The sequence below is a fragment of the Silurus meridionalis genome, chromosome 13, assembly GCF_014805685.1.
Source record: "Silurus meridionalis isolate SWU-2019-XX chromosome 13, ASM1480568v1, whole genome shotgun sequence".
Taxonomy (NCBI): Eukaryota; Metazoa; Chordata; class Actinopteri; order Siluriformes; family Siluridae; genus Silurus; species Silurus meridionalis.
In genome coordinates, this window is record NC_060896.1 from 18,976,851 (window position 1) to 19,048,939 (window position 72,089).

General features: G+C 38.2%; 2 protein-coding genes across 3 annotated transcripts in view; both read left to right on the plus strand.

Moving 5' to 3' along the window:
- The window catches only part of dner (delta/notch-like EGF repeat containing), a 24,308-nt gene extending 16,165 nt beyond the window's left edge, over positions 1–8,143 (plus strand). The window contains exons 9-13 of the mRNA XM_046864076.1: positions 1,998–2,120; positions 2,217–2,330; positions 2,406–2,537; positions 4,545–4,791; positions 5,583–8,143. Coding sequence (XP_046720032.1) covers positions 1,998–2,120; positions 2,217–2,330; positions 2,406–2,537; positions 4,545–4,791; positions 5,583–5,694 — 728 coding nt within the window. The 3' untranslated portion in view covers positions 5,695–8,143. The remainder of the gene's footprint in view (positions 1–1,997; positions 2,121–2,216; positions 2,331–2,405; positions 2,538–4,544; positions 4,792–5,582) is intronic.
- Positions 8,144–12,598: 4,455 nt separating this feature from the next.
- Positions 12,599–33,559, plus strand: pid1 (phosphotyrosine interaction domain containing 1). Of its 2 annotated transcripts, none has more exons than XM_046864077.1 (3): positions 12,599–12,839; positions 28,665–28,811; positions 32,604–33,559. In XM_046864077.1, exons 1-3 carry the CDS (start codon positions 12,810–12,812, stop codon positions 33,066–33,068), a joined length of 642 nt encoding a protein of 213 aa, XP_046720033.1. In that variant the 5' UTR covers positions 12,599–12,809; the 3' UTR covers positions 33,069–33,559. The 2 variants fall into 2 exon arrangements, with proteins under 2 accessions (XP_046720033.1, XP_046720034.1); XM_046864078.1 differs by lacking the exon at positions 12,599–12,839 and adding an exon at positions 25,597–25,694.
- The last annotated feature ends 38,530 nt before the right edge of the window (positions 33,560–72,089 follow it).

Genomic DNA, 72,089 nt, shown 5'->3' on the forward strand with positions numbered 1-72,089 from the left:
CCAAAGTTAGGAACCCAGCCACTGGCTAAGCACTCAGCAGAACTGTCAACTGATCACCACTTGGTACTGCACAAAGTGCTGGACAGATTTACCTTTTAAAACCAAAAGCACCTTCTCTGTTGCTCAAAAATATCTGGAAGACAATTCTGTTACCTCCAATAAAATATGTTCTTGATGCGAAGTGAGAGAGGTCAGTCAAATTCAGTCTAAATTAATCATGAATGTTCCAAACACAGCAAAAGCCGTGACCCAAATTCTGTAGACATGCTGGTGGACACCTACTGTTTCAGAAAGTACCAGTTTGAATAATCAGGCATTCTAATGTGCTGTCTTATTTTAGTTGAACGGTATATGAGAGATTCTGTGGCATTTTAAATTGTAGAAGTCAAAGCCTGAGCTTAGAAATTTCATGAGGCCATGCAAAAATAGATGTTCAGGTGTAAATATTTTTTTTTAGGTGGCCCCAAAGACATTCTGGCAAATTATTTTGGCAAAAAATTCTGTTTGGTGCTTGAAAAGGGTACTAATTTTGAATGTTATGTGGGCAGTGTAGGGGCACTTGGGGAACCACTTATCCTGGTGGGCATGCACGTTCTTCAAAAGGAAGTGGAGCAATGTTTGATGTTCCAGGGTGCACCCTGTGTCTGTGGTACTAGTCAGACATTGTCATTGATGGACAGTAACAGAGTAAATAAAGGAATCTCCAGTGCAGCTTAAAAGGCTAATTTAAAAGACATTATTATCATAAAGATATAGATGTAGTATGTATCTTATGGCTACACTTAGACACAGAGTTGTTTAGTTTTTTGCTTTGAGGGGTTGATAAATTGTGCACAATGACGTGTATTTCATTGTGCAAGAAATGCATTTAGGGTAATATTTTCACATAAACGTGAGCTCCCAGAAATGCATCCAAATTTGTGGACTGCTCTAACAATATGGTTAGCTCATCCAGTGAAGGTAGCTAAAATAGGGAGGAGCTTTTCAAAGCAAACTCATCAATAGAGAGACTTTGGGTCATGGTGTAGTTCACCCAGGGCCTCATTCAAGCTGGAACCGCCATCGCCTCTTGCTGGTATCTACTTAGCACAAACATTCAGATCAGCGTCAGTTCAACATCAAGCAGAACATTTAGAGAGGAATAAATTATGGAAGAAACTCCTGACTCGAACTTGCCACAACACCCGTGGTCTTATCTGCATAATTATTTTTGAAGTCATTGAAAAGAATGTTGAGCTCATGATAATTTATTAGATATCAATCAGTGTTTAACTCATTATCATTCTGTTAATAGATCAGTTGTGCTGAGAGTAACAGAGTCTTTTCACATAAACTGAGTTGATTATGCAACAGTCTTGTGATAAAAATGATAATAGGAACATTATAGCCACAATAAATCATAGTACTTGGATACTTATGTACATTTTAAGGCAAATACTTTTGTATTTTTACACTAGTGAAAGTTTATACGAAGCACTTTAACTGGAGTAATACTTTACCTACTGTTTCTCTACTTTTACTCAACTACATGCTTTCTGTACTTCGTTCACCACTGGACATTGTATGGCAGTTAGAAAAATTCTAAATATAAGGCAGGATGGGGAAGATTTAGTTAAAGGGCTGTGTAGTTAACTCCTGTGTTGCTTGTTTTGGAAAAGTTCCATTGGGGCATTGGGACTTGACATGATAGTCCCAAGTTCGAGAACAGGAGACCCCAGAGGGTGTGGACCAGATGGAGACTGCCAGACTTCTGGAGAGGAGATGTGTGCTTGAACGCACACAGAAATACTAAGATTTGTTCTCTGCCTACCAGTCAATCTTCCATTTGACAATTATATAAAAAAAATGGTCATGATTTATAAAAAACTGCAAAAGGTACTAAAAATCTGCTGTAAGTAAAAGACTGACACCCTGTGGGGGAAAAGTATATTTGGAGATAGTCACATTGATTCAAACAGTTTTCTTCTCTCTATTTTACTATTTTCTCTATTTTCCAGGTTATCATGGGTTGTACTGTGAGGAAGAGTATAACGAGTGTCTCTCAGCTCCATGCCTAAATTTTGCTACATGCCAAGATCTGATAAATGGCTATGAATGTGTATGTACCACGCAGTACACAGGTACACACTTATGTTGCTTTACAGCGATGCATTTTATGTTGTCTCTGTGTACCTTACATTAATCAACTTAATGTCTATATCATGTTTGTCTTGTAGGGAGACATTGTGAGATTTATAAAGACCCATGCGTGAAAGTCCAGTGTCAGAATGGCGGTCAGTGTGAAAGAAGACGGAGCAATGCAACCTGCGTGTGTCCACCTGGATACACAGGTAATACATTCATATGTGTGTGTTTTTGCGTAAATGTGTGTAAGAGATTTACCCCCACTTTTGCTCTTTCTTCAGGTGAGAACTGTGAGGTTGACATTAATGAGTGTGAGAGCAACCCATGCCATCATGGTGGCACCTGCACGGACCAGTCAGATGGCTTCATCTGTCACTGCCCACCTGGCTGGGTGGGTGGGGCCTGTGAGATCCGTGAGTGAAACCTTTAACTTGATTAATCTGCCTTAATATGAATCATCTTCTATTGATGATGGTTAGTAAAGTGAAAGAAAGGGGGCATCTCTCAATGCTCAATTCATGACTCTAATGTGGTCTTATGTTGACACACAGAATCTTGGGGTGGAACACCATAAACATAGATGGAATTCAAAGTTTTATAATGGTTGAAGAATGGTTTTTGTATTCTTTTATTTCTATTCTACAGCCCTATACTAAAGCAAAAGTGGTTCTTTCACCCTACAAATTACCATGGGTGGAACCTCCATTACAATGTAAACAATAATTTGCTGCAGTGTTGATACTCATTCATTTATTCAGAGCAAGATGTGGAATTACACGCTGACAGAACTTATTTAGAACATAATCAGGATACCCATCTCTTCCTTAATAAAAGAATGGGAGGGAAATTAAAAAAATGGCTGCATAGCATACAGTAGCATTTTTAGCTACTGTATTGAATCAGCTGCGTGTGATGGAAATGCAATGAGCAATACAAGAAAAAGCTCAGAGGCTTACCAACACCTTCACAGTAATATAGTCGGTAGCACACTATTCAATAATGTGTGTGATGATTTTGTGTACTTGGAAGCTGATGTAAAGCCGAGTCAAAGCCTGAATGTGTCGCACCATAAAACTTGGGTTTTAGTTCAGGTGTCATACAGACGGCATGAAGTCACACAGCTGCAATACTGTGGAAAGTCAATAAATGAAGTAGAAAAAGATAATCATGATTATGGCCCACTTCACGTAAACGACTAACTAGTAAACTACTTACTAAATCTACTAACGTAAATTGATCATTTGATACACTGCACTGTGCATTTTGCAAATACGTTTTTACATTGTACTTATATTAACTTGCATATAATTACATCTTAAGTTACACTGCTAACCATAAACCCTCAAACCTACCCATACCATGAAACCTGTGCCAGCCTTTACACACCTCTGTGCCACCAAATGTTTTTTTTTTTTTAAACATATGCACAGTCATTAGGTTCCCTGGTGGTCTAGTGGTTAGGATGCGGCGCTCTCACCGCTGCGGCCCGGGTTCGATCCCCAGTCAGGAAACCAGCCCCAGCCACTCGTATTGCCGGTCCCAAGCCCGGATAAATGGGGAGGGTTGTGTTAGGAAGGGCATCCAGCGTTAAAAAAACATGTGCCAAATCAAACATGCGGAGGATCCGCTGTGGCGACCCCTAACGGGAGAAGCCGAAAGAAAGATGCGCATAGTCATTAAAGACACCTAAAATGAATTTTTATATTATTAGTATTACCATTAGCATAAGGTTAGTAGTTGAAGCATGATCTGAGCGCTAACTAGTGTTTTACATCTAAAAGTTACATCCTGGGGAGGCAAGACAATAAAGAGTAAGGTCGACTATTGTTTCTTCTATAAAGGTAGAGAATGCAGTCAGGCAAGCAAAGGCAGGCATGTCCTGCACTGTCGCAAGTGCAGTCCCCTCTAACTTTAGGTCTGTATATATAACGCTGTTCTTTAAACTACAAATTATGCTACGTTTATTATTCTGCATAATTAAATTTTTTCAACATAGATTGTGACAGATTTTTCCTGAATGTTTATTTTACAACCATTGATTTTATATTTTATTAGTCCATTTATTAGAATAAAAAAAGAAAAAAAGAGAATATATCTCTTTTATAGTGTATATTATACTTTTTTGCTATCAATCATATTTAATTATTTTAAAATAAAATAGTTACAATTAGTTTATTTGAATCTTTATTTATGCTTATGTGTACATTTATATTAATTTTTGCAAATACAAATTCAAAAGTTGTTTTCTTTTTTGTGATAAATGCAAGAACATGTAAAAAATCTACAGTACACTATGCTTTCTATCATAGTCTTTTTGTTTATTATTCTGCATAATTTGAACATCCAGATGTTCTGTCATTTGGATTTGTTGAAGTGTGTTACTAGATTATTTTAATGATTTGTTCTGCTCCAATCACCAGATCTGCAGTGGAAGGCATCTCGTACAGTTGATTCTCTCCCTAGCGTGCCACGTCACTCTCTCTACATCATCATCGGTGCACTGTGTGTAGCCTTTGTACTCATGCTCATCATCCTCATTGTTGGAATCTGCCGCATCAGCCGTATTGAGTATCAGGCATCGTCTCGTCATGCCTATCAGGAGTTTTATAACTGCCGCAGCATCGACAGTGACTTCAGCAATGCCATCGCCTCCATACGCCATGCCCGGTACATTACATTACATTACACATACACTAACCTAACCCAGCCATTAGGGTTGCACAAGCCAGTGCACTCTTAGTGCTGGTCCCAAGCCTGGATAAATGGAGAGGGTTGCGTTAGGAAGGTCAACCAGCGTAAAACATGTGCCGAATCCAATATATGGATCACAATAGATTAAGATGGTTTGTAGATTGAGATGGTTTGGATATGTGCAGAGGAGGGACATGGGGTATATCGGTAGAAGAATGCTGAGGATGAATCTGCCAGGCAGGAGAAAAAGTGAAAGGCTACAGAGGAGGTTTATGGATGTGCTGAGGGAAGACATGCAGGTAGTTGGTTTAAAAGAGGCAGATGTAGAGGACAGGGGGGTATGGAGACGGATGATCCGATGTTGCGACCCCTAACAGGAGCAGCCGAAAGAGAAGACACTTACACTTATTCCATATACCTGCACTTATCACATTAAACATTTGAGCATTTATATGCAGTATTTTCAGGATAAAAGTGATCTGCACTATACAAAAGACAGATCAACAGATAGAAGCACAGAGATAATGAGATGGAGAGGAAAAAGAGAAAGATAGGTAGCAGAAAAAAGTGCATAAGAGGGGAGTAAAATAGACTTTGAGATAAGATACAGGTAGAGGTAAAGAGACAAACTCTATCAAAGTTACAAACAGATAGAGAGAGAGAGAGAGAGAGAGAGAGAGAGAGAGAGAGAGAGAGAGAGAGCGCGAGCACAGGGTAGGTTATGTGTGGTCTAATATATATTTGATTTTTTTCTTAATTTTGTTCAGGTTTGGGAAGAAATCCCGTCCAGCCATGTATGATGCCACCCCTATCAACTATGAAGACTACAGTCCAGATGACAAACCACTTGTCACACTTATCAAAACAAAAGATCTGTAAAGCACCCCCACACACACACACAAACACGCACACACATTTAGTCTTTCAACATTAGCTAATGCTGACCATTAATTCTTAATTCTAATTAATAAAGTTCTTATTAAAAATGTAACTATAAAAGCTAATATTTAGATCAACTTTGATATTGAATAGATCTATTTTAACACTGATGTGCATAATCAGCTAAAGATTTGTGTTTTATAGATATATTTACCAGCAAAGGCATTTCTTCTGTTTAATTGCAGAAGGAAGAAATACAAAAGAGCATATGTGTTCCTAGTTTGCACACTTCAGACGTAGTGTCCTTCAGTAAAGCGCTAGTACTGTAGGCTGTAATTTTGGCTTTGTTCCAAACACAGTTAGTGTTCTTACTAGAACAATTAAGGCTCCGTCCAAAAGCTAAAGCAGATTCAAATGAAACTTCATTCAATGTGAGAGATATGTTCATCACTGAGAAATAGCAGCTAGAAAAATACCCCATAAAATTAGACAGGGTAACTGTCTGTTACATATTGCTAAAGATCATATGTGTTTATTGTTCCTGTCTGGCTTCAGCTGAGTCTGCAGATTTCTGTGCAGCATATGATAGCACAAAGTTATATCAGTGTAGTGAGCATGCTGGTCCCCCTTCACATGATCCTGACAAAAGAACCCTAAATATAAATGTTATAATGGTGAGCTAGCTGGCAGGTTTTGTTGTTAATGTTACTACACTGTACACTGCCTTTTTATGTAACCCTGTTTTATATAACATTTCCTTTTACCAAATGGAGGTAGTTATTACTAACAGCTAAGCTAGCTAGTCGTTTAGTTATTTATACTTAGTTATGTCAGTGAGGTAACTATATTCAATATATTACAGATATTAGCTACCAAGCTATTTATGTTTAGAATGAACATCAGTGACAGTCCATCGTTGTTACACTAGTTAAATTGTAAATGAATACAAATTTAGGTTCAGCACAGTTAGCTACCCATAGCAAACTTAATCTTTTATTGATTTAAATATATCTTTCAGCATCTCTGACATCAGTCCACATACAGTACAGTGTCTCAAAGTACTATTTGTCTGTGTGACAGTAAACTCCTGGGCAAATAAAAAATGTGGAAAGCCCAAAATGACAATATAAGCTTTAAATAGTCTTAACAGCAAATGTTCAGTCAAGAAATTAGGAAGGATTGAACAAATAGATAAAGTAACCTAGTATTGGAATGCTTTTCCCTTTTATTTCTTTAAATATTTAGGGAATGTGGGTCAACTTGTGGAGTGATTTCTACAGAAAAATTGTTCATTGTTGTTCTAGTCAGTGTTATTAAGCTTCAGCAATAGTTGATGATTAAAAAAAATTGACATTTTACATCATCTTTAGCATGATTTTACATTTGCATACAATAAGACTATATAAATGAACTAAATAGTGAACAGTTTGCTGAAAGAAAAATAAAGAAAGTGGCAGACTTTTGATTGGTAGGTTGGTACTACTGGGCCCCTTAGAGCAAATCCCTAAATCCTCAACTGCTTAATTTGTATTAGTTAGATATTTAAAGTAGCTCTGGATGAGGGTGTCTTCCAAATTCTGTCAGTGTAAATGAACAAACGGTGGCTCATGAGTTTATTTGTTTAATTCTTGCTTACAATCAAAGTTCCATATTTTGCCTTAGTAAGCTTACGGGTTTTTTTTGGGCCATGAATGTACCCTAACATTTAAAGGTAATTTTATTTAGGGCACTAGATACTTCTAATAAGAACACTTCTATCAAACTTTTGGGACAAAGCTTTTGTGTAAGTGTAAGTAAAAAGAATCTTTAGGTTGCCTTAATCACTGCATGGCTAGACTCAGCGGTTTCACAGTTAAATAATTTGTAAGCTATTAAATGTTTATCTATTTTATCTCTTAGCTGGAGTCTTGTGCCCTCATCCTGGTGGTAGATGAGTGTTCAGTGCCACTGTATCGTGAATAACTGCTTTAAAACACTAACATTCATTTGCTTAATTTTATTGAATTTATGCACTATAATGAATGATGTAGCTATGATTTAGCTATCGTGTCCAAAGTGATACCCTACTCCCTATTCTCTACAGAGTGCATTATGCAAAGTACATTTTGTACCAGTAAGGAACAGTAACCAACTGAAGTGCACTATGGGATTTTGCTAGCGTATTACATATTTTCAACTAAATCCTTGCATCTCACTATGTAGTGAATTTGGCATGTTTGGACATGTGGTTAGCTTTAGTACTGTTGAACATTTTTTATTCAATAGTAGTATTTGTTTTACTCTATCCTTTCTGTACATCATGAAACTAAAATTGAGAGCAGTAGTTTTGTGATCTCTGAGTCAATACCGGCATGTTCTATAGACTGAACTATGGTGAGTACTGTGCAGTGTGAGGGCTTGGTGATCAAGCTAAAAACTATTAAAAATGTGATTTTTCTTCATTAAAAAAGTTTAAATGTGACTTTTTTTTCCCATTTGTGTTACATTTTGTTGTGAGAGGAGGAAATTATATTTCAGAAGCTGCTGGATGCACACTCCTTTAGGTCATGAAAAGCATAGAAAGATAAGATAATTTGGTGATGACTGGTGTTTTTATTACAAATAATACGGAAATCTAAACAGAAAAAAATAAGAATCATAATTTTCATCATTATTGGCATAGCAGATTTCAAAGTCCAAAACCTCAAAAAACATAATTTACTTACAACATAAAGGTCAAAACAATAACTCCATAGAAATAAACACAAGTAACTTTATTTAATATGTCCAAAGACTTAAAGCCATTGCAAATACAGTACGCTTGTCTTAGTTAATCAAAGATCCTGGGATTTTTTCAAACAGTTAAACATATTTCAGAAAGATTTGTAAAAATACATAATGTTTTGCTGCCTGCTGCTGAATACAATGGTCTTTATTGACTTACTGAAAAGGCTTTAGGAAATCAATGCTCATGATATCTGGCAGAATTTAACAATCATAAATAGCCTGATAATTTCCTGAATTTTATTGTGTTAAATAATGTCCTATCATTTTTTCTCACTTGTGAAAAAGTAGTGCTGGAATTATTTTAGATTTTTATACAGTAGAAACTGTACACATCAGGCATTCATGACAGATAAAACAGTTATTAGACCCTTTTCATTGAGGAAACAGTAAATATCTTGGTACATTATTAATGCAAAAATAGAATTTATGGCACTGAGGCTTATTAGGAATGTTTCTTGCTCTCTTTCTCCTCTATGTCTCCTGTACCCTCTCAGGATCCTCTCATCCCTCATTCACCTCCTTTGTTTTTGATTCATCATCACTTCCATCCATAACTCAATGTTTTTGGTAATGTTTGGCATTCAGATTTTGCCTGTGATCAGTTTAACTGCTCTGTATAAAAAGAGGGAGGACAGAACCCTGATGTTTTTTATACATGGATAAATTACTAATAAAAGTCAGTGCACATATACAGATTCTATGATGAAACCTAATTCTGTTTTCTGTCATGTTAGATTTCTCTTTGCATGATTATAATGATAGGATTAGTAAACTCTCCCTAATGTTTATTTGTAGACTATAATTCAAATTAGGGTTTTCATAAAACCAGTCTGGGAAGTTCTTAATTGAAATGAATTCTTGCAACAACAAAAAAAGCTAGTGTGTGAGTGCATCGTCTTTTGGACTTGTCTATTCATGCATTTGTACATCCATGAGTGAGTCTGAGATTTTCATTAGTATGATATTTCAAGACTAGGGGCTTGAATGTGTGTAGGGTTTATATGGAATTATTACTTGCAGGTAAGCTGATTAGATTTTGGAGTTAATCAGAGTCAATGTTTCAGCAAAGGTCAAATGAGGTCAAAAGGTCAAATTTCCTACACTAGCTTTCTAGCTGTCTGTCATATAGATATGTAAATTAAATGTTCATTTTCAGGAGGTCAAAGCCCTTTTTTTTGGCTTTTTTTATGGTTTTTGCTACCAGTGGGTCTGTGAGTCCAAAAATAGGAAAGATTTAGTTAATTTTCTCAAAAATTAATTATATTTAATTTATATTTATATTTAAGAATTTTAATAAGATAAGATAAGATATACCTTTATTCGTCCCACAGTGGGGAAATTTCTTTGTTACAGCAGCAAAGGAAAGAAATAAAAATAAAAATAATAATAAATGCAAATATATAAAAAGAATATACACATACTATAATAAGAATATACACATACTATAATAAGACATACTATAATAATGGATTTTTTCTGGCTGATCAAATGCATTTTGGCAGTGATCCAAACATGTTCAGGGTATATTTTAAAAGTATTATTATGTTTTATATTCTTAAATTTAAAGTAACACTTAAAAAGTAGCATACAAATTTTTGCGCAAAGCGATTGACATCTACCTTTTTTAGGACACCCAGCTAGTCAAACCCAACAAAGATTTTGCCGTTTTGCTGGTTTGATCTTTCATCCTTATTATGATCAGTAGCTTTCAGGCAATCTTGTGGAGTTCATGCCAGCTTGAGTGCGCATTAGCATAATAGAAGAGCACATACCAAATATTAGGAAACCTCAAAGAAAAACTAGGAAAGATTCTAAGTAAAATATTCTAGTTTTCAATTTAGTTATTGCAAGTAATACAATTTGTAATAAAAACAATTTTTGTTATTTAAAAAAAAAAAAAAAAAAAAGTGTAATAAAAGCATTGTCACTGGTGGTCTCAGACCTTTGAACCCAAATTGTATAGACTAGCACATGAATGAATAAGTAACAATTGTGTGGTCAGTTATGTTAAACATCTTTTAATGTTTCAGCAGCTTTCAGACAATCCAGACATTAATCTCTAACCACTTTTTTTTATATGTGTTTCATTGTAGTTACTAAGAAGTAGTGAGAATAATATGCTATAAACTGAATAACAGAATAATAAGATTAGATTTACAGTGTTAAATGACAGGTTAGTCAAATAATTTAAGCTTCCCCTTTTGATCTCACAAATACAGGTAATCAGCCAGGATGTGCTTGGTGTTGGAGGGGTGAACTTCAGTTTTTTAAATAAAAAAACAATATCTAATGGGTCATACAATGTATTCACTTGCAAACTTTATTTTACAGTAAGTGACAGCTGTTTAAAAACACAAACTAAGAACTGTTGTTTTGCTTATGTTTGACCTCCTTCCTGCCAGAGCTGGTTGGTTGCTGTTTTTAGGGATAATTATTTAAGGAAAGACTTAGTGTGTGTCTATGCTTCAATCTTGAACAAACAGCCCTGAGTCTCACAGTTTAGTTGTCTGGTAGAAAGATTGGTGGTGGACTGTATTTCACAGGATGAATTGTACGGTTTGTTTTTGTAGAGTATGAAACACAATGGGCTGTGCCATTTTGGGAAAATAAATACAGACAGGGTGGTGTGTCGATGTCTGGTGTGAAACTTTACCAACTTTACAATTACAGAATGTCCTAAAGATTTTTTACTCCTCCTAGATTCTCTCAAATCAGTATGAGCTGCATTTTTTGTGTGCTGGAACACTGTTCATGTGTGCTAGTTTTATGCATCAGGACATAATACAAAATCAACAAACCTCAACCTGAATGAAATGCAGTGGTGGAGCCTTAAGAGCATTGTGCATAAACAAATCTCCACCTCGAAAAACTCTAAATAATATGAGATTTAAAGTCATGCAAAACACAATTATTTCAAGTTATTGCTGCTAAAGGTGTTTCTACAAGCTATTAAAATATATTGTATACTTAATTTTTCACGACATTCAACAGCAGCTGGCAGATGACAAGAATCACATCACACATGGTCAGATCCATAAACCCTGTAAAGTATGAATGTCCTTCCTTACATTTTGATCCTTCGAGCCGGATAGCGAACCTCCTTACACATGGTATCCCCATTTCACCTTGATTTTTGCTAAAATAAATAATAATACGTGTAACATGTGATATGTTGTTTGTCTGAGGTTGTTTTACCTAATTCTAAGACCTTCTAATGACCAGATGTTTATGTTTTGATACATAAAAGCATAAAATTTAAAGGTGTACTGTATGCAGCAGAGCCAACTCTGTCTACACAATAATCAAAGAGACATTGCAAGCTCTACAACCTTAACTCCTTCAGTGTATCGCTTAGGTCAATTTGAAAGCCTTCTGTTCATTCATATAAGTAAGAACTGCATGTCAGACATACTTCAACCTTTCCAGGAGCAAGTACACCAGTGATCAAAATATACAGTCTGTACCATCATTCAGTCAGTCATTTGTATTAAACAAATCGTGTGTATTTTCTAAAGTTCATCTGTTAATTTCTTCTTTAAAGTGCTGCTGTATAAAAGTTATATTGCTGGTGTACTAAATGTTAGTCAGCCCTCTGCAAATTGCCTTTACCAACAAACACAAGTCAAATATAAATAAAATAAAACTAACCCAAAAGAATAGTACCTATTTCATTGAAGTATAGAATGTAGCATCAATATTTGTTTGAAAATATTTTAATTGCAAAATTTTAGGCCTCAATATTTATTCACAGCCTATGAATAATTTAGACAGAGAAGGAGAATAAGCTCAATATTTCAAACCATAATTTACACAGACATTGAGGGGAATCTTTACGTTTATACAACCCCAACAAACAAAATGCAATGATTTGCAAATCATATAAACCCATATTTTATTTACAAAACATAGAAAAGTTTCCAAAAGTTTAAACTGAGAATATGTACAATTTTAAGGAAGAAACAGGGTCAATTTATATTTGATAGCGGCGCCAACGTGTCCTTTTTAATCTACCCTCCTCCTAAACTCAGAGTCCGTAAACAAGGCGCGCCCTCTGCTGGACATTGTGTGAACATACATATAAATATGAAAAGGAGGAGGAGGAGAATGAGTAGGAGAAGAAGGGAGGAGAGGAGGGAGGAGAGGAGGGAGAAAGAGCTGTATGTTTTTGCAGGCGGAGCTTCTTCCTTTCGTACTGTTGGAATTCGCTGCGTGTGTTTTCTCAGCACATTTTGCTGGAAAGAGGGGAAAAAAAGGAGACGCAGTACTTAGGAAGAAAGAGGAAAAGAAAGACCTCCTTTGCAGGCTCATGTGAACTGAAGGAACCGGGTCGGTGCTGTTTATCCGCTACGATGTGGCAGCCTGCGACTGAGAGACTGCAGGTAAGCGGATCCGCGTTTCTTCTGCACATTTTCGATCCTACGCATTCCAGATGTGCTCTCACAGCCCCAGCTGCTCAGCAGACTCTATGGAAAGGCACGCACATCTGTACGCTGTGTTAAAGTAGCGTTCAATCAGACCGGCTCCATTTTGGCCTCTAAACCAGCTGGATCTTAGGCTCCCTGCGGAATCACAACGACTTTCTCCATTTGGGGCTCCTGGTCAAGCAGAGCAGGGGGCGGGGGTCCCTAAAGCTGCATCCCTTTACTCCCTTTCCCCATTCCCTCCCTCCAACCATTATCACACTGTTCTGCATGCAAGAATGACAAAGTATTCATATTTTGTTGTTTTTTTTTGTAGGAAACTACAAGTGAAATCGATTGTCACTAAGATCTCTAAATCTCACCTGTTGCTCTGAACAGCATACTGTACAGCAATAAATGTTACCCTGCTTAGACAGTAATATCAGCAAAATACTAGGAATGAATATTAAAAACCCACAAAACCGTTTACTTCTGTACGAATATAATGTATTACCTACACAGTTGCAATGTTTCTCTTAGTACTAAAATATTCTTTAACCTCCAGTCAGCTACGCTTATTGTTGCAGGTTTGATCTCTTTTATAAACGGCAACATATATCTTAAAAAATGCCATAAGGTTGAAAACATTTGTTAACAATGATAAAATGTCAGAACATTTTGATGGCATAACATTGATATCATAAGGAATAAAACACTTAGGGTCTATTTGACAAGAAACGAAAAATTATGAAATGGCGGTGGAAAGGTTTGGTATTCCTCTTATACCGCAAAATTATTTTACTGCTATTTAAATACTGTACACGTATTGTATTACATACTTTGTGTATTGGATTGTCTAGAGTTAACCTACACTGTGTGTACACTATAAATCATATTTTGTTTTTGTTACACCAAATTGCTTTACTTTGGTCTGCCTTAAATACATGGACTTGAAGATGTTTGCTATTTTTCCACATTTGCATGGGGTCTTGTGCCTCTAAACACGTATGTGGACGTCCAACTATATTACTAAGTTTAGATTATGTGAAGCATCTGCCATCCAAGTCCATGTGAATGAACTGTTACTATAGAAACAGTAGCATATTGGAAAGGGCACACTTATATATGTGGTATAAAAAGATGTTGCATGAATTTGTCCTATCATCCAGCCCAAGTACAGATGCATAAAATATCCTATTCCCGACAGCTAGCTAGCTAACCTTAATATGGTTAGCTAGCTAGCTATTTATAGGTGAATGTGTTAATGATAACAGTAGTTTTACAGGAAACACTCTTTTTTAATTTTTTTTTTATTTTACCCAGATGCCTGCGTTACATAGTGCCCTTGCTCTACAACACACACTGTAGTGGTTCTGTATTGGGGGGGATATCAAACTGTTCAGACACCATAGGGTCAAAAAGTTAGATACATTTTGTACATATTAACAAAGGTTCATCTACACCTGACTATCACACCTGTATGTGGTTCCAACTTAGCTGTTGTCACAAAATTGGAATCACACAAATGTATAAGATATATTTGTATGCTGTAGTGTTACATTTTTTTCACTGGAAATAAGTGTCCCAAACCTGTTCCAGTATGACAATACCCTTGTACACAAACCAAGCTCTGAGTACACTGTTCACCCAAGTTGGAGTGGAGGAACTTGACTGGCCTGCACAAAACCCTGCCCTTTTGGATGAATTGGAATGCTGACTGCACCCCATCAGTGTCTGTCATCACTAATGTTCAAATCCCCACAGCCACATCCCAAAATCTATTGGCAAGCCTTTCCAGAAAAGTGGAGGTTATTATAACAGTAAAAGAGAGCCTACATATAGAATAAATAAAAAAAAATCTTATATTGGTGTGTATAATTATATACCTAAAATAATCCGTATGCTAGGTTTATCTGATACCTGCTGAAACGGCATCCCTTATTGGATGTGCACTGTAACAAACCACATGTTCTTTTAACGTATCTCAGCTAGAGTAGACTAATAGAAGCAAACACCAATTTTTGGGACATAGTGTAAAGTACAGTCATTCTCTACCACAAACCAGCTTTATCTTTATTTATTATGGGATTTAATGTTAAGTAAATTACTGTTCTATTTTATTAGGATTACTGTATTATTGGTTGTTTCTTAGTGGGTATTAGAGCAGAAAGTTCGCCACATGGTGTTGAACATCAAGAGCTGGAATCTCCTGATCTACCCCACATCTGTTTACAGGCTGTGTGCGCATTTCCGTTTTACATAACACTAAGTTCATTCCTCAGTAAGGGTTTTGCCAAATCTTCTATTTTTACATTGTGATTTTCTCCAATTTGATGGTAATTTAACTGGCACAGAGAATCATAACTATCATTAGAAATTTGTTGTTGTTTTGTTTTCAATTGGTTCTTTTTTGGATGATTTGGTTTAAGACTATTAAATAAAATCCTCTAAATAAACACTTTGTGATATTTCTGGTAAATCTGCTGTCTCCGAGGACATCGCTCAATCTTTGATTTTCCACAGTGACACAAAATCACCCAGGAATTAATTTTATTCTTAAAATCAACTGTAGCTCTCTGAAAACAGTTGTCCCACATTGTGTTATTGCTTATTGTTTGGGACGACATTTGTAATATCATTACAGGTTCATTATAATGCAGCAATCATTCCACGGCCTGGAGACTACCACGAAATTAGTAAAATTGTGATTAAAAAGGTTTGGTCACTATGGCCATATATGAGTGGTGTACTGGCCTGGTAGAGAGCAGGCTTTCGTGTAACTTTGTCCCTTTATGAGTGAAATGGTGGTGAATGAGTGGTATTTCCATGTGCTGCTTCTTTAATGCACTCCAGATGTTCTGAGTGAACTTACACAATCACCCCCCCAGCTCACTCGCTCACATACACACACACACACACACACACACACACACACACACAGACAGACTCTGCAAAGCCACAATTGGACGAAATCACGTAGTACGTGATCCAAGTGTCATTATTTTCAGTTGTGCGGCAAAAGAATGGTGTGATTAAATGGTTTACACACCACAACCATTACATTAATTCACTGTGCAGGTGTGTGTGTGTGTGTGTGTGTGTGTGTGTGTGTGTGTGTGTGTGTGTGTAAGAAAAAGAAAGCGAGAGTATGTGAGGGTATTTGGTATGTAAATTCAACATCATGTAATAATCATCCTTACTACACATTACAAGTTAATTTATTATAATGTGTAGACAAAACACATTTACATCTGTGCGTGTGGAGAGAGAGAGAGAGAGAGAGAGAGAGAGAGAGAGAGAGATATCTCTTTGGCTGTGAGCTGAAACACATTTTACTGTTTTATGGTTGGTATGCAAAGGAATGTGTGTCCAGGCCAAGCGGTTTAAATTACCGCATAAACTGCATAAGTGTGAAACTTCTCATGTAAACAGATGTGTGTGTGTGTGTGTATAATTAGACATCCTAAAACTCCTGCTGATTACACAATGTTGATTTACGCACTTTCAGATTTGAAATGCAACACAATTTTATCCTTTTTTAAGTTAAAACGATCAAAAACTTTCGAGCGTGTGTTGTTGAAATGACTTTTGTTTATTTCATCACACTGTTACAATTAACTTTATTATTCAAACATTTTTTCCAGTAAATATGATACTTTGGGACAAAGTTCTTAATGACTAATCTGTTTAATCTGGCTTTTTGCCCTTCAGTTTGTCACTTGGAATCAAGTATTACATTTTTAAACATTTGTCTTTGTATGACCTGGCATTTCCTGTTTGCGCTGGTCGGCCAAAATAGCGTGTGTGTATGTGTGTGTGTTTCAATGAAATGTGCTTTTGTGAGGGATTGGGATTTAGTGAGTATTTGGGGAATTTCATTTGGTAAGCGAGTGTGTTTGTGTGTGAGGAATGAGTGTAAGGGTCTAAAAGAGAGAAGAATGCAATTAAATGAGCAGATTATTGTAGTATTTTGTATTATGGTTGGTTTTAAGGTTGATTTAAAAAAGTTTATCAAGGTGTTGAATATTATTAATTAAAGTATTCAATAGGAACATTTTAGAACACGACTCTACATACAAGGGGTGGGGTGTGTGTGTGTGTGTGTGTGTGTGGGGGGCATGGGTTTACTGTAAGTGGATGGGAATTTTGTAAGGTGATGCTCTCAACTAGGATGGCAACTCAATCACAAACACACATCGTTTTTTCACATACACTGTTCTTTTTTCTTTGAATGCACACTTGCTTTTTTGTCCTTTACAGGGTTACCTTGACAACCACTGCTGCCTTGGCACAGCCCGTTGCCATGGTGGTAATGAACGGCACAGTTTTTGGCAATGTTCTCTCTAGTTCTTTGCTTTCGCTTACAGTTGTTGTATTATAAGCCGTCCGTGGTGATGTATATTATAGCATGTCTCATTTATTTCTTTGTAAATCTTCTTTCTATTGCCACAGTGACTCATTTATGATGTTGTTGCTACAGCAACCACTGGATTGAACTGCATTTGTGTGTCTTTGTGCATGTGAGTAAGTTATGAGTCAGATGGAAGGATGGCTGCTGAGTTTGCTCCTCCTGCATCATAGTCTCTGTGTATTTGCCATCACACTATAAAAACTGTGATGCAGCACGGCACTGAACACGTACAGTAGTGTACTTGCCATGAGAAGGTTGTGTAGGTGGGGGATATTTTTGGACACCATTTTGATCATGTAGAGCTTTTAGGCTGCAGCGCTTTAAGGCTTTAGGACTGTAGAGCTTCAAAGCTATGGATTACAAGGCTTCGGGACCTTTACATTTTGAGGTTTTATGACTTCTGGTCTGTAATTCTGTAATGCTTTTGGATTTTAAGGTTTTAGGAGAGTAGAGCTTTCATCTATGTGTTTTAGATTGTAGGCCTTTAGGACTGTTAGCTTTAGGGCATAGGGGTTTAATGACTATTTCTGTAGGGCTATAGAATATTGTCATTCAGAAATAATGTTTTTTTTACAATTAGGCCTATAGTAAAGTAAAGCTTATGGGCTTTTGGGCTTCAGAGCCATACGGAGGTTTTACTCGAGCGCTATACAGCTGTTGTGGCTGAGAGCTTGTAGGATCTAGAGTTTAAATGCTTTACATTTTAGGAATGTAGAACATGTTATACCATAGAATTTTTGGGTTTTCATATCTTAAGGCTATAGTACTTAAGCTGTAAGTCTTTAAAGCTTTAAAGTTTAAAGTCTTTTAATACTTCAAGGCTTTAGGCTTCTGGGCTTTTTAAGCAGTGTTTTCCAATAGATAAGCTATGCATTTACCTTATTGGCTACCTACAAAAAGCCAAAACCATAACTGAAATAAATGTTTATTATTATTATTTTATATATTTTCAATGCTTTAGACTTGCTATGCTAAACTGTAGTCATATACAAGGTGTGTATATATACACATATATATAATATAAAGCAGTGACCGATGTGATGCAATATAATTCACCCCACTGTTACAATGCCGTGCGATCCGATTTCGATTTGAATCAACATAATGCGATTCAGTGCAATAAGATGCAATGGAAAATATATGATGCTATGCAATTCAATATGGTGCAGATAGTTTGCTTTTATTTCTTTGGTTCAGACAGACAGCAAATCATAAATTTTCTTAAGTGCCTTCTGACTTCTAACGCATGGCCCTTTCACAAACACGCCTTTTTTAGTGGAAAAAAAGAAAAAAGATTAAATAAAACCAGACATTCTTTTTCTTGTTCTGTCTTCAGGAAGATGCAGCTCTACCTCAGCCATGTTAATCTATATTCTGTGTGACTCTCAGGACACGACTTGGTCTCTGTAGTGCAGCTTTGGTGCTGAGAGAGTTTAGGTAGGAGAAATCAATCCACATATAAAATATTGGTCACAAAGTATTTGTCACTTTTTAAATAATAAAAGTATGGCGCATCTACTAATGCGATACAAATGCCAGCTTGTGTCTGATGCACTCAAATCGACTAACTTTTATGCCGATGCACTGTGCGATTCGGTTCTATTTGTATATATAAAAATTTACTACTGATTGTGTGTTTGTGTAATCCAGTCAGTGGAGTAGAAGTTATTGGGCATTGTGTGATCTGATGACTGATGGCTTGAAAGAGCCCGTAGATGTCTTCAGGCAGTGGCTGAATGAATCTTGACTGAAAGTGCTCCTAAGCTGCCTCAGCTCAGCATGGCTTTCATCTTATGCTCATTTGTCACTGCCTCCACACTGTCTAATTCTATCCCTACCACAGGGCTGGCCTTTTACAACAGCTTGCAATGATTGTTGGCAACACAATGCTTAATTCCACCTCTCAAGCACACTATACATGATAATGCTGGCCTCTACAGACTGGAAAAAAACATCTGTAGCAGCTTATATCAAGGGACCTGAGCCTCCTTAGCAAGAACATCCTGCTCTGTTCTTTCCTATTTTGGGCTTCAGTGTTGTCTGACTGGTCCAGTTTGTTTTTAAGTTGCACTTTCATACAATTGTATGTGTCCAATATTTCCATTTCCTAATTTTTTTATAGCAAAAGAGTGGGGGGCTTGTGCAGTTGGTTAACCAGGGCTGAGAGTTTGTCTATCCTTTTAATCAGCAAACATATTTTCTGCATTAAACCAGTGGGAAGACAAAGCTTGTATCTCAACCTCCTCTGTTTTGAACATAATTTTGTTCCTTCCCATCGCCCCGGGTTGAGTTCCTGGCCTCCATATTCTTATCCTCACTGTGATCTCACAACCGATCTATTCTAGTATTAAAGGAACTCCATAACTGGGTAGACTGTGGTAAATTTTTGTTTGTTGGCCAGAGCATCTTTTTTGTGGTCACAGTATCTTTTTGTCTTGTAAACTAGTAAATCCACCTTTTCCAATAAATACAAGATAAACTCTATTGTAGTGGTGCTTCAGAAAAAATATACAATAAAAGAGTTAAAAAATATATAGACATTGTAAGAGAAGGAACGGGTAAGTGTCTTTCCACTTGTTGCAGTGGCCAATAAAAGAAAAGAAAAAAGAAACCAGTAATAATCTTGTCAAAATAAGTACAAATTTTTGAAGGACTGCCTGTCTGTTTAAGTTGCTAAGGTGAAGAAAGTTAAATATCAGACTTTCATTTCAGACATTCTGACAGGACATTACAAGGTGGTTGAAAAAAGGCATGGACATGGGCAATGGGACAAGTCAATGCTAGGCAATCCAAGGATGTTGTAAACAGGCTAACTATTACCCTGATGCTAACAATTCAGTGTATCATTTACAAATCATTGTTTGAAACTGTGTTGGAAAATGAAGAACCCATATATATATATATATATATATATATATATATATATATATATATATATATATATATATATATATATATATATATATATATATAAAACTTTTAATCTTCATTTGTGGCCATTTATGTCTGCAGCTTCATATCTTCAGAGCTCTGCTCTGTCATATATTCAGCTAATCAGAGACCAGAGGCAAAAAACTAACTGAGATGACATAAAATAATTCCCTTCTTGGGTGTATCAAACAGTAGGATTGCATATATATATATATATATATATATATATATATATATATATATATATATATATATATATATATATATATATATATGCATGCACAACACGTCTCACTGATATCAGCTTTATTTGCATTTACAAGGCAAGAAACATAACATTGTGGATGAGGAAATGAAAAGCTTTTCACTTAAAGTTGGCTTCACTGAAAAGAGAATAACTTGCTCCTTTTAAAGATCTGCCAATAATGTAAAAAATGCACAGAGATTCCATGATAGGTCCAGATTTCATCAATGAGCAATAATAATTTTAAATCATAGAGCTAATTCAAAGAGTCAGAAATAATTACAATATCTTTCAACTATATCTGGGAAACTGTATTTTCTTCAGTTAACAAACAAAGTGAGAAGCTATCATGTCTATTAATGAATGCTGAGGAAAAATCAAGTACTGTTTGTAGCATTTAGGCCTAATTATTTAAAACCACACCATGCTAGGTTGTTTGTGGTTTAATATATAGCTGATGAAGAAAAGTTACTAGCCACCTCGGCTCTAGCATTAATGCAATAAGACTTTAAAGTAAACTGAGTAGAGAGTGGGCGGTAACATTCTTTTTCATAACATGCATTATAGTCATGCTCCTGTAATGCTACACTTTTCATGACCACATTGTTTTTCTTTACTCTTAAGATTTGGTTTTTCTTGGTATCAGGTTCTCCTGGTGCTTATTCAGGGGAAATCTGCCTTTCCCACACATTTCAGGTTGCTTATGATACAACATACAAGGTTTTTAAACAGGCATGCTTGAGCTTAGTCTATACTAGTGTCTATACCCTACATTTACCTGACCTAATTAATGCTCCAGTTGCGGAAAAACACATAGTACACTTCAAAATCTAGCGAAGAGCCTTCCCAAAAAAGTGGACAGTAGCAAAAAGGAGATTAAATCCTTTGATGTTTGTGATGGGTAGGTGCGCACAAACCTTTGTATTTAGTATTTAACAAAGCTGACTATACCCCTCACATTTCAGCAACCATTTTATTATATGTTCTAAAGGGACAATACTATAAAAATAAAAATTGGATATATATTTTAGAGTAGTGAATGCGCAGCTTTCCTTTGTCTAAATAACTGGCAACAAAAATGAGTACACTCTAAGTTCCAAAATTGTGTCCAAGATGTCAACATATTGTGTAAGCACCATTGTTATCTAGCATTGCTTTAATACTTCTGGGCATGGAATTCACCAGAGCTGCACAGGTTGTTAGTAGGATCTTTTCCCACTCCTCCATAATGACATCTCGGAGCTGCTGGATGTTAGTCACATGGCATTTCTTTACCTTCCACTTGTGGATGCCCACAGGTGACAGTTGTGTTAAATTCTGGAGACATACTTGGCCACTCCATCACATTTACCTTCTGATTCCTCTGCAAGGCAGTTGTCATCTTAGTGGTGTGTTTGGGGTCATAATTATGTTGGAAAAATGCAGTTTGACCCAGTTACTGAAGGGAGGGCATCATTTTCTGCTTCAGAATGTCACAGTAAATGTGGAATCCATGTTTCCATCAATAAAACTCTCTAGTACCAGTAGCACTCATGCAGCCCCAGACCATGATGCTACCACCACCATGCTTGACTGTAGGCAAGAATTGTTTTTGGTACTTCTCACCAGGGTGTCACCACACATACCGGACACCATCTGAGCCAAACAAGTTTATCTTTCAAGTATGTCCCATCAGACCAAAGGAAATGGTTCCAGTAATTCATGCTTGTAATTCAAAACAGTTTGCAGGCTTTCTTGTGAGCTAGCTTTAAAAGAAGCTTTTTTTTGGGACAAAAGGCATGCAAACCGACTTGTTGCAGTGTGTGGCGTATGGTCTGAGCATTGACAAGCGGACCTTTTGCTTCTGCACCCTCTAAAGCAATGCTGGCAGCAATCATGTGTCTGTTTTTTGAAGCCAGCTTCTACACCTGACGCAAAGCACAAGGACTCAACTTTTATGATTGAACCCTATGAGGCCTGTTCCAAGGTGAACCCGTATTGGGAAATCTCTTTATGACCCTGGTCACTGTACTTTAACTCTGTTATAGCCTAGGCCATCTTTGTGGAGAGCAACAATTCGAATTCTCAAATCCTTTTTGTCATTAGTTCTTTGCCATAAGGGTCCATGTTGAACATCCAGTAGTCAGTATGAGGGAATTGTACTTAAACACAAAATGTTAACAGCTCTTACACAAGATACACAAATTGATATGGTTCTATCAAGCAGAGAAAAACATGAACATGATGAAAAGGACGTGTGGCTTTGCATGGTTAAGCGACATATAGCTGTTATCACTTATGGTGTACCCACTGTTGTTGCCAGCTATCTCGACAATAATGGCTGTATGTTTAATTTTTTTCAGAGGAAAGTAAATCTATACAACTATACAAGCTACAGACTATTTTAAAATAAATCCAAGACACCGTAGTTGTGTCTCTCTGTTGAATCGATTTGATTGGTTTTGGACAAATCTAATTTAGATTTTCACTAGTAAGATTTAACTTTGTTTTTAGTTTTTACTCTTCACTCTGCCAGCCTCTTTCTGTTTTTCTGTTACCATGTCTGCTTTTCTCTCTGGTGTGTTTGGTGAGATTCACATTCTCTCTCTGTGACCTGTTAAACCCATCTCTCACACACACACACACACACACGCACACACACACACACACACACACACACACACATACACGTGTGAGAGTGAGAATACTTTTGCTCTCACCTGGTGTTTTACTTAAATGTTTTCCTTTTAAACATTCTGTCCAAACTCCATTTGGAGGTAAAACAAACACACACACACACACACACACACACACACACACACACACACACACACACACCACACACACACACACACACATTCTGGAATAAAAATGGAACTTAGTCAAAATATTATGAATAGAATTCCACAAAACTGCTCTCCCACTGAGACACATACACCACTGTGTAACTTTCACTACCTCTTATTCTTTCTCTCTCTTTGAAATCGCTGATTTAGTTTGAACGTGCTTCCTGTTGTTTTTCCCCTCTCTGTCCATCTTTCTTCTTTCTGTTCTTCTTTTCTAGTATCTTATTCCTCTTTTGTCCTGCATAAATATAACTTGAGCTTGATGTGTGTTCTGAAAAACGGACAGCAGTAGGAACGATGATGCAGATGTACGCAGAGGAATCTACTGATTAAGTCCTTATCAGTATTATTACCACTTAATACACCTTTGACCTTAATCAAGTGTTGTGACAGAGTTAGCAATGTGTATGTTTATTGCTACATCAATGGTCACCAATGGTCTGACTTTGTGTAGAAAAGCAGTGTGTGTTAGCATGGTTCACTCTGAAGCTATAAGGTGTTATTCTCAAGCTGTATGGTTAACAGATGTATAATGAATCATTTATATGTCACCACAATGTGGATGATGGAAAAAATATTTTCAGTCTATTGCTTAAACCACCATAGCCAGTCGACATAAACACTGACTGTTATGTTCTCAAAAATCCACCCCAAAATGATTTATTATTGTTTTAAATATGGATTAAGTCCATATTTATTTATTTTAGTTTCTGAATTTTTAATTATTATATATTTGTATTTATTTTATTTTAACTGGACTAGACTAGACTTTGGTTTAGTTCCAACCCCAGTTAAATAAAAGTTGGGGTGCTGTGTAAAAGGTAAATAAAACCAGAACGCAATGATTTGCAAATCAAATAAACCTGTCTTTTTTTTAGAACATTGAATACTTGTAATGTATGTACAATTTAAAGCAAAAAAATGTAATTTAGAATGTAATGGCTGCAACATGTCTCAAAAATGTTGGGACAGGGCAACAAAGGTTGGAAAGGTAAGTGTTATTGAAAAGAAACAGCAGGAGGAACATTGTAGCTATTTAGGTTAATTGCCAACAGGTCAGTAACATGATTGGAAATAAAAAGAGTGGGCAACCAACAGTAAAAAAAAAATGTGTCTACAAATAATGTATAAACACACATGAAAAGAAAAATATGACAAAGAACACCCAGGACTGTTGAGCATGTAATCCTGCTTTAGACACAAATGAAAAAAACATTCTTCTCCCAAAATTACAGCAACTGGACTCTTTAGTTCCAAGACACATACAGACTATTGTTAAAAGAAGCACAACCCTGTCCAAGCATTTTTGAGACTTGTTGCGGCCATCAGACTTGTTGACTCTTCTTTTTTCGTTTTTTTTTTGTTACAGTGAGTGCAGACTGTGAATTTATATATCTAACCAAAATAAACAAAAGTGTTTGATTAAATTAGTAAAGATTGTTAAGATGCAAATGTTTAGCACACAATAGAAGCAAGAGACAAAGTTATTAATTTTGCAGAGGTACATTATCATCTGCATATTCTGTGGTAAATTAGGGAAAAAAAAAGAAATTCTACCTGAGGGTTTTGGCCTGTTTTTTTTATACTGCTTTATGTAATGATCATGAAATGAAAATGAAAGTAGAGCTTTACAATAACATTTCATTCATTTGATTAAGTTCATGGATAAAAACAGTTTTATTTCAGTTTCACACTTAACATAAGCCAGACTGTTTTGTATTTGTATGCTGATACACACACACACACACACACACACACACACACACACACAGAGAAACACAGTTCAAATCACAGTCACTCTCTTGCAAAACACCACTTTCACAATCTGGATCAGTGAATGTGTGTCTAAATTCTGGGAATTAACTTTCCAGAAGGAAACTGTCAAACAAAGCAAACTTTTTCCCCCAACAGCCTTCTCTATTTTCCTCCATGTCTCTTTCGTTTGCTCTGCCTCTCTCATTTTTCTCTTTCTTTGGATTGCTTTGGTGTTAAATGTTGCTTATTTAAAGAAGCAATAAAAAGCAACTATATAAACAAATTAATCTATTTGGAATATAAAATATCTAAATCAATTAACACTGAATAATTGCTAATAATGAATCACTTTGCTAATGCCAAAAAGGTGACATGCTCTGGTTTCACCCACTGAGTACATCTACTAATAATTATTCCTGATTATTTTATGTTGTGTTGGGTTTTAGTTGTTCTTAGTATGCTTATGTTTTTGTGTTATTGCTAGAGGGGTGCTAATATTACATTTGTTTACAGAAGTTGAGAGATTTTAGGAAGGACATGAAACTGTGAGTGTCAGCTTATATCAATACTCATCCAATAAGGGGGAAAGTGGTAGCTTGGTGGTTAAGATGTTAGACTTTTGATCTGAGGGTCATTCAAATACCAGGACCACCAAGCTACCACTCCTGGTAAGTTTCTCTGATAAGGACATTTACAAATACCATTAATATAATATAAAACCATTACATTTTATTCTTTCAAAACTACTGAAATCTTTTTTGTATATACAGGTGCATCTCAATAAATTAGAATATTATTAAATAGTTTATTTATTTTAGCAATTCAATACAAAATGTGAAAATTGTTCATTATATAGATTCATCACACACAGACTGATATATTTCAAGTCAATTTATTATGTTTTTTTTTTTTATTTTGATGAATTATGGCTTACAGCTAATGAAAAACCCAAAATTCAGGATCCTAAAAGTTCAATATTGGAGACTCAATAACAATATTGGTGGTGTTACACTCTAATCAGCTGATTAAATCCAAACACCTGCAAAGGTTTCCTGAGCCTTTAAATGGTGTCTTAGTCTGGTTCAGGCTCCACAATCATGGAGGAAGACTGCTGACTTGACAGTTGTCTAGAAGACGATCACTGACACCCTGCACATGGAGGGTGAGACACAAAAGGTCATCGCTGAAGAAGCTGGATGTTCACAGAGTGCTGTATCCAAGCACATTAATGGAAAGATAAATAGATGGAAATAATGTGGTCGAAAAAGGTGAAACGAAGCTTATTCAAGTATTTGGGGAGATTCACAAAGAGTGGACTGCAGAAAGTTGGAGCCCTTCATGCTTCTCTCTGCTGACCAGCTTTTTGGAGTTGCTGATTTAAACTTCCAACAGGACTTGGCACCTTGTTGGCATATTTCTTTATTGGTCTTAAGTAATATTCAAATTTTCTGAAATACTGAATTTTGGGTTTTAATTAGGTAAGCCATAATCATCTAAATGAAAATAAATAAACACTTGAAGTAAATCAGTCTGTGTGTGATGAATTTATATAATATGAGTTTCACTTTTTGATGTGAAGAAAGATAATAGAAGAAAAATTTTCACTGTGCTGTAATGTACTGGATGTGAATTTCTTTCTTTCTTTCTTTCTTTCTTTCTTTCTTTCTTTCTTTCTTTCTTTCTTTCTTTCTCATTAATTTATCATAGTTAGAGTTGAATGGATAGTGGGGACATTATCTACAGCATAAACTATTTACTGCTTAAATAAAAAATATTATAATTATTAAAAAGAAACCTATGTATTAGTTAGGGGATTTTGACTAACGATTATTTTAATAATCGATTAATTGGATGATTAATATTATTATTATTATTATTATTTTGTTAATCTTACAAAAACATTTTATTATTTAACTATATAAAACCCTAATTCAGGGTATTTATGTATAAAAATGTACTTAAAAAAAATGCAAAAGCCACATATTGAGATATATTAACATTTTCAAGCTTATAGTAGCTTCTTGTTGAGGAGTGCATAAGGGATCTTTCCTTTGAACAAATTCACTCATTCTGGGGTGTTTCTTTTGTAAAATTTAAGTATGCAGGGTGAAGCAATTTGTGTAAATTAACATTTGTATAGTTTTTAATGATAATTGCAGATAGCAAGTGGACAACCATGCTTAAAAAATTGTGTTTTGACAATATTTGTTAAAAAAATACATAGACGTTTTGTTTGGTTGTGAAGATATAAGCATCTAGAATATATAATGAATTTAATTTGTATAATAATTACATTATATATGCATAAATTAAATATCCAAACATTGAAAACAAGCATTTGAAGGTAGTACTGAAGCAGTTTAATCATGTATAAAAAGAGAATGAAACTGAGAAACTCAGCAAGTTAACAGGCTTGATTAAACAAAAAAGGAAATCGTATGCATTGGTGTACAATTGCATAAGCATTTGCTGAAAACCACATCAGTGACAAAAAATTTTAATTGTTTACTGCTGCTGTTATTTGCTGCTTTTAGATTTAGTGTTTGTTCGCACCGTTTTAATTGAATCCATCACTGTGTCACGAGCGAGCTGATTGTGCAAACTGATGCTCGTGAGTCACAACAGAACAGATCCAGTATGACTGTTTCAAAGTTACAAACATACAGTTTACACAATAGCACTTCATTAAACTACACAATTTTCACATGATGAGGATTATACAGTTTTTCTTATTGTGCTGACGTTTCATCCGTGACACCAGTGTGTTTTCTTTTCATGTGCTCGTGCATGACTGTGGTATTTTCATAAGACACAAGCTTAGCTTTGCAATAACTTGCAGGTTACAGTCTTTTTTATTGCGTTTAATATAAAATGTTCTCATAACTTGGGCCGCACACTTTTTCCTGCTGCCGGTTGACCCTGTACTCGCTGCCATTTTGCAAGTGGCTGTGTTATCTTGCCATCTAAAATGTCTAGCCCGAAGAGGGTGCTGTATAATGACAGTAATGCTATGTTAGATCCTGAGATTATTAGTAAAACTGCCTAAATGCCTAATTTTATTTGGAAAACCTTACTTTTGAAAAATGTCTGCATATAACCAAGAATGTTTGGCTGCATTTAAACGTTTAACTTTTCCTAATGGCTTTTGGTTTTCCATATGGGTACTGTTTTCTTTTTTAAAGAAAAAATCTGGAGAAGTAATATCAATGGAGGCTAAATAATGTTCACAAAATAATTTCATACCAAATGGGTTTGTGACTAAAAAAAGTTTAAGAACCACTGCATTATACAGAGTTTCAGCTCTCATAAGCTTTTTGAATAGATAATTTACAGAAAGCTATGCATTAGCAAGTGTTGTTCATTATTGCAGTTAACTTAGGTCCATTATCCCAGTAAGCTGCAAGAAGCATTTTTGCAATGAAATGTCCTTTTCGAACACAGCTTTTGATATTTGCACATATTTGCATTTGCATTTTAATCTTGTTAGTTATTGACAGTTGTTGATGAATTTGAAAAATGCTTAATTATTTTATCTTTCTCTCTCTCTCTCTCTCTCTCTCTCTTTCTCTCTCTCTCGCTCTCTCTCTCTCTTGATCTCTTTCATGCTTTCTCTATCCTTGCTATATTGTATTTCTCAGCATTTCCAGAACATGTTGAAGTCAAAGCTGAATGTTCTGACACTGCGCAAAGACTCGTTACCGAGTGTCATCTTCCATGAACCGGAGGCCATCGAGCTCTGCTCCACAACACACACCACTAAACAACGCACACACACTGGCTACAAGGTATGACAGATACAAATTATAAACATATTATATATATGGTGCACAGTAGTAAGATTGTTTAATAGTTTTCTGGTGTAGTGGTAAAGCATATGGTGGCAAGTGTATAAATAAAGTAAGAATAAATTGAAACTCATCTGAAATATTGACAAGAAAACTTTAAACTACGGCTATAAACATTTTAAAGGATAATGGGGGAAAAAAAAGGTTCTTGATGTATCACTGATTTTAGGACACCTGTGTCATTCATCTGTCTAACAAGGAAATCTGGAAAAGCATGTTTGTCTCCTGCTGAGACACTGTCTATGTCAACACTGCAAATCAGCCTGTCAGAATCACACACACACACACACACACACACACACACACACACACACACACACACACAGATGGAGATACACTCATGGGTGATTCAGGTATACAATATTGGACCCAGTAGTAGGAGAGAGCAGTTGTGTGTGTGTGTGTGTGTGTGTGTGTGTGTGTAAGGACTGCCTTTTTTGTTCCAACATTCCAGGAAGAGAAAACTCATCTGTCTCACTGTAACAAATCATCTTCAGAGAACAGATATTGCTGCCATTTCCTTTCGCAGCTCACAGCAGGTCTACAAGACAGACAGACAGACAGACAGTCTAACCTTACAATAGGCCATATTTACATGAAGAAAACTGTGCATCTTGGCTTGGAGGCTCAGAGTTTTCATATGTAACCTAAAGACGTTCCCTTCCAGGAACTCGAGCTGCGTCACAAGGCTTTGGGAACGAGTGTCCAATCATGCCACACTGACCAGTCCTTGCCTAGTGTGTGAGAGCACATCCAAAATGCAGGACAGAGGAGCCAGGAGTGGCTCTAAGATTGAGGTCATAGAACCTGATCAGGTCAGCGGGGTGGACCAGCCCACAGCGTTGCAAATGTCCTGGATTCCAGCAGGACTCCAGCGGACCAGGCCGTAGAGGCCGCCACACTCCGAGTCGAGTGAGCCTTGACCCCAAAAGGTGCAGGTGACCAGGGGATTTATATGAAGATATAATAGCATCTACAATCCACTTACTGAGAGTCTGCTTGTTGGCAGAAACCCTTTCCTCTAGGGGCCATAGCAGATAAACAGCTGCTCCGACTTCCTCAACGGACTTGTCCTGTGGATGCACTGGACACAGTCGGGGCACAATAAGCCGCGATAGCGGACATGTAACCCTGTGGCAAACTCTTCCTGCAGGAACTCCAGCACTGAACCAACCGGGCAGTTAACTGGGTTAAATTGGTGGTGCTCAGGCCACGCAGAGAACAAGCGGCATTTAGAGGCATACAACCTCGTAGAGGGAGCTCTGGATTGGAGAATGGTTACTGATGACCTCAGTAGAGAGACCAGCTGCTAAGAACTGTGCCCCCTCAGGGGCCACAGCCTCCATAACTCTGGGTGGCAGTGAACCAGAGTACCCCCCGCCTGGGAGAGGAGATCCCTCCTGGGAGGAATTTTCCAAAGAGGTTCCTCAAGAAGGGACACCAGGTCCGTGATCCATGGTCTGCCCGGCCATAGAGGTACCGCTAGGAAGAGATGGACTCCTTCCCATTGATCTCTCTCCAGAACTCCCGGGAGCAGCGCAATAGGGGGAAAGGCGTACAGGCATAGACTTGGCTATTTCTGTATCATGGTGTCCAGCCCTAAGGGGGCTGGGTGAGTGAGGGAGAACCAGAGGGGACAGTGCGATGTCTCTCGAGTCGCAAACAGACCCACCTGTGCTGTGTAAAACCTCTGCCATATCTGCTCCACCACTTAGGGGTGGAGCTTCCATTCCCCGGGAATCGGCCCATGCCTCGAAAGGGCATCTGCTCTCTGATTTAAGTATCCCAAGATGTAGACAGCCCTCAATGAGAGCTGTTTACCCTGGGACCACAGGAGGATCTGCCATGCCAGCATGTATAGAGGGCAAATTCTGAGAGCAAATTCTGAGACTCCCTGGTGATTAATGTAAGAGACCACCGATGTGTTGTCCGTACGGACCAGCACATGTCAATCCCTCAGGTCTGAGAGGAAGTGTTTCAGATCCAGGAAACACAGCCAGCATCTCCAGGCAGTTTATGTGGCAAGTGAGATGAAGCCTGTTCCACCGACCTTGGGCAGAGCGGCCACTCATGACCGCTCCCCACCCACGATGACAAGGAGCTCCCAGGACGGGGCCTTGAGACAGAAACACAGATTCTTTTCACATATCAAAGGCTCGAAGGGCTCGCCAGGAGACCTTGTTAGTGCGGAGTGGATTGCCCTTTCGGGAGAACCCTCTGTCTCTGAGGCACCACTAGAGAGGTCTAATGTGCAGGAGGCCAAGTGGGATCAAACTGGCAGTACTGCTGGCATGGCTGCTGCCATGAGTTCCAGCAGCCTCTGGAACTGCTTCAGAGTGAGTGATTGACCTTCTCTCACTCTCTTGACTGTCGTGAGGATAGCTTCAAACCGAGTGGGAGACAGCTGTGCTCGGATAACGGTCAAGTCCCACACCACGCCTCAGAAGGTGGTTCTCTGTACCGGAGAAAGCACACTCTTCTTGGAGTTTAGTCTTAACCCCAGCTCCTTCATAAAGGCAAGAACGACATCTCGATGTTGGACACAAACTGAATTGAGTAGCCCTTCTCTTGGGAGCGACGAGGGAGATACTGCTGAAATGCCGCAGACTGCTTCATGGCCTCCTGGAACTGGAGGGGCTATTGGAGCGTCCAGCAGAGAAGCCCTGTTCCTATAGGGAATATCCCACAGGGTCAGCCACATATGCCATTCTGTGGCTACTAAGGTCAGCAGCGCCACATTGCCCAAGCCTTGCCCACTAAAACCGAAGTGGCTCGCAACTGTTTAGTGGGCCTTAAGGGATGATGCTACACCTTAGGAAAGATAGCCAGCTTGCGTCTCTTCCACCCGTGGCACCGTCCTTTAGCCACAATTGTTTTATACCCACCACGTTCACGTAAGCATATTCTGGAGAAGTGGAAGAGGATCTCAGCAACAACCTGTGCAGCTCTGGTGAATTCCATGACCAGAAGAATTAAGGCAGTGCAAGATAACAATGGTGCTCACACTAAATAATGACACTTTGGACACAGTTTTGACATGTTCACTTAGGGTGTACTCACATTTGTTACCAGTTATTTTGACAATAATGGCTGTTTGTTAAGTAATTTTTAGAGGACAAGAAATCTATACTGCTATACAAGCTACACATTGACATGATGATTTTGTGTGGACCGTGTAGAAGTTTTTTGCGGAATTCTTCTTCTCTGTTATTTGTCAGTTAGTGGCATTAATATATAATTTATTAAAAGCTAATAAAATAAGAAAAAAGGCTAATAAGATAAGCTAATAAAATATTATAAAAATTTGAACAATACCTAATTCATGATTCATGAATCTATGATTATGAATCATTCTGTAGTGCACTCATTATATCTCGCAGGCATGGATATTTGAAAACTGGGCATTGTTTATATAGTGAATAGAGTTTGTAATTTGAGACATTCTATAAATGGTGTAGTAATGGTGTTTTCTTTACTTTTAGGAGACTTGTTAGTAGTTGGAAATACATCTTCACTTACAAATACTGCAAGTGTAGAACTGACCAGTTGAGATTTAAAATTTGTAATTACAGACGGTGGTACACACACATTCACATTTGCTAATACTGATGCAAATGCACCATGAAAATTTGCTCCCTGGGATGTGTGTCTGTGTTTTAGGGGGCGGGTTTGTGTCTCTATGAGAAACACACAAGTGAACTGTACTTAGCTCTCGCTTTTTGTCTCTTTTAGGTGACCTATCTAGGGAAAGTGACAATCCCAGGCTCCAAGTTCCTCTCAGGCTGCACTGAGTCTGCTGTGGTGGCATTATGGGATACAAAGCGCTCATCAACCACCATGGATGCCTTGCTGGAGATCCGGCCTTTCCAGGTGCGTCTGCATCACCTTAATGGGCGGGGTGAGGCGCCAGACTCATTGGAGACATTCCAGGTGGCACGAATCGCATACTGCACAGCGGATCATGAGGTGAGCCCAAAGGTGTTCGCATTCATCTACCGGCAGATTAATGAGGACCTGACGTTTCAAATGGACTGCCACGCTGTGGAGTGTGAGAACAAGCGCGCTGCTAAGATGCTCGCCCATGCCATGATGGATTCCTTCACCAAGACCTTCCATTCCATGCGGACCGATGGGCGCATCCACCAGTCGGGGTGTGAGGTTCCTGAAGACTCTAATGCAAATCCTGATGATGGCTGAGGCCAGGGCTCGAAGGGGTGGGACCTATAGGGTGAATGTGTGATCCCATCTCTTTTCCTGTGTTGGGATAATAAAGAAAAATAAAGAAAAAAGTTCTCTTAGCTCACGGCTAATAAAAATTGCATAACTGCAGCCATATTGCTCTCAAATCTTGTAACTGTTCTAGAATGTTGCAATGAAAAATTGATCTAGATGAATTAGGACATGGACTGTTGTTCTCAACTGCTAAGATAGTTTATTGTATGTTGCCATGGTTCTACAATATTGTGATCCAAAGTGTTAGAATACTGTTGTAGAATACTGCATTTAGAATATTTGGGGAACAGTGGGAACGATTTTTATGGAATATTGGATTAGGACACAATAGAATGTTGCTCTGAAATTCCATCTCTTGATGGATTGTTCTAGAACATCTCAATGAAAAACTTTTATTGTATATCTCAACCCTTGTTAGAGAACATATATCTAAATAAAAAAAAAATATATTTGAATTGTTTTTCAAACAATGTTCTCAAAAGCCTTGATGTGATGTTGCTCTAGAGCATTGTACACATTGTTCTAGAACATTGGTTTAGAATAGCACAAGCTTTTTATGGAGCGTCAAATACTGGGAGCGTTGTTCTAGAACTTATGAGAGATTCTTCCTGAACATTGCATGATGATGCAACATTTGTTTTAGAATGTGATGGACTGTTGTTCTAGAAAGTTGCTGGCATGCTTCTGGCACATTGTGATGGAACTTTTTTCCAAAGAGATCGTAAAGAATTTTTTTTTTTACTTTAAACAATGTTATTGACATATCCTGCCATTGTTATGAAAGATTCTCCAGAATTGTTATATCAGGATCCAGTGTTGTGATAGAAATTTGCATATGCTGTTCTGGAACATAGATAAAAAGTGGTTAAGTATGCCAGATTTTAAATATTCTGGAATGCCGCTTCACCATATGGACCTTTTTTTGCATTATTGTTTTAGAATGTCACGATTGACCAGAGGTGCCCAGGTGCCCAGCACAAGCATATTTCTTGTCCATGTAATCATTTTTCTGTTGGTAGTTACCTGTGGTCAGGTAGGTTCTGGAGGCAGTTCAAAAATACACCGTATCATAATCTAGTTTAATTTGCACATTTAAACATAACCCACTAAAATTGGTTAAAATATTTTATGATACAATCGAGCCCCAGCTAGTTTAAAATATAATCTTATAATTCTGGAGATCACAGGACAATCATTTTTTTTCAACAATTAAATGTATTTTTTCCCCACACCACAGTGAAACATATTTGGGAAAGCAGATTTTTTTAAATTCCTTTTTTTTTTGTTTTTAGTGTGGACTTGGGCTGTAGCTACAAAAAGTATGCATATATATATATATATATATATATATATATATATATATATATATATATATATATATATATATATATATAATATTCTATCTGAGAAATTTACCAGCTAGCATTTAACTATGTACATACCTTGTTATACTTCAGGCTAAATTACATTAGATCCTGCTTTTTAATACCCTAGTTGGTTTCTGGACAACAGAAAAAAATATAACTGGGCTAATTATGATTTATATTTTGTCTACCCTGTAGGCCATTTTCTTTGGTAAATTCTAAATACTTTCAGGATTGGTTCAGTACATTGTGATGGAACGTTCTGGAACATTGTGTACATGTTTCTACAAAGAAGTAGAATAAACATTATTACAAAATACTATCATTTTAGAAAATATAATCCGAAATTTATATTGGGAATATTGCAACTGGACATTCTGGAACATTGTTTAATCACATCCCAATAGAACGCTGTCCTGAGATGAAGCAATAGATAGTGTTTTAAGATGCCAAATCATTGTTCTAGAACATCAGCGGTGAGAAAGAGTTTGGTAGAACATTGCTCTCAAACAATGGTGAAAAGCTTGTTTGAGAATGTTCAATTGTTATAGAGCATTGTACAGTGTGTTCTTTAGAACCATGATAAAACAAATGCCAAGAGGAACGTTGTGATGAAATCTATTTTTCTAGTACTGCAGACATTCTATACTGCGGACTCTTTTTTAGGATGTTGTAAAAAGAATGCTGTTCGAGGATGGCAATACATTCTTGAACATTGTGAACGAATATAGTAGAGGAAACAATGGTTTCCCATGTACAGAAAGCCGTTACAGTATTGGTATGAGTGGGGGGCTTTCCTGTCTTGCGGTATTAGCCAATAAGAATCTCTGGAATTTGTTCCCTCTTTCACAATGCGTACCCTGAGTAGCCTACATTCTTACCCAATGTGTTTATAGAATTGTGTTTTTAGCAGTCAGATGTATATGTGTGTGTGTGTGTGTGTGTGTGTGTGTGTGCGTGTGTGCGTGCACGCGCATGTGTGTGTTTGCTTAGAGGGAGCGCGCGCGAGAAAGAGATTTGTACTAAAAACCGTGGATAAACCATGGATGAATCTTTGCAGAACGGGCTTTTGACAAGAGTATTAGGTGATGCTCTGTGTTGTGCAGTGAGCATGTTTGTGTGTGTGTGTGTCTGTATGCTTGTCTTTTAAAGCAAGTGACAGATTTTTCTTTCTCAGCCACATTAATAGCTGTGTGTAAATACAAGTTCTCCACTGTGCTGTGTTCAATTGCAAAAGTGGTATTATTCCCTCCGCTTTGACCTGCCTGGCTGCATCCCAAACGCAAGTCTACGATACATGCATCTTTATTATGAATCATTTTCACAAGTGCTGTTGACTAAGAACTGTTTTTTTTTGGAGGATTTACACAAAGTCTGGTACTTAATGGGCCAATGTGTGATCTGATCTATCTTCCAGATAAATTAGCTAAGCTTATGTGCATTGAGTTGGTATTAAAAACATCAATATATTCACTAGTGGGGATTTTCAGCTTTAAAATGGCTGCTGTTCTTTTTTAACAACACTAGACATGAACTCTAGCATTTTGGATGAAGAAATAGCATGGGAGAGGGTCCAGTTCCTGTATGATGTGTGATGAATGTTTGATATCATGCTGCACACTTTTTATTTTAAGGTACTTGTTGATTGGTCATTTTCACATTGTGGATATATTTTCTTGTACAGTTGGCTGGGGAATATGTACACACACACACACACACACATGCGCGCACACGCACGCACACACGCGCACACTCTGTTCCAAATGAAAATGGACCAGAACCTGGAATGAACATTAGTGGAACAGAGAGAGAAACAGATCTATATAAAAATATATAAATATGAATATAAAATTATCTATACAGTGTATTCATGAAGCCATTGTTTATACAGATGTATCAGTTCTCTATTATTCCAGTCAAATGTTTATAGACAATTTTTTCGTTTAATCACATGAAGTCAGTATTGTGCAGCGGAAGAGTGAGTGTGCTGTTGTTTTCTGTGAATGTTCTCACTTCCTGCCATAGCAGCTTTAAATGTGTGGTGTGAATTTCTATCAATAAAAGTCCTCACCTATAAACTCCTTACCAGCATAAAGTAGTCTGTTTGTGTGTGTTCTGTTTCAGAAGGCTGTCAGTATGGTTCCAAATGTTTTGTTTGTTGATGGAATGACTGAATTTTCATTTATTCATTGATATTAGCAACTACTTTATTCTGAGTGGATGCTGGATACAAGGTAAAAGGTAGGATAGTAATCCTCATAGGGCATCCTGTACACACATTTAAAACAATCATTTACACATAAGGGCATCTTAATCCTCTTAGAATAGGTGGGTCAATGACCAACACTTGCGGATTTCTTCCACCACATCAGAGTGTATCATCCCAGTTTACTTAAATCCACTGTAAATCTTAAATCTTACTGTAGCTGTAAAATGACTCTGAACAATGGGAATAGCTGATTTGCAAAGACCATGAAAACATGGAAACAATGTCAAGTCAAGAAGATTTTATTGTAATTTCAACCATTTATAGCTGACGCAGTAGCTCACAGTGAAATGAGACAACATTCCTCCAGACAACACAAGACAGTGCGTAAAACACAAAATAGCGCAGACCAGTAAACCTACTGTATAATATGTTATACGGAACAATATACAGTATACAAAAGAGAACTATTGAGAAATGCAAAATAGCATGCAAAATGTATAATATAATTATAATATGGGTGGTGCTGAAGACATGGATGTGTAAAAAGTGAAATGAGTATTGAGTGATTTTTAATTTGAAACTTATTTTGTAAATTCTTGATTCTTAAAGTAGATTTTTGCCGATATAAAAACCAGTACAGTATTCTGTCAGGAAACCACCAGCAACGCCTCCCTCCTGCATTTAGCACACTCGCACAGCCTCGCCTGCCTACTAATCAACTTCACCTGTCTCCAATCTAGTCTCCCCTTTATACGGCCCCCCGTTCCCACTCGCTCACCGTCCGATCTACAGTTCGCACTAGAGATCATCCCTCGACTTCCCATGTTACGGATTCTACCTTATTTTACAGTTTGTGCTTCTGCCGAGGCTCCTGTCCATGTACTGAGGCTAATACAGCTTATTGACTGTATTCTGGTCTCAGACTCTTGATCTGAGCGTGACAAATTCATAATTTGGTTGGTTTGTCCAATTAATTTTGGTGTGGCAGTGGTTCACATATATGAAGTGTTGTAATTGCTACACCATTCCTCAAATTGTTTTGTAAATCCCGTCAAGTTCAAGCAAATTTAACTTCAGTTACATAAAGGTGTACTGTGGTATGTCACCAAGTTTTTCCACATTGGATCCTATAAAACCCCATGAATTGCTATCCGACACCTCAATGGACTGGCCATTCCACAGATGCTGAATTGAATTGAGATCTGAGGAATTTGGAGGCTTAGTCAACACTTTGAACTATTCATGTTCCTCATACCATTCCTAAATATAATTTTGCAGTGTAGCAGGGAGCATTATTCTGCTTAGAGATGCCACTTTTATTAAGGAATACCTTTGCTATGAATGAGTGCACTTGATCTGCAACAATGTTTGGGTAGGTAGTATGTGTCAAGTAACTTTCACATGAATGCCAGGACCCAAGGTTTCAGGACTGCTCAGAGAGTCACACTGCTTCCACCAGCTTGCCTCCTTTCCATAGTGCATCCCTGTGCCATTTCACCTCCAGGAAAATGCACATGCAATCAACTGTCTACATGATGTAAAATAAAACATTATTTATCAGACTAGACCACCTTCTGCCACTTCTCCATGGTCCATTCTGATGGTCACATTGCCTATTGTTGCCAAACAAAAACTGACTGTTTACTTGCTGATGAATATACTGTATCCCACGTCTTGACAAGTGCCACTGAAAAGAGATAATGTCTTTTCATTTTATTGCTGATTGGTGGATATATGCAAATGTAAGGTGTTAATGGAAATTTAAGCACGGTCACTAATATGAAATTTCTAGTGCAAATTCTCATGTGAATAATTTACAAAAAATCTTGGAAATGTAACATAAATTTTTTGTTTATAGTGCAGTGCCACATTGTCCACTATACTGTTGTTCTGAATATCAGCACTATTTTAATCATTTGCGGCACTAAGCATGCAGACATGCTGATATTTAGTTTTCTTGCTCATGTGATATTACTTATATGTTATCTTCTAGTATATACATATATACTATAACAATATAATATTGTAATACATTGCAACTTAAAGTCATTGGTTCTGATATACTGCAATTGAATGCTGTGTATTAGAATATTCAGAAATTCAGTGTTAGAGATGGACTGTATTTCTGTTATTCTGAAACACTTTGGCAATGTACAGTTTGTTCCGGGGCGATTTTATTAATTGTAGGGAATCATTGCGGTTTATATAAAACATTACTTGCATTACACTTGCATTAATTTTCAGAGGTGATGGAAGGTTTGTTTTGGTACATTGTGACCATGTTATATTTCTTCAGTAACATTATAACGCAAAGCTCTTTCACACTGATATTATATAACATCACACTGATTTAATATTATTTATTTTATAATATATATTTAATTTTATTAGTTATTAAATGTTGACTGAACATTATGATAAAAGTGATATCACAATCTTTAATTTTAGCAAGAGTTTGTCTAGAATTTTATCATGTGCTATTGTGCTGTTATCAAGAAAGCATCATGAAATGGTATCGTAAAGCAAATGTACAGTATGCTACTGTGAGCCAAAGTGCTTTATGAACTGGCTACATGATAATATACATATTAAAGAAAACTGCTATGTAGTTTAAATGGAATTTAGTGTACAGTCCTTACTTAATGCATTGGTGCCTGGTGTTCATTAAAGCAGCCTTCTTGTTGAAATCAGTACCACATGTGAACACAGCATTGACTATATTGCTGTCTGATTGTTATGCAGAAACCATGTGACATAATTACACAAAATGTTTAATTAGTATGACTACTGTATTAGACACTGGAAGCTTGTGTCCCAAACAACCAGGTGTAGTATTTGCAATATGTACATTGTGCTCTCCTTGCCTGTAGCACCATCATTTCTGACTCTACATCAAATTCCACATTCACTGAGCCGTTATCTGTCACAGCTTTGCCAAAGTAATACAGACCATAAGGAGGCATATTTACACACTAACACAATCCTCCCCAATGCTATGGTTGTTTGAAAGTGTGCCGGCCATATTGCCTACAGATGCCGGGAAGGAATGTTGCTGTTATTTGGTGTCATTGCCTATTGTGTGAAGTGACTCATAAGAATAGAAACAATATTTGTTATGCACACATACACACATTGTATTGAACAAAAGTATTTATTAACCTTTTATTTGCCAGCATTTACTAGATACGTTTTTATATTTGAAAATCAATTACATTTTTTGAATTAGTTCTATTAGGTATGTTATAATTAATCTTAAAATATAACAACTATAGCATATTTAATTACTACAGTTATTACAGTTACTACAGGGCAGCGATAGCTCAGCATTTAAGGCAATGGGATACTGACTGGAACTCCTGTACTGTCTAAATTCTATAAACCCAGTTGGTGAATACTTTGGACTATACAGAAGATTCTGTGTCAGTATGCATTCTGGATGTAGCTACTTATGTTTTGCTCCACTCGAAACTTTGCTACAGTCAACGATTGCTTTTTTACAAATAAATGCAGACTTCAATCGGGATGTGATTTCCCATTGCGTAACATTTTACTTTTACCAGTACAATGTAGTGCACATTGAAATACGATCACTGTCCTGTTATAGCTCTAAGACAGTCTGGCAGTGGAAGGAGGAAAAAAAGAAGAAGGAAAAGAATCATTAAATACATTAAAAGCAATCCCCTGCTGATGTTCACAAGAGATCTGACATAAGAGCAAAGCAATGGTAATTTTGCTGTACAGCGTGGCGCATTGTTCTAATGTCTCAAACCACAAATGAAAAACACCACCTGTGTATTATATTTCACATTTACCACCCACAGTAATTGCTTTTCTACCTGTCACAGGATTGTCTTCATTCAGTACTGCCCCCAGTATTTACCCTGCTACACACCACAGACTTGGATCGCTAGTTTTTCAGGAAGTGCATGATTGATGTGCCAAATGAACACAGGATACAGGTGGTAACTGTGTTTGGACTGGTGGAAAATTGAATTCATCTGAAATGAACAATCTCCAAGAAACTGCATTCTCAGAACAGTGACTCAATTCTTCAGTCACAGCTGCATACATTTAAAATTCATATGAAATAATACTAACCCCTTGTGAGTGTTTAAAAAAAGTGTTGCTATTTTGAGCAATGTAAACTGTAATATAAATGATTGTCCCTGTGATTAACTAATTTTTTTTTTTTGAATGTGGGGCAAAAAATATAACCATATTTTACTTGCAAAACAAGCACAAATAGAGGCCTATTGGGGTAAAATCTGTTCAACTCCTTTCCTGAACCTGGGGCATCTCAAGAAATAGTTTTTAGGAAATAATCAAAATTAAAGCTAATAATTATCTGTAAAAAAAAAAAAGTGCAAACAATGTGTCTATGATGAACAATTGCCATTGCTCATTGACATTCTTTACCATGAAAAGGCTGAGATAGGAAAAAATATGTCTAATAATTCCACTTTAATTTGACTGGTAAGAGGTGTAGGTTATGGATTGATGGAAAGTATTTGTAATTGTAGTGCAGGAAATCTAGCCAAATCAACTATAGCTAAAAAACAACCCCAGCCATTATGGTTACACAAGCCAGTGCACTCTGAGTGCCGGTCCCAAGCCCAGGTAAATGGGGAGGGTTGTGTTATAAAGGGCATCCAGTGTAAAACATGTGCCAAATCAAATATGCGGATCACTAAAGAGAGTTTCATACCGGATCGGTCGAGGCCTGGGTTACCAACGACCGCCACAGGTATCGTTAGCCAACAGGTTACTAGTGGAAATTAGGCTACTGTTGGCCAAAGGAGGAGAAGGAGAGGAGGAAGATGACTACAGAGATGACAGGAAAAGGAGAAGTGTAGGAAAGTGGAGGTTAGGGTTGGTACTTTAAATGTTGGTACTATGACTGGTGTAGTGGGAGGGGTAGCTGATATGATGGAGAGGAGAAAGGGGATCATAATAGTGTGACGTATAAAAGTGAAGCAAGGTGCACACAGGTGGACTATGTTCTATGTAGAAGATGCAACCTGAAGGAGATTGGAGACTGTACGGTGTTGGCAGGGGACAGTGTAGCTAGACAGCCTCAGATGGTGGCCTGTAGGATGGTTTTGGAGGTGAAGAAGAAGAGGAGGAGAGTGAGGACTGAAAGAAGAATAAGATGGTGGAAACTGAAGGAAGAAGACTGTAGTGTAAGATTCAGGGAAGAGGTCAGACAGGGGCTCGGTGGTGGTGAAGAGGTGCTGGATGATTGGGCAACTACTGCAGAAGTGATAAGGGAGACAGCTAGAAAGGTACTTGGTGTGACATCTGGAAATAGAAAGGAAAACAAAGAGACGTGGAGGTGGAATGAGGAAGTGCAGGACAGCATAATGAGAAAGAGGTTGGCAAAACAGAATTGGATTGACAGAGTGATGAGAAAAGTAGGCAGAAGGAAATGCAGCAGCAGGTAAAGAGGGATGTGGCAAAAGCCAAGGAAAAGGCATATGAGGCGTTGTTTAAGAAGTTGGACACTAAGGAAGGAGAAAAGGATTTGTACCGACTGGCCAGGCAGAGGGACCGAGCTGGGAGGGATGTGCTGCAAGTTAGAGCAATAAAGGATGGAGATGGAAATGTGTTGACTAGTGAAGAGAGTGTGTTGAGAAGATAAAGGGACTATTTTGAGAAGCTGATGAATGAGGAAAATGAGAGAAGGTTGGATGGTGTGGAGATGGTAAAGCAGAAAGTGGATAGGATTAGTAAGGAGGAAGTGAGAGCAGCAATTATGAAGATGAAGAGTGGAAAATCAGTTGGACCAGATGACATACCGGTAGAAGCATGGAGATGTTTAGAAGAGATGGCAGTGGAGTTTTTAACAAGATTTTGGAAGGTGAGAGGATGCCTGAGGAATGGAGAAGGAGTGTGCTGGTACCAATCTTTAAGAATAAGGGAGATGTGCAGTAACTACAGGGGAAAAAAGTTGATTAGTCACACCATGAAGTTATGGGAAAGAGTAGTGGAAGCCAGGCTGAGAGAAGAGGTGACCATCTGTGAGCAGCAGTATGGTTTAATGCCGAGGAAGAGCACCACAGACGCATTATTGGCTTTGAGAATGTTGATGGAGAAGTATAGAAAAGGGCAGAAGGAGTTGCATTGTGTGTTTGTGGATTTAGAGAAAGCGTACAACAGGAGAGAGAGGAGTTGTGGTACTGTATAGGACGTCCGGTATATCAGAGAAGTATGTAAGGGGTGGTGCAGTCAGAGAAGTATGTGAGGGTGGTGGACATGTATGAGGACAGTGTGACAGCAGTGAAGTGTGTAGTAGGAACGACAGACTGGTTCAAGGTGAAGGTTGGACTGCATCCAGAATCGGCTCTGAGCCCTTTCCTGTTTGCAGTGGTGATGGACAGGTTGACGTTCGAGGTCAGACAGGAGTCTCCATGGACTATATTTGTTTGCGGATGATATTGTAATTTGTGGTGAGAGTAGGGAACAGGTTGAAAAGAGCCTGGCGAGGTGGAGGTACATGCTGGAGAGAAGGGTAATGAAAGTTAGTAGGAGTAAGACAGAGTACATATGTGTGAATGAGAGGGAGGCAGTGGAGTGGTGCGGTTGCAGGGAGAAGAGGTGGAGAAGGTGGAGAAATTCAGGTACCTGGGGTCAACAGTGCAGAGTAATGGAGGTGATTGCAGGAGTGATTTGTGATAGAAGAGTATCTGCAAGAGTGAATGGAAAAGTTTATAGGACTGTGGTGAGACCTGCGATGTTGTATGGTTTAGAGACAGTGGCATTTTGTAAAAGACAGAAGGTGGAGCTGGAGGTAGCAGAGCTGAAGATGTTGAGGTTTTTGTTCGGAATGATGAGGATGGACAGGATTAGAAATTAGTTTATTAAAGGGACAACGCATGTAGGACGTTTTGGAGACAAGGTGAGGGAGGCGAAATTGAGATGGTTTGGACATGTGCAGAGAAGGGACATGGGGTATATCGGTAGGAGAATGCTGAGGATGGAGCCACCAGAAAGGAGAAAAAGATGTTTATGGATGTGGTGAAGGAAGACATGCAGGTAGTTGGGTTGAAAGAGGCAGATGTAGAGGACAGGGGGTATGAAGACAGATGATCCACTGTGGCGACCCCTAATGGGAGAAGTCAAAAGAAGAAGAAAAAGAAGCAGAAGATCAACCATAGCTAAAAAAAAGTCTCAAATCCTTCTAAATAAATTGTCTGATACTATGCTGAATGACTTTGTTGTTGACTATCAACTGCCTGTTTTATTTATTATCTGATTCTGAACGATGTTTTATTTTGGAAAATTTCCGGATTCTCTCCGCCACATCTGTCTATTACTCACTCTTGATGCATGTCAAGATGCTTGCTTCGGTCACAAGTTTTACCTACATCTGCTACCTTCTTAAAGGGGCTGCTCCGGCTGGTAACACATAATACATTACAGCTAAATTTAAACCCCCAAGCTAGCAAAATGAACAAAAAAACAACACAGTGGATTCACGTTTATTATTATATTCAGAAAATGCCAGTTTTTATTTCGGTTGTATCATTTTATTTTGCTGTATTTATCTGCCACACCTTAAAGGCCGGTCCGTGAAAATATCATCTGACATTAAACCGGTCCATGGCGCAAAAAAGGTTGGGGACCACTGATCTATAACATGTCAAGTGAGGTAAAATTTATTTTGGTATTATCATCAACTTAACTACCTTTTTGATTTCTTGGGGGAGCCTTTGCACTGCTTTAATTCCTAAGAATAAAAAGGGAAGCAGCTATGACTTGTTGAATTACATAGGACAGTGAAAGATTCCATGATTCAAAGTGTAAGGAAATGGTTTGCAGATCATCACTGAATGCTGATGCAGTTCATTCTACAGTGCTTACACTCTCTGTCAGCTTATTACATCAGATTTAAACTTTTCCTTGTTTTCATTATTGTGACGTGGTTTTGTAAACATTTTGTTCTTTCTATATTCTGTATTATAGAAAAATACATAAAAATGCAATAAAGAAAAATATCTTTCTTACATTTGAATGCTTTTTGCTGTAAGATTTACTTTGATGCCAAGCAATTTTATTCAACATGACATATAACATTTGTTATGCTGCTTTTTGTTTTCTTTTGCCCAAGTGGTAAAACACTGTAAGAAATTATACTTTGAGTTGTTTTTGAATAAACTGAGTATCATGCGAAATACATCAAAGATACATGAGAAGAAAAACTGTAAATACTGTAGGTGTGATACAGACGTGCTTCAATTTCCATCCTCCAGGTGGCAGCAGAGACCCATCCAGTTTGTCACACGCTGTCTTAAGTGGCCTGTGATATTTTGGGGGTTTGATATTAGGCCTAATCAACCCTATATGTGTACCAGGAATAATCAAGAGACCTAAAAGTAGTGATGGGAAGAGCGTATAATTTGAGTGACTTTGTTCTTGGTTTGTTTATTAAAATGAGCAAATAATTTTTTCGAGTCATTTAGTTCATTCTGTTATTTTGATCAAAAATAAAATGATAGATTTTTCAATAAGCACAAACCCCAACACGTTTGTGTAAACTTTGACTGTAGTTGCAATAATTTATATATGTATACACTGGCCACCATAAGTGTGCTTATGGATATTTGTGTTCATCATCAACAAGGGTATTACGAAAGGCAGGTACTGATGTAGGTGAGGAGACCTGGGGGTCCAGTCAGCGTTCCATTTCATCCCAAAGGTGTTCAGTAGTGATAAGATCAGATCTCTATAGCAGGCCACTCAAGCTCTTCCACACAAAGCATGTAAACCAGATCTTTAAGGGGCTCATTTTATGCACAGGGGCATTGCCATGCTGTGACATGTTTGGGCTTCCAAGTTTGAAAATTGTATCATAGCGCACCTAAAGACGTCCTATACAAATGAGTGCCTCCAGCTTTGTGGTAAGAGTTTGAAAAAAAAAAAAACATGTAGGAAAGGTCAAGTGACCCAATATTTTTGGAAATATAGTGTATAATAAAAATAATGACTTGTTCATTCATAATATATGGGTTGAATGAATCCAAAAAAGTGCATTAATTAACATTTAATTAGTTTTTTAAACAAATCTGGAGATTCATCATGTGCTGGAACACCTGCTTTAATAATCAGAGATTAAAAAATAAATAAATAAATAAATAAATAAAATAAAATAAAATTATATATATATATATATATATATATATATATATATATATATATATATATATATATATATATAAAATAAACAACCTCTATATATTGTTATTCTGTTTAAATAACAAAGCCAAAAGTAATTTTTGAGTTACTGATGAAATGCTTTCTTAGTATTGCATATGAAATCTTAGTATTTGATACACCAAAAAACACTCAGGGATTCTTTTGAGATTTGAGCAAATAAATACACTTAACAAGTGACATGTTTTAAGAAAGAAGCTTTCGGTACAATCAACAGACAACATTTTCCCCAAAGGTTTTAAATAGCAGTTTTTACGTTATAATGAGCAAAGAAATCTGTTTGTGTGGTTCAGCTGCTTGAAAGTGCTTCCTATTTTAGAGCAACATTATATAGAGTCATGACTCTAATGGTCGCAAGAGAATATTTTTGAGAAGCATAAAATCTGCACCCATAGCATAGTTCGTAAGGTTTCTAATTCGTTTATTCATTTTAACAATTTGTTCTCACAGTAAGAACAGAAAAGTGCCTGAAAATAATAAGATACAGGACTATTAACATGTTTGTATGACCCACCTCCTGTGGCTTTAACGGTGTAAAGGGGTCACCTTGTCATGCTTTGGCACTGTTGTACTCCAATAATTCTATATATAAAGCTGGGAATGAATTGCATGATGATAACTTAGAATCAGTGCTCAGAAAAGTCTTTGTGTGTATGGTGTGTGTGTGTGTGTGTGTGTGTGTGTGTGAGTGAGTATGTGTGAGAGAGAGATCCTGACCTTTTACACACTGCTGAAGATTGAATACTGATATCTATATCAAGGAGTGCTCTGTCTGTTTGCCTGTCTCTCTGTTTCTCTCTATTTCCCCAGCCTTTTTTTTTTTTTTTTTACTATTATCTATGGTTTCCCTGCACCTGTCTATTCTCTCTCTTTCTCTCTTCATTTCCTGTGTCTGAATGATTTTTTTTAATCTCTTGCTCAGCTTAAGCTTTTTAGATGTTTTTATCAGATCAAATGTAAAAGTGTGTGTGTGTGTTTGTGTGTGTGTGTGTGTATGTGTGTGTGTGTGTGTGTGTGTGTCTGCGAGCACACCTGCTCCTGATCTTTAATCCCCTCTGAAAAGCAAGACCTAAGGATGAAGAACAGAAAGTGACATCATTAAGCATCATACCGAGGTTCAGATGAAAATTCAGATTAAACAAATGTAAACCAGTTGAGGTCAAAATATTGGGATCGCCAAATATTTAAGTGTGTGGACTCAGTTCTTAATTTAGGTTTCAGAAAAGGGGGTCTCTTAAATGGTGTTTTACTCTTGTTGTATTTGCTATTAGAAACATAATAGGGTTAAATGTATCTTGAAATGAAAAAAAAAAACGTTGGCTACAGCTACACATTAACAGCACAATTTAATCAACATATTCACAATGATGTAGACTGCTAGAAGAACTGCTACTGCATCGAGGTCCATCAATTTTTGTTTATTTTTTGTTTGTGAAGAATCCTTCCAAAAGTATCAGAACAGCAAGGTAATTTACATTTTTTTTAGCTATATACTAGCTATATTTTTTTAATAATAAAATTGAAAACATCAGGAAAGAAATCCAGGCGGTTAATATAAATCCAAATTATTTTACAAGTAACCCTGTAGACAGCAGTGTCACTATAGCAGACAATCAATTACAAAGCTTCACTCCTATTCATGAGAGTGACTTAATTTCATTAATCTCCTCATCAAAATCATCAACCTGTATTCTCGATCCCTTGCCTACTAGTTTCTTTAAACAGATAGCTCCAGAGGTAATCAAACCTGTTTTAAAAATAATTAACTCTTCCATTAGCACTGGTTATGTACCGAAATCCTTCAAACTGGCAGTTATCCACCCCCTTATTAAGAAACCTGACCTTGACCCATGTCAGTTGTCCAACTACAGACCGATATCAAATCTCCCCTTTATATCCAAAATGTTAGAAAAGGTTGTAGCACAGCAGTTATGCTCACATCTGCTTATGAATAACATTTTGAAATGTATCAGTCAGGATTTCGGCCTCATCATAGCACAGAGACGGCGCTAGTTAAGGTGGTAAATGACCTGTTATTGGCCTCTGATCAGGGTTTTGTCTCCTTACTTGTTTTGCTCGACCTTAGTGCAGCTTTTGACACCATTGATCACACTATACTGCTTGCTAGACTTGAGAATGTTGTAGGAATAAAGGAACAGCTCTCTTGGCTCAGGTCTTATTTGACTGATCGCTATCAGTTTGTGGATGTAAATGGTGAGTTCTCCACGCTCTATGAGGTAAAGTTTGGTGTTCCTCAAGGATCTGTCTTAGGCCCACTGCTTTTCTCTTTATATATGCTGCCTCTTGGTGAAATTATTCATAAACATGGGATTCGCTTCCATTGCTATGCTGATGACACACAGCTGTATATTTCAGCAAAGCCAGATGAGAGAGATCAGCTTAACAATGTTGAGAAGTGTGTAAAGGACATTAGACAGTGGATGCTTAATAACTTTCTTCTGCTCAACTCAGATAAGACGGAAGTACTTTTACTAGGACCACATGCAGCTAGAAGTAAACTTTCCGATTACGTAGCATCTCTGGATGGTGTTTCTGTTTCAGCATGTACGGCTGTCAAAGACCTTGGTGTGATTATTGACCCGAGTCTTTCCTTTGAGTCTCACGTGAATAATATCACCAGAATCGCCTTCTTTCACCTTAGAAATATTGCTAAGATTAGAAATATGATGTCGTTACAGGATGCAGAAAAACTAGTTCATGCTTTTGTTACTTCTAGATTAGACTACTGTAACGCTTTACTGTCTGGGTGTGCGAGTAAGTGCATAAATAAGCTTCAGTTAGTCCAGAATGCAGCAGCAAGGGTCCTCACTAGATCTAGGAAATATGACCACATCACCCCTGTTTTAATCAGTCTACACTGGCTCCCAATCAAATCTCGCATTGATTATAAAATATTACTACTGACGTATAAAGCACTTAATGGTCTCGCACCGCAGTATCTGAGTGAACTTCTGTACCAGTATGATCCTCCACGCCTACTTAGATCAAAAGGTGCTGGCTATCTGTTGGTTCCTCAAATAATGAAGACTACAGCAGGGGGCAGATCTTTCTCTTATAAAGCCACACAGTTATGGAACAGCCTTCCAATCAGTGTTCGGGACTCGGACACAGTCTCAGTGTTCAAGTCGAGGTTGAAAACTTATTTATTTAGTCAAGCCTTTTATCAGTAGATTTTCTTAGGTAAAGGCACAGATCTGGAGGAACATGGATATAGAGTGTTTGGTGAACTGGTATATTTGTATGCTGTCGCCCCTCACATTCACACGCTCACTCAGGTTTGTTGACGGTGGTGTGGTGGGTAGCCTCTTATCCCAGAGATCCCTCATGTCTGTGTTACCTTCTGGTTCTCCCTTTTAGTTATGCTGCCATAGCGAGTCTTGCCGGAGTCCAAACTGCACAGTGACATTAACTTTCATACACCAATAGTTACACTTAATAATCCATATCCTTCTCTTCCCGTCACCCTCTCTCTCTCTCTCTCTCTCTCTCTCTCTCTCTCTCTCTCGAGTTAAACATGCTCCTGAGGCTCCAGTGACCACTGTTCCTGCCCCTCTCCCTCCTTGGATCTTCACACTTCTGTGCAGCTCGGGACGGTCTCTCATCAACACCTTGGGTGGTTCCATGTAATTCCGGAGTAGAACGGGTGCTTTGAGGACGGATTGGACTGTAGTTGGTGTCGGTGGTCTGCAGCACTGACTCTGGAGTGCAGTTTGCTTCTGATCGTCATCACTGTACCCCACAACATTGTATATCTGCTTCAAATGGTCATTTGGTGCAACCCAGATGAGGATGGGTTCCCTCTTGAGTCTGGTTCCTCTCAAGGTTTCTTCCTTTGCCATCTCGGGGAGTTTTTCCTTGCCACAGTTGCTCATCAGGGACAAACATACTTACAAAGAACATATTTATGTTTAATCACCACATTATCTGTGTAAAGCTGCTTTGAGACAATGTTCATTGTTAAAAGCGCTATACAAATAAAAATGAATTGAATTGAATATACATGTGCCAAATCAAATATATAGAAATCAGAATTTCACACCGGATCGGTCGAGGCCCGGGTTGATCGTTAGCCAACAGGATACTGGTTGAAACTGGGCTACTGTTGGCCAAAGGAGAAGGAGAGGAGGAAGACGTCTACAGAGACAACAGGAAAAGGAGAAGTGTAGGAGGGTGGAGGTTCGGGTGGGTACTTTAAATGTTGGTACTATGACTGGTAAAGGGAGAGAGGTAGCTGATATGATTAAGAGGAGAAAGGTAGATATGTTGTGTGTCCAGGAGACCAAGTGGAAATGGGGTTCAAACTGTTCTATCATGGTGTGGATGGAAAAAGAAATGGTCTAGGGGTGATTCTGAAGGTAGAGTACAGTAAGAGTGTAGTGGAGGTGAAGAGAGTTTCTGAAGCTGGAGGTTAAAGGCATGATGATACATGTCATCAGTGCCTATGCTTCACAAGTGGGTTGTGAGATGGAGGAGAAGGAAAAATTCTGGAGTGAGTTAGATGGAGTGGTAGATGATGTACCTAGGAATGAACGATTGCTAATCGGGGCAGATTTAAATGTGAATGTAGGTGAAGGGAAGAGAGGTGATGAGGAGGTGATGGGTAAGTATGGCTTTAAGGAGTGGAATGTGGAAGGGCAGATGTTGGTAGATTTTGCTAAAAGGATGGAAATGGCAGTGGTGAACACTTATTTAAGAAGAAGGAGGATCATAGGGTGACGTATAAGATTGGAGAAAGGTGCACACAGGTGTTCTATGTTCTATGCAGGAGATGTGAGAGATTGGAGATTGTAAGGTGTTGGCAGGGGGCAGTGTAGCCAGACAGCATGGGATGGTGGCCTGTAGGATGTTTTGGAAGTAAAGAAGAAGAGGAGAGTGAGGACTGAAAGAAGAATAAGATGGTGGAAACTAAAGGGGGAAGATTGTAGTATGAGACTCAGGAAAGAGATCAGACAGGGGCTTGGTGGTGGTGAAGAGGTGCTGGACTACTGCAGAAGTGATAAGGGGGACAGCTAAAAAGGTACTTGGTGTGACATCTGGAAATAGAAAGGAAGACAAAGAGACGTGGTGGTGGAATAAGAAAGTGCAGGAGAGCATAAGGGAAAGAGGTTGGCAAAACAGAATTGGGATCGACAGAGGGATGAGAAAAGTAGGCAGGAGTACAAGGAGCTCAGCAGCAGGTAAAGAGAGATGTGGCTAAAGCAAAGAAAAAGTCATATGAGGAGCTGTATAGGAAGTTGGACACTAAGGAAAGAGAAAAGGATTTGTACTGATTGGCCAGGCAGAGGGACCGAGCTGGAAAGGATGTGCTTCAAGTTAGAGCAATAAAGGATGGAGTTGGAAATGTGTTGACTAGTGAGGAGAGTGTGTTGAGAAGGAATATTCTGAGAAGCTGATGAATAAGGAAAATGAGAGAGAGAAGGTTGGATGGTATGAAGATATTAAAGCAGGAAGTGGATATGATTAGTAAGGAGAAAGTGAGAGCAGCGATTAAGAGGATGAAGAGTGGAAAGTCAGTAGGACCCGATGACATACCAGTAGATGCATGGAGATGTTTAGAAGAGATGGCAGTTTTTAACAAGATTGTTTAACAGGATTTTGGAAGGTGAGAGGATGCCTGAGGAATGGAGAACGAGTGTGCTGGTACCGATCTTTAAGAATAAGGGAGATGTGCAGACCTGCAGTTACTACAGGGGAATAAAGTTGATCAGTCACACCAAAAAGTTATGGGAAAAAGTAATGGAGGCCAGGCTGAGAGAAGAAGTGACCATCTGTGAGCAGCAGTATGGTTTCATGCCGAGGAAGAGCACCATAGACGCATTATTTGCTTTGAGAATGTTGATGGAGAAGTATAGAAAAGGTCATATGAGTTGCATTGTGTGTTTGTGGATTCAGAGAAAGCGTACGTGCCAAAAGAGGAGTTGTGGTATGAGGTAGTCAGGTGTGTCAGAAAATTATGTGATGTTGGTGCAGGGCATGTATGAGGACAGTGTGATAGCAATGAAGTGTGCAGTAGGAACGACAGACTGGTTCAAGGTGGAGGTTGGAATGCATCAAGGATCGGATCTGAGCCCTTTCTTGTTTTCAGTGGTGATGGACGAGGTCAGACAGGAGTCTCCGTGACCATGATGTTTGCCGATGATATTGTTATTTGTGGTAAGAGTAGGGAGCAGGTGAAGGAAAGCCTGGAGAGGTGGAGATATGCACTGGAGAGAAAGGGAATGAAAGTCAGTAGAGTAAGACAGAGTACATGTTTATGAATGAGAGGGAGGGCAGTGGAGTGGTGTGGTTGCAGGGAAAAGAGGTGGAGAAGGTGGACGAGTTTAGGTACCTGGGGTCAACAGTGCAAAGTAATGTAGAGTGTGTTAGAGAAGTGAAGAAAAGAGTGCAGGCAGGGTTGAGTGGGTGGAGAAGAGTGGCAGGAGTGATTTGTGATAGAAGAGTATCTGCAAAAGTGAAAGGGAAAGTTTATAGGACTGTGGTGAGACCTGCAATGTTGTATGGTTTAGAGACAGTGGCATTGAATAAAAGACAGGAGGTGGAGCTGGAGGTAGCAGAGCTGAAGATGTTGAGGTTTTCGTTGGGAGTGACGAGGATGGACAGGATTAGAAATGAGTTTATTAGAGGGACAGCGCATGTAGGATGTTTTGGAGACATAGTGAGGAAAGCTGGATTGAGATGGTTTGAACATGTGCAGAGAAGGGACATCGGGTATATTGGTAGGGGAATGCTGAGATTGGAGCCTCCCAGAGGGAGAAAAAGAGGAAGGCGAAAGAGGAGGTTTATGGATGTGGTGAGGAAGACATGCAGGTGGTTGAGGTGAAAGAGGCAGATGTAGCAGACAAGGGGGGTATGGAGACGGATGATCCGCTGTGGCGACCCGCTCATGGGAGCAGCCGAAAGAAGAAGAAGAAGATATACTGAAGGCATGTACGTTTAAGACATTTACATTTAGATGTGTTAAAACAATGTGTTTGTTGGCAGATATTTTTATTAGAGTATAGTTACAGATATATTTTGAAAACAGTTTAAGTAAATATTTGGTTGGATATCTATTGCTAGCAGTTACAACATTAATTTGGCAAAAATCTTGTGCCTGTCTAAAACCTTATTTTTATCCCGATGAATTCCGTTGTTGTGTTGGCAGTGTGTGTTCGGCCATCGCTGCATGATGAAGTTGAACGCATTGCTCTAGTAAATTGGCAGACAGAATGTTCTATTAGACTTCTGAATTCATTCTGCTGCTACCATCATGATGTATATCATCAATAAAGATTAATGAGCCTGTTCCAGAAGCAGCCATGCAAACCCAAGCAATGACATTTCCTCCACCGTGGCTGACCAATGAACCCCTGTCCTGTGGAGGTTTTTGGTGATATCACTAAATGGTTTCTTTTTTTTATTTATTTACATCTTTGCAGCATCTACAATATTTTTGTCATCCACTGTTTATGTTTACCTTGGCTGACCTGTTCCATGCCTGGTTAAATATACCAGTGCATTTATTTTTTCAGGACATTCCAAATTGTTGTATTGGAAAGGCCCAATGATTGTGCAATAGTTGTGAATGATTTCCCTTTGTTTCCAGCTTTGTGACTTGCTTTTTTTTCCCATACACAGTTCTCTGGCCTTCATGATGGTTTATCCTTTGTTAGTTACAAGTTTCAATATTTTTGTTGATTTTAAAAATGATCGGATTTATTCAAAAGGTGCCATGTTCTCTACATTCTCTAAAAATTAAAGCTGAAAGTCTGATCTATCATTTCATATTCATCTTTTGAATAAAAAAGAAAAATTCCACTTGCCATTCCAATACTCCGAGGGGGCAATATATATTTTCAACTTTAAACCTTAAGGGCTGAAGCAGGTCTGTTGCTTGTTTTGCTGTCACTGTTTTGTATGATTTGACAAAAACACGCATTAGTCATAAACCTGGCTGTCCTGCTCTATAAACATAACATCCAATATCAATCCTTTTAACACACACACACACACACACACACACACGCTCACTCACTCAATCATGCTTGTACGATTTGTCCTTTGGAACATTGCTTGTACTTCAGTGTCTGAATTGAAATGTGTTAATAAATCACAGCAGCTGACACCCGATGCTGGTCCATATAAGCAGTCAACCCATAGCGTCAGTTAAAAGAAATAAAGCTTCTCATAAATACTAATGAGTTGTGCCTGTTATATAATTTAATACTCAAGATAAATCTGTTTTTGAATACCCAATGTCCTGTTCACTTTCAGAACATAGTGTGATGCAAACACAAACTCAGCTTTCCAGCCTCTGAGAATAACCTTGGTCTGATGTTGAGATTAGAAAACTTAAGGCATTAATAATCTAATCCTACTAACTGTGAAAACAAGGATTTAGCATACTATATGTGGTTCTTGGTCATGAATCATAAAGTTGGGTGTAATATCCTGTTCCCCAGGTGAAAAGGGCATATACCATAGTTGGTCAGCCTACTGATTTCTGTTTGACAATCTTCTTGGCCTCATTTTATTTACATACTGTAGTATATACATTTAATTTTGTCTAGTTTGTAAGCAAACCTCCATAACATCAAATATCTACTGCTGAACATGTAACATTAATGTAACAATACTTGCAAAAGTATTTTGCAAAAGATGGACTCTGTACACTAGCCAAAGCATATACAGTCGAAATATATGGTCTGAACTCTTCTTCCTCTTTCAACTGCTTCCGCCAGAGCGAAATATACGTCTCCATACTACTCTGTCCTCTACATCTGCCTCTTTCAAACCATCTACCTGCATGTTTTCTCTCACCACATTATAACCTTGTCCTTGGCCTGCCCCCTCCGGCTCTATCCTCAGCATTCTTCTGCCATATACACCATGTCCCTCCTCTGCACATGTCCAAACCATCTCAATCTCGCCTCGCTCACCTTGTCCCAAAAACGCCCTACATGCGCTGTCCCTCCAATAAACTCGTTTCTAATTCTGTCCATCCTCATCACTCCTAATAAAAAAACTCAGCATCTTCAGCTCTGCTACCTCCAGTTCCAGCTCCGCCTCCTATCTTTTACTCAATGCTGCTGTCTCTAAATCATACAACATCTCAGGTCTCACCACAGTCCTATAAACCTTTCCTTTCACTCTTGCAGACACTCTTCTATCACAAATCACTCCTGCCACTTTTCTCCACCCACTCCACCCTGCATGCACATTCTCTAACACACTCTCCATTACTTTGCACTGTTGACTGCCGGTACCTAAACTCCTCCAAATTCTTTAGCTCTTCTCCCTGCAACCGCACCACTCCACTGCCCTCCCTCTCATTCACACACATGTACTCTGTCTTACTCTTATCTTTCATTCCCCTTCTCTCCAGCACATACTTCCACCTCTCCAGGCTCTTCTCAACCTGCTCCCTACTCTCACCACAAATCACAATATCATCTGCAATCAACGTAGTCAATGTAGACTCCTGTCTGACCTCGTCTGTCAACCTGTCCATCACCACTGCAAACAATAAAGGGCTCAGAGCTGATCCTTAATGCAATACAACTTCCACCTTAAACCAATTTGTTGTTCCTACTGCACATTGTCTGACCTCTTTTCTGAATCTCACACTACAGTGAGATTGCTAGCTACACTGTCCCCTGCCAACACCTTACAGTCTCCGAACTCTTTCGATTGCATCTCATGCATAAAATAAAGACCACCTGTGTGCACCTTCCTCCGCTCTTATACGTCACCCTATGCTCCTCTTTCTTCTTAAAATAAGTGTTCACCACTGCCATTTCCATCCTCACAACCCACTTGTGGAGCATAACCACTGATGACATTTATCATCACCCCTTCAACATCCAGCTTCACGTTCATCACCCGATTAGAAACTCTCTTTACCTTCACTACACTCTTACTGTACTGTCCCTTCAGGATCACCCCTACACCATTTCTCTTCCCATCCACACTATTAAAGAACAGTTTAAACACCTCCAATGTTCCTGGCCTTACTATTTGTCTCTGCTCCATCATATCAGCTACCTCTCTGCCTTTACCAGTCATAAAACCAACATGTAAAGTGCCCACCCTAACCTCTACTCTCCTCCACTTCTCCTTTCCCTGTGGTCTATGTAGATGTCTTCCTCTTCTCCTTCTCCTCCTTTGGCCAACAGGCCAATTTCCACCAGTACCCTGTTGGTTTACAATACCTGTGGTGGTCATTGGTAACCCAGGCCTCGACTGATCCGGTATGAATTTCTGGTTTGTGATCCGTATATTTGATTTGCCATGTTTTTTACGCTGGATGCCCTTCCTAACGCAACCCTCCCCATTTACCCGGGCTTGAGACTGGCACTAAGAGTGCACTAGCTTGTGCAACCCTAATGGCTGGGTTATATATGGCTTGACCTCTACCCACCCATGTCAGTCATGAACACAGGATTAGTTCAGGTTGGGAGTGCACATGCTGCATAATATTACCTCCATTGCAACCTATGATGCTGAATCAGATATCACAATGTGCAAGTACAGTGTCATTAATCAATATAGAAAATGGTAAATTGCAGTTGCATTAATTATACAGTTTTTTACTATCATCAATAACCAAATTTAGAAGTTTGAATCATGACTCTTGGTTTGATAGTTGCAGTATATCAGTACAATGAGAGCTATATAACACATTACATGGAATAACTGTGGTACAGTTCAGATCTCTGGTGAGGGACTGTTTAAAGTAGAGCAAGTCATAAAACTACAGAACATTGTCAACACGGTAAACCAATAAAGTATAAGAGCTGTTAAATCAATTTCTCTAGGCGGTAGTCTTAGTATGTCCATATAATTTAGGTCTTTATTAGTACAACTGCAGATGAGCTTCCCTGAGATGTTTTCTGACAGTTTGAGCAGAAATTGTTTGGTTATGCAAACCGATTGTTGCAGCAGCTGTCCGGGTAGCTGGTCTCAGACAATCTTGTAGGTGAAGATGCGGAAAGAGAAGGTTTTGGGCTGGTGTGGTTACACGTGGTCTGCGGGTGTGAGGCAGATGGATGTACTGCCAAATTCTCTGAAACACCTTTGGAGAAGGCTTATGGTAGAGAAATGAACATTAAATTCACGGGCAACAGCTCTGGTGGACATTCCTGCAGTCAGCATGCTCACTCAAAACTTGCGACATCTGTGGCATTTTGCTGTGTGAGTAAACCACATTTTAGAGTGGCCTTTTATTGTGGCCAGCCTAAAGCACACCTTTGCAATAATCATGCTGTCTAATCAGCATCTTGATATGCCACACCAGTGAGGTTGATGGATTATCTCAGCAAAGAAGAAGTGCTCACTAACACAGATTTAGACAGATTTGTGAACAATATTTGAGAGAAATAGGCATTTTGTGTACATAAAAAAAGTCTTAGATATTTGAGTTCAGCTCATGAAAAATGGGGGCAAAAAACAAAAGTGCTGCGTTTATAATTTTGTTCATTGTATATTCACAATGGGAATGGATGAGGTTAAAAAGAACATCTGTTACAGCAGGCCTTTTGAGACATTTTGCGTTGAATCCTTATTACGATGTCTACTGATATAGTAAGAGTCATTGTTACAGACTCAGTTCAGAGATGCTTTGTACCTAATTTTAGAGTGTGTTGAACTGTGGATTTTTTGTTTATTTATTAGCTTTCCATTTATGAGTTATGATTGGGAGTGACAAGGATGGACAGGATTAGAAATTAGTTTATTAGAGGAACTGCACATATAGGATGTTTTGAAGACAAGGTGAGGGAGGCGCGTTTGAAATGGTTTGGACATGTGCAGAGGAGGGACATGGGGTATATTGGTTGAAGAATGCTGAGAATGAAGCCACCAGGAAGGAGGAAAAGAGGAAGGCCAAGGAGGAGGTTTATGGATGTGGTGAGAGAAGACATGCAGGTAGTTGCTTTAAAAAAGGCAGATGTAGAGGACAGGTCATATAAAGACGGATGATCCACTGTCGCGACCTCTAATGGGAGCAGCCGAAAGAAAAAGAGGAAGAAGAAGAAGTCATTTATATGTTATGATTAAGGTTTAAGGAATTCTTCTGAAATACAGAGAAAGCATTTTGGGAAATGAATAAATAATTGGCTTCATGCAGTACAGGTATTTTTATTTTGATAAGGCAGTTTGTTTACTATAATTGGTGTTTTACAAGTAATGTCCAGATTCATTAGGGTTTTTTTTATCATGTAGAAAAAAAATCTGCTTTAATTTAAAACTGCAACATTAACCTTTAACACAAATGGATACAAGTGCTATAGGGTAGGGTTGGATTGTTTTCCTAAAGGTTGTCTAAACAGATAATGCAGAAAAAAGCAATGACATAGCTATTAAGTAATGCATTCTGGGCCACTTCAATTATGAACATAAGTGATTTATTGTTCTAATACATTATGGTTTTCAGAATGCCTTAAATTATATGAAGTCATCATCAGATTATGTGCTTATCTGAGAAAGGTGTATGTTGGACTTTTGTGGAACCAAGTTCAACAGCAAATCCAAGGGTCTCAGATACACAGCATTGTATGCAATAGATTAAATTGGTTTGTTTTTTCTAAACTAACACTGAGCACAAAAAGTCTGTCAATGACAGTGAAGTGATTACAGACAGTAAAATGCCTGCTAGGTTTTGCCATTTATAGAGGTAATTATTCTAATCCTGCATCTCTGACACATTTGTAACACATTATCCTGAATGTGCATGAATAATGTACAGTGATGTGTATAATTCATATATACAAAGTGGACTGCTAGACCGACCTTTTTTACAAACATTTAAATATAAATGAATTATGCACACATTGTCCAACTGAAGGAGGATAAATAACAAAAGATTTTCTGTTTTCTGCTTGCTGTCTAGAGGAGACACATCAAAAAGCCAGCTAAGCAATTACGTTTGAAACACATAACAAAAAAAATTGCTATATAACTAGATGAAATTAGGAAGTACAAATGCAGCCCAAGTCATATTGGAAATAGCATTAAACTTTCAGTGTTGGGCAAAGCTAACACTGCCTGTCAGGTTGATGAAGGTCACTTTATCTTCATACAGAGGCGCTATGAACTCATTAAAAAAGAACAGGCCCTAACTGTCAAGAATATCAGACTCTATTAAATTTTGCTAGTTCTGCATGGGTCAGATGAGAATCTGCTGAATCAGGGCTTAATTTTTTTGCCATTTTTTTTATTACTTGTTAAAAACAACTATAGTAGATGTGCTAGGAGATGAGATGACAGAAATAGCATGAGTTACTCAGCATGTATGGCACTTTACTGAAAATACAGTGAAGATATTTATTTATTTTGCAAAGCTAGTGAGAAACAACAACAAATGTACTTTGGTAGCACCTGCTAGAGAAGCTAAAATGTTAAATCATAAACCCATCACACAAACATACTAAGCAGTGGTAATGATTAGGTCACCATTCAGCTTGCAGATTGGATAAAGACAAATTTCCTTAAGTACACTGATTTTTTTATGCCCATTAAAGTCAAATTCCATCATGCAAAAGGTATGTTTATCTCTTCAATCTATAAAACATCCCAGCTTTTGTACATTTATTCTAAAGGAGGATTCTAGTATGAGGGCAACAAAATCAAAAGCTGTTCTGCTGAGTTTTTAATTATTAGAGACTATAATTCATCAAACACAATGCATGACCTCTCAGCACTACTGCTAGATGAGCTCTTCCTTGTCGTTTTTCCCCCCACTATGTCCTTGTTCATTTAAAAAACAAACAAAACTGAAGACTAAAAAGTCCCTTTACCATTTTTATAAAATCTAGTTCAATCTATAGCTACAATGACTTGACTGGGTGACCACAGATGACCCATCCTGATCTCATCCATTCACTGCTACAGGACTGGCACTTCAAATTACAAGGTTGCACAATATCAAAGTAGCTGCTGAGTATTGTGACATAATGACTGAACAGCCACAAGCCTGTTTTGAGAAAGCCACCTTGAGTGCATGACCACTTATTTACCCAGAAGTGATTCTGCAGTTTAAGATCACTTTCCTCTAAAGACAGCTTGACATTGCAAGTGAGTAATTTCCAGTGATATGTAAAGAAGCTGCATGGTGAGTTGCTAGTGTAAAGAAGTTTAGGTGTTATAGTATGCTTTGGGTCTGATATAGAATTTTAATGAGAACACTTTACAAAGCACTTTCTCTGAAACATTTAAGCAACACAAATCACTACCAAAACTCCCATGACCAAGACCAAGGTGTTTCAGTACACTTGAAATGATCACACATTTTCTCTGGAACAATATGAGACTGGACAGACTGAACCCATTACTAGACTTGTGAAATTATTATAAAATGTTACATTAAACTGTAGTAAATCTACATGTGGCGAGGCATCAGAGCTTACATTATATATATATATATATATATATTTGGATTCAAGAGTGTCTGTTATTAGTTTGATTAATAATAGCTAGCTAACTATTTATATAACTATAAATAGTAGTATACAGGTGTACTGCATTTTTAGATTGGAGGAAAAGCTTTTCAAAACCTGATGTAGATTTTGTCATTTGTGTAATTATTTTGACAGAATCATTCATCCTATATCCTCTGAAATAGACTACTACAGCACATGAATATTCTACTTATTTCTGTGTGTGTGTGCATGTGTGTGTTTGTCAGTGCTGGTATCAATGGGTGGATGTTGTAACAGGGATGCAAAACTAATGCCCTCTAGTAACTGGCTGTATTATAATTTTTAACTCTGCTCTTATCTCCATTAGTGAAAAAAGGCCCAGACCTACATGTTAAATTACAGTTTGGTATGATTAGCTAATCATTACTATTTAAATAAATTTCAACCTACAAAGAAGGTGAAAAAAGTGTGTTTTTAATGTTTTGCCAAAAGAGCCTTCATTAGACCATATAGAGGTTGTAAATGGTGCTATGGTGTCTACACATATACAGTCATTGCTGTGTGTGTGTAAATGATTTAGCAATGTGCACCTTCAAATAAAGCTCCACAGCTCATAGCATAAAGTATATATCTTTGGAAGAATCCCATAAATATGTCAACAGGATTCTGTCATAGTACAGAAACAAAGTGCAATTTCAACAGTGCTAAAGAAAACAGAGGCTTCTTAAATAGATGATGTTTGGAACCACTGAGACTTTTCATAGAGATGAAAAATGATCAGCTCTAAGAAGAAATCAGAAATAGAAAAAAGAAATTGGAAGAAAGGTTTTAGTTAAAGAGTTGACAAAGAACCAAAAGGTCTATTTAATGGAACTACAGATGTCATTTTGTAAAAGAAAAAACAGCAGGAAAGACAACCAATTCTATCCATCAGGCCTTGTTAAAGTGGCCAGATCAAAGCCTTAAATGCACAAAACACAGATGAATAACCGGGCCATTATAAAACCAAGTTCTGAGAAATCCAAGATGCCAAGTTTAATATCTAGATGAGACCAAGTGCTGCTCATTATTAGACCAATTCCACCCATACAATGAATCCTGGGGTGATGCCATCATTGTGTGTGGAGATTATTTAAGCAGCAAGGACACAAGAGGATTATCAGAAATGTGGAAAAGATAAATGGATCAAAATACAGAGACATCTTTGAGGAAAATAAGCTACAACCCAATCTCTTTATGCTGGGAAAGAATATGAGCATACACACTAGGGGGCAGTGTCACCAGAATTTACAACAATTCATAAACGTTTCACTGTATAAATAATACATATATACAAACGTGGTCAGAACATTGTTTTGAAATGTGCTGGAGAGAAAAATAAACTTTGCAAGATTAATTATAAACCACTGAAAGCATTCCTAAAGTATTCCTAAAGTGTTCTCATCTGTATTCAGCAAGATCAAGCGCTGTGCATTCACAGAATGATTGATGCCATAGATTTCATTTTAATTAAGCTGCTATAGTTTATATCAGCTGCATAATATCTTTATTTAGAGGTCATTAGAATAAAAATAATGCAATGTGTGTGAGCCCAGAAGATTAAGCTCACCATTATAATGAATCACAGCTGGTACAAAGACTTGCACTTCAGATTTGCATCTAACACAATGTCCGGATTGTAGTTCTCAAAATAAATCCATTATACAATAAAGTGACAGCTGTGTGTGAAGCAAAAAATTAACACAGAGGGAAAACTTCAAGTCAAGTCAAGTCAAGTGGCTTTTATTGTCATTTTTACTATACACAGTGGTACACAGTACACAGTAAAAACGAAACAACGTTCCTCCGGAACCCTGGTGCTACACAAAAACAACAAAACAACATAAAGTGCATCGAGTGCAGCCTGGTGCAAACAGTGCAAACAAAAGAACAGTACAGACAGACAGAGTGCAGACAGACAACACAAGACAAGACAAAAGACAAAAACCAAGTATAGCGCCGACTAGTAAACCTACTGTATACTTACATATACAGTACTGTGTGAGTGAATGTAAAAACTATACCCAGGAGAAAATACAAACAGAAAGAGCAATGTAGTGCAAAAACAGCAGCAAGGAGGTGCAAAGACAGCATGTAAACATTATACTGTAGTATAAAAGGTGCAAAAACAGCATGTAAACATTGTACTGAATATAAACATTGTACTGAATATAGTATAAATAATAATAAATATATAAATGGTGATGGAGTGGATCGAGATGAGTGATGAATGTGTTTAGTCCAGGTTGTACAGTTCAGTTCAGTAACAGTAACACACAGTGAGTGTGTGTGTGTGTGCGTGTGTAAGTGAGTGTGTGTGAGTGTGTGTGAGTTCTGTTCAGTTCTGTGTGTTGAGAAGCCTGATGGCTTGTGGGAAGAAACTGTTACACAGTCTTGTTGTGACGGCCGAATGCTTGAACCGTTTTCCTGATGGTAGGAGGGTGAAGTATGCGTGTGACGGTGTGTGTGATCGTCCACAATGCTGTGTGCTTTGCGGATGCAGCGTGTGGTGTAAATGTCCATGATAGAGGAGAGAGACTCCGATGATCTTCTCAGCTGTCCTCACTATCCTCTGTAGGGTCTTGCGATCCGAGACGGTGCAATTCCCAAACCAGGCAGTGATGCAGCTGCTCAGAATGCTCTCAATGGTCCCTCTGTAGAACATGGACAGGATGGGGGAGGAGGTGGGCTTTCCTCAGCCTTCTCAGAAAGTATAGACGCTGCTGGGCTTTCTTGGTGATGGAGCTGGTGTTAAGTGACCAGGTGAGGTTGTCCGCCAGATGAACACCAAGGAATTTGGTGCTCTTGACGATCTCCACAGAGGATCCATCGATAATCAGTGGAGATTGGTCGCTCTGAGCTCTCCTGAAGTCCACAACCATCTCTTTCGTTTTGTCCACGTTCAGAGACAGGTTGTTTGCTCCACACCAGGCAGTTAACCGTTTCACCTCTTCTCTATATGCTGACTCATCGTTCCTGCTGATTAGACCCACCACGGTCGTGTCATCAGCGAACTTGATGATATGATTTGAGCTGTGCGTTGGTGCACAGTCGTGAGTCAGCAGAGTGAACAGCAGTGGACTGAGCACACAGCCTGAGGGGCTCCAGTGCTCAGTGTGGTGGTGCTGGAGATGCTGTTCCCGATCCGGACTGCCTGAGGTCTCCCAGTCAGGAAATCCAGGATCCAGTTGCAGAGAGGTGTTCAGGCCCAGAAGGTTCAGCTTCTCGATCAGGTGCTGAGGAATGATTGTGTTGAATGCTGAGCTGAAATCAATGAACAGCATTCGTACATATGAGTCCTTGTTATCCAGGTGGGTGAGGGCCAGATGAAGGGTTGTGGAGATGGCATCGTCCGTGGAGCAGTTTGGACGATCATAAACTGCATTGGGTCCAGGGAGGGTGGAAGCTGTGTCTTGATGTGCCTCATGACAAGCCTCTCGAAGCACTTCATCACGATGGGAGTGAGCGCGACGGGACGATAGTCATTGAGGCAGGAGACAGTCGATTTCTTTGGCACAGGAACGATAGTCGTTGTCTTGAGGCACGTGGGAACAACGTTACTGCTCAGGGAGATGTTGAAGATGTCAGTGAAGACATCTGCTAGTTGTTCTGCACATTCTCTGAGCACCCTGCCAGGAATGTTGTCAGGTCCAGCAGACTTCCGTGGGTTAACTCTGCATAGAGTTTTCCTCACTTCAGCTGTGGTTAGACAGAGCACCTGGTCAGTGGGAGGAGGGATGGTCTTCCTCGCCACCACGTTGTTCTGTACCTCAAACCGGGCGTAGAAGTCGTTCAGCGCATCTGGGAGGGAGGCGTCACGGTCACAAGCAGGTGATGTGGTCTTGTAATTCGTGATCACCTGGATGCCCTGCCACATGCGCCGAGTGTCTCCACTGTCCTGGAAGTGGTCGTGGATTTTCTTGGCGTGTGCGCTTTGCCTCTCTGATAGCACGAGACAGTTTGGCCCTTGCTGTTTTAAGGCCGCCTTGTCCCCTGTTCTGAAGGCAGAGTCTCTTTGTTTCAACAGCGCACGCACATTTGCAGTCATCCACGGCTTCTGGTTGGGCGTGTAGTGATGGACTTGGAGATGGTCACATCGTCAACGCACTTGCTGATGTAGCAGGTCACTGATGATGTGTACTCTTCCAAGTTGATGGAATCGCCGTGGTTGCAGCCTCTCTAAACATGTCCCAGTCAGTGCACTCAAAACAGTCCTGAAGAGCAGAAGTAGCTCCTTCTGGCCAGGTTTTCACCTGTTTCAGAACCGGTTTAGAGCGTCTGATGAGCGGTCTGTATGCTGGAATCAACATAACAGAGCAGTGGTCTGAGTATCCGAGATGGGGGCGGGGCTCCGCACGATACGCGCCGGGATGTTTGTGTAAACAAGATCCAGCGTGTTCGCTCCTCTCGTTGCAAAGTCCACATGCTGATGGAGTTTAGGAAGCACAGTCTTGAGATTCGCATGGTTGAAATCTCCGGCGATAATAAACAATCCGTCGGGGTGAGCATTCTGCAGGTCGCTAATAGCGCCGTAGAGTTCACTCAGTGCCTCCTTAGCATTAGCACTGGGAGGAATGTACACTCCGACGATGTAAACAGTGGTGAATTCCCGTGGTAAATAAAAGGTCTGCATCTAACAGTCACAAACTCCACTAGCGATGAGCAGTAACATGAAACAAGCACAGAGCTCTTACACCATTCCGTGTTGATATAAACACACACGCCACCACCGCGAGTCTTACCGCACAGAGCTGTGTTTCTGTCGGCTCGAAACACGGTTAGCGCGTCTAGCTGGATGGCGGCGTCCGGAACTCTGTCGCTGAGCCACGTCTCCGTGAAAACAAAGACGCAACAGTCTCTAAACTCTCGCCGTGTGGTTTGCTGGAGTCGGATGTAGTCCAGTTTATTATCCAGGGAGCAGACGTTTGAAAGAAAAATGGACGGGAGAGCCGGCCGGCTAGGGTTAGCATTTAGCCTAGCACGGACACCCGCCCGTTTGCCGCGCTTCCGCTTCCTCGAACAGCGCTTTCGAGGTCTCCTCTCCCGGCCACCGGCATCAGGTAACACCGAGGGCTGAGGGCCTGGTCTATGTGGCCGAGGTCGCAGCAAGCCGAGGTCGCGAAGGTTGTTGATAAGATCATCATGCAGATTGTTGGTTGCATGATGCCTGTACCGTAGCAGTGTCTGGTGGTCGTACACATGAACACAGCTGACTCTGGTGTCCATGTATTGTGGAAGGTCGGGCTAAATATGGTGAAAGCACCATTTTTGGATCCGGAGAGGCCGCTGCGAGCTACTGCCGCGCCGCCATCTTGGATCCTGCTAACTTATCTCTTAACTTAATGTGTTTATTTAAACAAGCTGTTCAGCATGACAGTTTTATAATAGAGGGCAAGCTTTTGTTAAAGACACCTTATGTTTACATTTTTGGTATATTTGGGACAATATAACTTAAAAAATATTATTCTGAATTTGATTCAACCTCTGAAAGGAATACAACCCCACTTCCAAACAATGGGGTGCTTTGTAAAATGTAAATAAAAGCAGAATGCAATGATTTGTAAGTGTCATAAACCCACACAAACACAATACTACCTAAAAATAAACATATCAAATGTTTAAACTGAGAAATTGTATAATTTTATGGAAAAATATAATTTGTAATTTGATTGGCATAACACATCTCAAAAAAATTAGGACGAGGCAACAAAAGGCTATAAAATAAAAATGTTACTAAAAAGATTAAGCTGTAGAGCAGTTTTATTATTTCTATATATTAGATGATGGGTGAAGTCCTATCTCTTCCTAAAGCACTTGAACTAGCACTTATGTTTCCTGTTTGTTTTGTGTTTTTATGCATAAAAAAAGTGTGCTATAATTCCTCCCAAAAAAGTTTTAGACTGATGGTATCCAAAGTTTGCAGCCTATGAACCAGTGTTGATTTATTCATAAATAGAGACTTCAGAACACTTTTGTACGTTGCTCTGGATAAGGGAGGCTGCTAAATGCTATAATTGTAATTGTACATTTTGCAACTAATTAGGTTAATTGGCAACAGGTCAGTAACATGATTAGATATAAAAGAGTATCTTAGAGGCTCTCAGAAGTAAAGATGGACAAGGGAGAGGTTTACCAATCTGTAAAAAAATAATGTTCCTCAACATAAAATTACGAAAATATAATCTCTCATTTTCTACGGTATATATTATCATTAAAAGTTTCCAAGAATCTGGCGAGAACCAATACTGGATCCTTGTGATCTTCAATCCCTTAGGCTGTACTCCATTAAAAATGGGTATGATTTTGTAATGAAAATCACTCAATAGGCCATATGATAAATGAACATGTTCCAGAAATGCCACCATCTTCTCTGGGCCAAAGCTTATTTAAAATGGACTGAGGCAAAGTGGAAATTGTAGAATTTCAAACTCTTTTTAGGAACCATGGATGCCACATCCTCCAGACTAAATAGAAGAGGGTCCATTCAGCTTGTTATCATCACTCAGTTCAAAAGCCTCATCTCTGATGTTTTTATGGAAAGGCACCATAAACGCTGAAAGGTATAGACAACTTCCCTTTTTAATGGAAGGCCTTGCAGATTTTAGCAAGACAATGCTAAATTGCATAAAAAATGCATTTGAGTATGCAACGTGTAAATTGTGTAAATCATCATGTGTATTGTTTTTAGTGATAATCGCAAGTTGACAACCATGCTCAAAAAATAAGATGATCTAATAAATATCTAAACATCTATAATATAATTAATTACATTTTGTATAATGATTAAATTACTGTATATATGCATAAATTAAATATACAGACATTGAAAACAAGCATTCGAACGCAGTAAATCACTGAAAACACATAACCGTTGTAGCAGACAAGTGCTATAAAAAGAGAATGGAACGAAACGCAGCAAATTACAAACTAACATTGGTGTACAAGTGTATAATCATTCGATGAAAACCACAACAGTGACTAATAAATATCATTGTTTACTGCTGCGGTTATTTGCTGTATTTAGATTTAGTGTTTGTTCGCACTGGTTTAATTGAATCCATCACTATGTCACGAGCGAGCTGATTGTGCAACCTGATGCTCGCGAGTCACAACAGAACAGATCCAGTGCGACTGTCCCGAAGTCACAAACACACAGTTTACACAATAGCACTTCATTAAACTACATTTTCACATGATGAGGATTATACAGTTTTGTCTTACCGTGCTGATGTTTCACCTTCATCCCTGACACCAGTGTGTTTTCTTTACCTGCTGCTGGTTGACCCTGTTATTCTCCGCCATTTTCAATGGGCTGTTATCTTACCGTCATGCTAAACCGAAACTTGAGCAGCCCAACTAATCGATAACGGTATTCGTTGACAACGAATTTAATTATCGATTATTATCGATTAGTTGTTGCAGCCCTACTGCAGATACAGTAGGGGTCTCTGTGTGCTACAATATTAGCATTGTGTTGCAAAAATGCATTAATATTAACCAGAAGTACACGGGAGTATAAACTGAATACTTCTTCTTCTTATTCTTCTTCTTCTTCTTCCTCTTCTTCTTCTTCCTCTTCTTCTTCTTCTTCTCCCTCTTCTTCTTTTTCTTCTTCTTCTTCCTCTTCTCCTTCTTTTTTCTTCCTCTTCTTCTCCTTCCTCTTCTACTTTTTCTTCCTCTTCTTCTTCTTCTTCCTCTTTTGGGTCAATGTTCCATTATGTTTAACAAGCATTTGTATAAATGGATATCCGTAGTGATGACGTCAGACGTATGCGTATGTATTGGTGGTGGAATAGGAAAAAGCACATTTGGACATTATGGATGAACAAGGTTCTTAATAAACGAGCTTCGTTGTGTTAACCCCGCGAGTGTGATCCTCATTCAAACACTGTCCATCCTTATCACTCCTAATGAAAACCTCAACATCTTCAGCTCTGCTACCTCCAGCTCCACCTCATGTCTTTTACTCAATGCCACTGTCTCTAAACCATACAACATCACAGGTCTCACCACAGTCCTATAAACTTTCCCTTTTACTCTCACAGATACTCTTCTATCACAAATCACTCCTGCTATCACTCTTCTCCACCCACTCCACCCTGCCTGCACTCTTTTCTTCACTTCTCTAACACACTCTCCATTACTTTGCACAGTTGACCCCAGGTACTTAAACTCGTCCACCTTCATCACTGAATACAATAGACAGATATATAAACCACCCCTAGAATACAAAAGAAGAATGCTTTTTGTACAAGTCTGTGAATGTCCGTGCATAGCCAGTACCTAAACCTAATCTCTGGAGATATCTAAATATAGCACATACTCCCCATCCAAATCTAAAAGGCTTGGCAGTGATGAATGGGATATTTCTTTTTTTTCTTTTTTTTTCTTTTACTGTTCATTATGGAACTTTTTTAAAGGATGTCTAATTCATTTCAGAAAGTGATGTTTATCCCTAAGTGCACATCTGGTTGACTATATTATTATTCTTCACCATGATTATCATTCACTCTGAAAACTAGTTTGCCCTTTTCGCACCTGACCTTCAGAAACAACCCACCCTCTTTACTCGCATTTCACTGCTCAGACATTGATTATTTATTGATTAGCATGACCAGAAAGCTCATGATCTACAACACATTTTGATTCTGTGTGTCAGTGGCTTATGGATTTGTGCACTTCAGTGTTAATGCTGTCAGGTTGTTTCTGTTTCTTTCTCCAGTGGCTTCCAATGTTCCAATGTATTTATCCTCAATGATCCTGTGTTCACTTTTCCTATACTCATAAAAATAAAGGTTCTTAAAAAACCCTTTGTCAATGTGTATGACTCTGTGAACTAAACTAAACAATGTTGTAAATCATTTTCTTCTTTTCTTATTTAAATGGACCAATATATATATATATATATATATATATATATATATATATATATATATATATATATATATATATATATATATAAATCAGTTTTCTAAATTGCACTAATATGTTAAAACAAATTGTATGACAGCTTTAATATTAATATTTAAGCTGTCATACAATTTGTTTTAACATATTAGTGCAATTTAGAAAACTGATTTATACATATATATATATATATATATATATATATATATATATATATATATATATATATATATATATATATATATATATATATATATTGGTCCATTTAAATAAGAAAAAGAAAAATGATTTACAACATTGTTTAGTTGTAAATCATTTATTTGTAAGTGAATTTTACTATTTTACCATTTATTGCAAATGTTAATTATATTTTTAACTTCTTAATGTTTTAACTTTAACAGGATCAAGGCTACTTTAAGAAAATATTTCTTTGCAATATATATTTTTTCTTTTCTTTTTTTTACTGAAAGGTTCTTTGGGGAAACAAAAAAGGGTTTTCTATGGCATTGCTTTGAAAACCCTTTTTAGTTCTTCTTGGTACCTTTATACACTTTCTTTTTCCCTTTGTACAACATGTCCTCCTCCTATTTTATATTGTTCATTTTCATTTTTAATCCATATCTCCTAATGAACTCATTTATTGATTTTAGCTGTTTTCTGGTTGGGTTTTTTTTGTCTCTTGTTCCTTTTCTCATCTCTCTCTCCTGGGTTTCATTCCACACTTTATACTTCTTTTCTTTATTTACCAGTTTTAAAATATTTTCTGTGTTTTATTCTAATCTCTGTCTTTATTTATCTTCATTTCACACATCCTTTTTTCTCTGCATGTCTCCATCTTTCCTTTCCTTTCCATCTCTCTCATCCCACCCCCTCCATCTTCTCATATTTCTTAAGCAGTCAGTTTTAAATCTATATATTGATTTTAATAAAGTCACTTAAGCTCCATAATGCACATCTCTGGGGTTCACTTCCAAGCAGCATGGTGACTCATTGCCCAGCTTGTCTCTTTAGATTTTGAACCTAAATGATCACACAATTTATTTTAAAAACTCAGTATAATCCTTAATTTCTCATGATGCCGCAGAGTACGAGATGCTACTACCTTAACTCAACCACATTCTGCTTTATATTTTTAAAAATAATATATAAGTAATAAAAAAAAAAAATTATTGCTATTCTCTTCAACTTGTTCCAAACTCTGAATAATCTGAACATTACCTCTACAAGAGCAACACATATTTAAAACACAGTGTGAATCTCAGGTGCTCTACATTGATCTTGTCATTAAAATGTAACACAAGGTTTGTAAAATCTAAAGCCTGCAAATCAGAAAGAACACTCTCTGCTAATGTGTTTCTATTTACATACTACATAGTTCACAATGCGACAAGATTTTTTTGTTGTAAATCATTTTCTTCTTTTCTTATTTCAATGGAACATTTTGACCTAAAAAGAACAGAAATAAACAAAGCAAAAATGCACTCAGGTGGAGATGGATGCGGTTTCTGATGGTGTGTGATGTGAGGTCGAGTCCTGTTACGTTCAGATAGTGTTAATTATGTAGTTCAGCTCCCTCAGGGCCATCTGCCAAGGTCAGGAAGACACAAGGAGACACGACTATGTGCGCATGTGTCTGCATGTGTGTGGTTTAAACTATAATTCAGCAGGCTGGCATCTGTTAATCTTTCAATCAATTCTAGATTCATTGTCTTGGTAAGGACCAATTTAAGATCATTTTTCATTACTACTGAATTATTATAATTTTTATTTAGAATACTACTACTACTGTTACTACTACTACTACTACTATTATTATTATTATTATTATTATTATTATTATTATTAATGGTTCCTTACTGCAGAGGTATTGCAGTGTAATATTTTAAGAGCATGACTATCTATTAGTCTATTTGTTTGTCTTTTTTGTTGCACTGACACAGAGGTAAAGAAACAATAAAGAAAACTACTCTATTTTTGTATGAATGAATGAAGAATCTTACAACAGCCCACCAGTGTGTGTGTGTGTGTGTGTGTGTGTGTGTGTGTGGGGGGTGTCGTTTACATCTGACTAGTGACATTAGCATAGTAATCATTTGTCTCTTCCACTTTACACTCGACAAAGAGTTTTCATATCCTATTCTATATTCCATAGTCCTCTAGCAGAGGAGGCAGTTATAGCTCACAGCCTTGCCATGGGCATCACTCTGTCTCCCTGCTTTGCTTTGGTTGTCACTATGCCACCTGGCTTCATTTGCTGAGGATGTTGTTCAGCCTCTTTTATTGGCTTTGGAAGTCACGCTGCCTCCTTGCTTAGCTAAGAACTTCACTCTGCCTCTTTGCTCTGCCGAGGATGTCATTACTTCCACATGCTTTGCTGTGTATGTCGCACACTGCTCTTGTCCATGGAGATGGTTGCCCTCTGTTTTTGCTCTACAGAGGACATCACTCTACCCTCTTGCACTGCAGAGAAAGCCACTCCTCCCCTCTGGGTTTAAGGGAATAAGATTGTTTTGTTCTTCAGTTCAGTAGAGAATGTTGTGTCTCTGGCCAGCTAGAATATGATGCTTTATCAACCCCAAATCTTTTTAAAAAATTAAAACAATTCACATGACTATTTACACACTGATTAATGTTTTTAATTTATAAGTCCTAATATTCAATCATTTCTTGTGCAGCACTTGTCTACTCTTTGTCTTTTGTTGTTGCTGTCTCCTACTTATGTTTTCTTCTAGCTGTTACACTGACTTGCTATTCTTTCCTATTGTTTATCTGCAGTTGCATATGCCTGCACAACCAGTCGCTAAAAGATGTGCCAGCCCCATACTATAGAGTTATTTAT

Bases quoted from the DNA above. Each gene is read 5' to 3' on its own strand.
- pid1 (XM_046864077.1), top strand. From the start codon at position 12,810: ATGTGGCAGCCTGCGACTGAGAGACTGCAG. The intron at 12,840-28,664 runs GTAAGCGGATCC...TGTATTTCTCAG, and splicing joins CTGCGACTGAGAGACTGCAG to CATTTCCAGAACATGTTGAA. The intron at 28,812-32,603 runs GTATGACAGATA...TGTCTCTTTTAG, and splicing joins GCACACACACTGGCTACAAG to GTGACCTATCTAGGGAAAGT.